The sequence below is a fragment of the Cornus florida genome, unplaced genomic scaffold (genome assembly GCF_030987335.1).
Source record: "Cornus florida cultivar Cherokee Brave unplaced genomic scaffold, ASM3098733v1 CherokeeBrave_3.0.0_Hap2_Chr07, whole genome shotgun sequence".
NCBI classification, from domain to species: domain Eukaryota; kingdom Viridiplantae; phylum Streptophyta; class Magnoliopsida; order Cornales; family Cornaceae; genus Cornus; species Cornus florida.
This window is the reverse complement of record NW_026775577.1, coordinates 78350256-78422344: the sequence shown is the minus strand read 5'-3', so window position 1 is coordinate 78422344 and position 72089 is coordinate 78350256. Positions and strand designations below refer to the sequence as shown.

General features: G+C 38.3%; 4 protein-coding genes across 4 annotated transcripts; 2 read left to right on the top strand and 2 right to left on the bottom strand.

Annotated features, from left to right (window-relative positions):
• Window positions 1-28609: 28609 nt before the first annotated feature.
• LOC132266334 (protein TRACHEARY ELEMENT DIFFERENTIATION-RELATED 7-like) lies at window positions 28610-29281 on the top strand. Its single transcript, XM_059767188.1, has one exon. The coding sequence runs from the start codon at window positions 28610-28612 to the stop codon at window positions 29279-29281; it is 672 nt and encodes a 223-aa protein (XP_059623171.1).
• A 22-nt stretch (window positions 29282-29303) lies between these two features.
• On the bottom strand, window positions 29304-70174 carry LOC132267329 (uncharacterized). Its single transcript, XM_059768476.1, has 4 exons — window positions 69813-70174; window positions 49649-49877; window positions 49458-49562; window positions 29304-30838 (listed from the first exon to the last, which is right to left on the bottom strand). Exons 2-4 carry the CDS (start codon window positions 49821-49823, stop codon window positions 30099-30101), a joined length of 1020 nt encoding a protein of 339 aa, XP_059624459.1. The 5' UTR covers window positions 49824-49877; window positions 69813-70174; the 3' UTR covers window positions 29304-30098.
• On the bottom strand, window positions 51364-52072 carry LOC132266333 (uncharacterized). The gene is made up of 2 exons (XM_059767187.1): window positions 51668-52072; window positions 51364-51585 (listed from the first exon to the last, which is right to left on the bottom strand). Exons 1-2 carry the CDS (start codon window positions 52070-52072, stop codon window positions 51364-51366), a joined length of 627 nt encoding a protein of 208 aa, XP_059623170.1.
• Window positions 67695-69254, top strand: LOC132266331 (uncharacterized). The gene is made up of 5 exons (XM_059767185.1): window positions 67695-68131; window positions 68312-68487; window positions 68599-68717; window positions 68805-69048; window positions 69136-69254. The coding sequence occupies exons 1-5, from the start codon at window positions 67695-67697 to the stop codon at window positions 69252-69254; spliced, it is 1095 nt and encodes a 364-aa protein (XP_059623168.1).
• Window positions 70175-72089: the final 1915 nt, after the last annotated feature.

The following is a 72089-nucleotide window of genomic DNA, read 5'->3' as shown; positions in this document are numbered from 1 at the left end:
ACATGCTAGTGCTATTCTCAGATCAAATTCATTTCTCTTGGCAAATTAAACACTCAAAAAAAATATCTTTCTTTTAGTTTCTCAAGTGTTCTTCATTTCAGCTCACTTTTCAACCCTTTTTTCTTTCCATAAGAGGCACACCCTAAAAGGCCTTATAACAGCATATATATATATATATATATCAGTACACACACAACAGCCCTATTTCAGTAGCTCCAATACACCTGTCACCTTCCACCAATCATTGACAAGAATGATTCAGATATTTTTTAGAACAGTGCACCAATGCTGGACTGCCACCTCAGCTATTTTGTCACTATTCTCACCATATAATGTGTAATACCCCTAAAATTAAAAAGGATATAATTAGGATTTTACTATTTATTTTAAGTGTTTTATGTGTTTATGTGGATATGTGTTTAGGTTTAATTGATTAAATTATTTGTTCGTTCTTTATTTAATTTAATTGTTTAGTTTTTAATTGATTTAATTGTCGTTTGGGTTGTTTTTGAATTGTTTTGTTGGTTAATTATTTTATGTAAGTTAATTGTGGTTTTAATTAATTGGCTAATTGGTTTTTATTTTTATTTAATTAAATAGGTTAAATTATTAGGGTTTTGTCTCTTTACCGTCACGTTTGAATAAAGCCGCCTTAGAGATGTAAGGAATTGTTGATTTCCGTCTCTACGATTAAAGTAGAATTAGGGTTAATTTCTTTTCCTAAGCCTATAAATAAAACAATAAGGGTCTACTTAGGGTTGTAAGCACAAACCTTATTCACGAATAGTGAAAATACAGAGAGTGAAACAAAGAGTTTAAGGGAAAAACTGAAGGAGATGAAGGTAGGGTTTGAGCCAAGGATTGTAAGCCGGACTAAGGAGGAAGCTCAAGGGCTGTTTGAGGGTTAGAACCAGAGCAGAGGAATCCTTGATGGCCGTCACGATTGCCGGAAATTCTAGGAAGAAGACGACATCGAAAGGTTTCAAACCGAAACCGAAAGGCAAGTTCTTTTCTTCCTCCTTCCCTTTGGCTTGTGTTCTGTGCACCTAGATAGTCTCTAGGGTTTAATTAATCAGGAACTAGAATTTACATGGTTAATATATGCTATATTGATGGTCTGTTTGTTGTAGAAATTAAATCTGTTACAATTCTTGCAAGTCTGTTTTAGTTTTGTTTTCTTAAAGCATGTAAATTCTGTTGGAATTTTAGTTACTGTATTTTCTTTCAACAACTATAAATGAATGATTGGGATGCTACTGGGATTAGATAAGACTCCTAAGTTTAGTAGTGAAGAGGAACAGAGGGGATTGGAATGGAACTGATATTGCAAAATAGTTTCAGTTTTGTTCCTAAAGCATGTTTTGTTTCAGTAACAAATTTAGTTTTAATTTGATTTCAACTTCTGTAAACGGATCATGGGAATGTTACTAGGGTGTTATAAGACTCTTAAGATGAGTTTTAGAAATCAACAGAGTGGTAGGAATGGTCCAGAGACAGAGCAAACGGATTGAAATGAAGCAGAAACGGATTGAAGCTCTCAGAGGGGGAGGAATTCGGCTTTCCCATGAGTAGAGCCAGCTCTAGAAAGAGTAGAGCAGGCTCTACCTCAACAAGAGCATGCTCAAAAATCCTCTGAGCCAGCTCTAGGCTGATTAGAGCCTGCTCTAATTTTCCAAGAGCAGGCTCTACCCAATTTGATGCATACTGTGACTTTTTAAGCTACTTTTTGGGCACTTGGGTTTCTAAACAGTTTTAAAACTTTAATGGGGTTTCAAAACATTATTTTAACATGTAATCAAGGTCTTGAATTGCACAAAATACCCCTTTGTTTTAATAGAATTAAAAGTGCCCTAATTAACAATTTTGCCTATGGTTAACGGCTGGAAGGAAATAAATTGTCTAATTTTAATTTGACAATTTAGGGTGCAATAACATGATTCTAAATTAAATTTTAGATGCATGAGGGAGTCTTTTAATTAACAAATTGGACTCATAGCATAGTTTATGGCTCGGTGCAAGAACAATAAAACAGTATACAAGTATGCAACCTAGCTTGCTTTTGACAGATAAAAGGAACTAAATTGCTAGAAGTAATTTAGAATTAATTTTAGCAAATTCTTGGACAATATTATGATTTTTAAAACTTTTTAAATTGCATGATAGAGTTGTTGATTTACTAAAACTAATCTATTCATGCTCTAGATGCTAGTTGATAAATTGTTAAACAATACATGGGGTAACTCTTGGATTTAAATTGCTGAAACTTTAAATACGTTTCTGCAATTATTCGGATTTTGGTTTTGGATTGTAAATTGCTAAATTGTTATGTATCGGCTGTAATTTACATGGTTTTGGATTTAAATTTCTGAAACTTTAAATACGTTTCTGCAATTATTTGGATTTTGGTTTTGGATTGTAAATTGCTAAACTGTTATGTATCGGTTGTAATTTACATGGTTTTGGATTTAAATTGCTAAAATACTAAATACTCTTCTGCAATTATTTGGAATGGTTTTGGACTGTAAATTGCTAAACTATTATGCAATTGTTGTAATTTACACGGATATGGAGGATTGTATGCACCGGTATGGGACGGTGGCATACTAGGTTTGGATTAGCACCAGTTGCTAAAATCCTACCTATTTTGGAATAAAGGTACGGGTTGTTAAATAAAATCCTCCTTATATATATGAGTCGGTGCGGTTGAATACGCCGAACAACTTATTGGACTTCTTATGGATGAATGTGAATGGATTATATATATATTGTTATGGTACCGTGACATGAGATTGAGTCTCATAATTGACGGTTAGGGAGCGTATATGCAGTAGGATGCATAGCTAGCTATGTTGGTTGAGGTATACCCTGTTAAGCTTAGGTAGTCATGCCCATTCAAGTGCGTTTTGCATGTTGCCTTCTATTCAGGTTGAGACCCTCAGCATAGTCTAGTGAGAGTCCTGTAGTGTGGTTACATATTTATCTATTACTGACTATATAAATATTGTTGGGATATCTAGGGTGTATCTGCATATCGGGTCACTGTATGGATGGCAGTTAGAATAGAATTTGCATGTGGGCCTGACCCACTCTTATTTTTACAGGAGTTCGACAGTTCCAGCTTAGAGCTTGATCATGCTAAGCAGATACAGTTATTCACTCCACCGACGATGTAGGATTTATTTCCATGTTTTAGACTTAGGATTCTTCCCAACTATGTAGATTTCAATTGGGATTTTTAGGGGTCCACTAGATGGATTCCCGAGTTGTATTAGAAATGGAGAATTTGGATGTATTAGAATAATTCTTTATTAATAAAATTTTATTCTGAGGTTTTTGGATTATCATTCTAGTTTCTTTTCAGCAATTTATTTATTCCTATTTTCTTAATTGTATTCTGTGTTCGTTAACTGCTAATTGATTTGGTATCCTCAGGTAATCAGGCGTGGGCCTGGCCAACCCGCATCCGGAGATCCGGGGGTATCACATAATGACACCTTGTCCATCAGTAAAAATAGTTCATACAGGTGAGACCACAATAACTTTTATCTTTGCTTAGCCTCTAAGTTCTGCAACATCATTGGAGGACAATATTTTCATAGACCACAGCCACGTGTTACAGGTATATTCTAAGCACATTCGTAGCACACTTTGTACAAAAGCCTTCCACAATTGCCCCTTGTTGAATGTAATAAAATGATAACTTCCAGTATGAATACAAGGGCTATTTTTGTAATGCACCTTCACTACAGGGTTTCAAATTGTCTGAATAATTTGGATTGGCCAAGATACCTTCAGACCATTGGCAGAACTTTGTAAGTGCTGAACCATAAGCTTCATTACCCTGTAAGTGCAGAACCATGTAAGTGTTGAACCCTTTATATGCTGAACTATGTAAGTGCTGAACCCTATAAGTGTTGAACCATTAAGTGTTGAACCCTGTAATGTTGAACCCTGTAAGTGTTGACCCCTGTAAGTGTTGAACCATGTAAGTGCTGAACAATATGTGTGGCTGAGCCTTGTAAGTGCTGAACCATTAAGTGCTGAACCCTGTAAGTGCTGAAGCTACTCAGTAAGTGCTAAACCATAAGCTTTACTAAAGCTTCATTACCCTGTGCTAAACCATAAGCCCTGTGCTGAACTATGAGCCACTAAACCTGAGAATATAGAATACTCTTGACATTAAAAGTGCAAAACACTTGATCAAACATGAATCAACATGCCGAGGATAAAAATAATATAAAAATTACCTCGGTCTCAAAGAAATTGAAGGTTAAATTTTCATATAAAATCCTCTAAGACACAAAATAGTGCCGAAGAACAAAATCACATGAAAATTACCTCGAACTCAACGAAGTCAAAGGTTAAATTTTCATATAAAATCCTCTAAGGCGTAAAAGAGTGCCAAGGAACAAAATTACATGAAAATTACTTCGAACTCATACAAGTCGAAGGTTAAATTTTCATATAAAATTCCTCTAGTGCACAAAGAACTGCCGAGGAATAATCTTACATGAAAATTACCTCAAACGCAAAGAATTTGAAAGTTAAATTTTCATAAAAATTCCTCTAAGGTACAAAGAGTTGTCGAGGAATAAACATTCATCTTCGGATATCAAGAGTCCGGAGCCTTAGAAATTCCTCTAAGGCACAAAAGAGTGCTGAGGAATACACTTACATTAAAATTACCTCAGACTCAAAAAAGCCAAAGGTTAAATTTTCATAAAAATCCTCAAGGCACAAAAAAAGTGCCGAAGAATAAAATTATATGAAAATTACCTCGGATTCAAGAAAGCCGAAAGTTAAATTTTCATAAAAATCCTCAAGGCACAAAAGAGTGCCGATGAATAAAATTATATGAAAATTACCTCGAACTCAAAGAAGTTGAAGGTTAAATTTTCATGTAAAATCTTCTAAGGCACAAAGAGCTGCCGAGGAATAAACATTCATCTTCGGATCTAAAGAGTTCGATGGCCTAAAAATTCCTCTAAGGCACACAAGAGTGCCGAGGAATAAACTTACATGAAAATTACCTCGAACTCACAAAATTCGAAGGTTAAATTTTCATATAAAATCTTTTAAGGCATAAAATAGTGCCGAAGAACAAAATTACATGAAAATTACCTCGAACTCAAAGAAATCAAAGGTTAAATTTTCATATAAAATCCTCTAAGGCGCAAAAGAGTACCGAGGAACAAACTTACATGAAAATTACCTAGAACTCATAGAAGCTGAAGGTTAAATTTTCATATAAAATTCCTCTAAAGCATAAAGAGCTGCCGAGGAATAAACTTACATGAAAATTACCTCAAACTCAAAGAAGTCAATGGTTAAATTTTCATAAAAATTCCTCGAAAGCACAAAGAGCTGCCGAGGAATAAACATTCATCTTCGGATCTCAAGAGTCCGAAGGCCTAAAAATTCCTCTAAGGTACAAAAGAGTTCCGAGGAATAAACTTACATGAAAATTGCCTACATCGCCGCCATCAAGGCATATTATCCCAGCTTTTCAAGTGACATGAACTTTTGGTTCACTACGATTAATCAATATAATTTATTACACTAGATACGATTAATTCCCTCTAGTTATGATTGCTAAATCAAACTAAAGGGAATTGGAGGCAAAGTGTGGGGGCAAATATCTCCCCTTCCAATTAAGACAAGACACATCAGCACATAAGGGGACCACCACAAACACTAAGACTATTCAACCTTTAAATTGAGCCTCTATAAGAAGCTTGGGCGGGTTAACTAAGCATAATGGGCTAAACTCATTAAGAAGACCCAAGAAAATCAGACCCCAAGCCCAATTGCGAGTATATTACTAAGCCCATTTTTAGTAACAGTTCTATTAGAAGCAGGATTATAATCTATGGAAACCAAATAATGTAAATCCTTATCATAAGGATAGTATAATGTGATTCAGATTCTTAAGGGATAAGCAATGCGAGTCCTAAAAGGACTCGATTAGGGTTTTTCTTATATTAAAGGGCTTAGGACCTTCAATAAGGGGGAGAAAGAAAAAAGGGCAAAGCCCCCAAAAAAGAGATCCAATTCTCATGGTCAGAACTACGTTCTAACCTGATTCCTATGCTTTATAAGGTGGGATACGTAGGTAATCTAGGTAATCCTAGGTTTGGTCACATCATCAAAATACCCCCTCATCTCTATACAATTTCTCTAGTTCGTTGTTTTTCTCCATTATTATTTTGGGTGTAGTAATTATCGAGATTTTGTTGACTATTTTTAGTCAGACAAATTTTTACACCTACACTTTGGCTCCATATCCTTATCGAATGCTTCCGGATCCTTTAATTTATCACCTGAGCCTTGTGAGAAGCCAAATTTGAATGCCTTGGCGCTAGATAGACAAATTATTGTTCCTCGGCACTATGTTGTGCCATAGAATAATGTTTTGATCATCTTAGAGTTCTTCTTAGAGTTCCACCTCATAGGGTTTCTAACCCTCTTGAGGTTACGAGTGATTCTGCCGTGAGAGGAGATGATTCTTCACCTCAAGCAGAGGTATCTACCTCTAGATTTGTTGATGTCTTTATGAAAAATGAGAGGGAAATGATTTTGTCAATCCATCACCTCAAGTTCACCACTGACTCCGTAATGGAAGAGTTTGAGATCCCTAAGGGGGTTGAGATAGTTGAATACCCAACTAATGCCGATTTTAGTTCCGGTGAAGGAGTGGGTGAAATGAACTGCTTCTATCCGTTGGGCATCTTAATGGCCTTCATTTCCCCCTTCATTCCTATTATCACTCAGTCTTTAATAAGTTAGGGATTGCCCCTCTCCAAATAAACCCTAACTTTCTTAGAATAGTGTTGGCTCTTCTTGTTCGCCGAAGGTTGGAAGGAATTGATCTGAACCTTGTTGACTTATTGTTCAGTTATACTATTTCTAGGCATTAGACTGAACTTAGCCATTATTACTTCACTTCATCTCTTTAACAGAGGATATGCACAGATCTTCCTACTTCCGAAAAGAGATGGAAAGAGAGAATAATTATTGTTAAGGGATATTGGTTTGTACCCCTTAACAGTGAGAAACTTCCTATTCGTCAAAAATTTGTGCCTTAGAGGATTATTGTTCCTCGACAATATGTTATGCTTCAGGCCGTCAGTAACCAACCGTAGTTATTTTCGGGCTATTAACCCGCAGGGAAACACCCAAGTGGACACTATAATTTTGGGGAGCCCGAGCTCACCCATGAGAGCCAAACCCTCACATTCTCAGGGACGGAATAAAATTGCATATCAAACAAATATTCCCAGGAAAAATTAAAAATAAACCATAAGGTACCATGTGCCGAAAGATAACCAAAATACACATCACAAGCGCATCAAAGCTCATGCATCTCACACAAATTATGTCCTAGAGTCCAATGTTATCATGGCATGCTCAATAATGCAATGACAACAATTAAAGTATGATATAGTCACAAATATTTCCATTTCCTCCATTAAACAATATATGTACAATAAACCCTATTTTATCTCCTATGAACATTATATTAATACACGTGTGCTAGGCAACCTAGAACCACATCCCCAAACATAATATACATACACTATGATATCTACATAGCCACAAATGCAATATAACAAACACACCAACAATGGTATCTCACAAAATCGACTAAGCACCTTAAACAACATTTAATATTGCAATATAGTTTTCAAAAACCATCCTAAGCATACATTCTCTAATGACATACTTGAATCACCATAAAATAGCATTTTTAATGCACATAAACAATTCTAAGTATAGACATACACACATATGCATATAAAACCCGTAACTAACTCACAAAATGCAAAGAAGGCGTAACCCTACGTATGCAACAAATCCCTACCTCATTGAGATGAAAATCTCAAAATCCCAAAAGTGAAAGTACTCCAATCAAGCTGCCATTTTGAGTGCGCGACAAGGAAGGAGAGAAACAACAAAGCCTCCTATGGCCGCCTCCGAATCCAAACCTGAACTCGGCCCTAATAATCGAAACTCCCAGAATCAATAATAGAAAGACTCCTCCCCATGGTGTACCCACCATATCTCTCTTCTACGGCGACGTGAGAATTCGGACAGAAACGACTCAAATCGGTCAAAACCTCAAGAATACAAAAGAAAAATAAAAGGAAAAGAAAGGGGGAGGGAGGCTACCTCTCTCTGCTGATCCCTCTCTCTCTCATCAAATACATATATAGATATATATATTGTATCCAAAATGAAAAATATCTCCAATGGGCCCCACAAAAGCCAAAATTATAAAAGACCCAAAAATTAGAAAATATCTAGAAAATAATAACGCGAATGTCCCAAAATAAAATACGATATCCAAAGCATCTCAAATTAAATATATAGGTCCAATACCTACTCAAAATAGGAAATGCAAAGTGTCAAAAAAATTTCCCGAACACTTGACCCGAGACCAGAAAAATGACGAAAAAAATAATAAAAAATGAAAAAGGGTCAAGTCCTTACATTTTTGGCCCTGTGTGATGATTTATGATGTGGGAATGGAGATTTTGGGACTTCTTGGGATTGAAAATGGAATTGCTCTGATTTTGGGGCTTCTATTTTGTTTATAACTTTCTAGGGTTGGATGGTATAAGAGGGTAACTCTATTTTTGTAACTGGTTGCATCATAGTTGAAAAGGTAATGGAAACATGACAATTGCAGCATAGTTATATAATCATATGCATTTTGCTTAATTTTGGCTATTTTTGAATGTCTAGTTTTTCCTTTATATGAATTTTTATCTTATGTGGTGGGGACAATATAAAAGGATTTCAGTTAATTAAAAGTTGACCAGTGAAATTTGTTGGCTCTGTTCTTTGAACTTATGTCAAAAATGGTGGTAGCTAGGTAAGGAAATTTAATCAAATTGTCTTTTTCAAGAAGCATATATTGGGATTTTTGGTTCTCTCAATGAGTCGTTTGATTTTTTAACTTTAGGATTTAGTTTCCTTTGTAGTCTCTTGGGAATATATCTGGCAAAAGAAAACTTTGACACATTTTCACTCTTGTTTTTGCCTTGGGTTCTCTGTTTCATATCATTTCTTACTAAAATGCTTTTTCTAATTGCCTTATGTTTTCTGTCCTAAAGAAAAAAGTCTTTGATACTCTTGCCCATGCTTCAATTTTGCTTTGTTTGACTTATGGAAATATGATAGTTTGTGCATTTTTTGGAGTGAATAAATAAGATTGATGTAGGTGAAGAGTTGGAAATTTTTTATTTATTAAGGCCATCTGTAGCGGGCTCAGGAAAGCCCTTTTCCCCTAGCCAAATGGGCCAAAGTCACTCTATCAGCCTCGCAAAACTGGGCGGGGTTCACATCAGCTAGCGGAATACCGCGAGCCCTGTTGTGATTTTGTGGAGTCTGATTAATTTTTAAGAATGTTTAATTATATGGAAACTCCAACACTGCTAAATTTTAGGGAAAATTCAGTTTTCTGATCTGTTTTAACTTCATTATTGGTTTAAGGAAAATTTAGTTCCCTGATCTGATTTAACTTCCATATTGGTTTAAGGTAAATTCAGTTTCCTAATCTGATTTAACTTCTTTATTGATTTTGGATTCTACAAAAGGCAAGTTCTTATAGAACAAGTTTGAGACTCTATAAATATCAACTCTAATCAGATTTTAGAGTGTGTGAGAGTTAGAAATAAATTTGTGCCAATACAAGAGAGGGCAATTGAGAAAGATTGAGAGAGAATTCTCCATTGTAATTCTTCATCTTTTTCATAGTGAATTTGTTCGGTGTGCTCCATGGACGTAGCCCTAAGATTTGGGTGAACCATGTATATCTTGTGTTCTTATGTGTGATTTTTTTTTATTCTTCATGATTGCTTGTTTATTCCTTGAATAGCATTGTTTATTTTGCATTTCTGCCAAAACAACTGGTATCAAATCCAGTTGATTGTGTAGAGCAACTCCAACAACTGGTATTAGAGCCTTTGGTTGAGAACTTAAGGCATAGAAGGTGTTTAACAAAATTCAAAAGTCTTTTGATCAGATCTGTTTGTTCAAGTGGGAGTAATGGCATCAGAAGATAAGACATCCACATCCATGATTGAAAAGTTCGATGGCACAAAGTTGGATTTCTGAAAGATGCAAAAAGAAGACCTCTTGTTTCAAAAAAATCTGTATCAACCTTGGGAGAGAAGCCAGAGGATACAAAGGATGCAGATTGGGAATTACTTGATAGGAAGGCTCTTGGCACTGTCAGATTGACGTTGCCAAAGTCAGTTGCCTTCAATATCAAGAATGAGAAGATGACGAAGTCTCTCATGGCAGCCCTTTCTAGTATATATGAACAACCTTCTGCAACAAACAAGGTGCACTTGATCAAGAAGTTGTTTAACATGAAGATGGTCGAAGATGGTAAGTTCAACGAACATCTAAATGCGTTCAACGAGATAGTTGGGCAATTAGAGTCTGTTGATATCAACTTCAAAGATAAGGTCCAATCACTGCTAATTCTAGGGCAGTTACCCAAGAGTTGGAGTGGTACAGTTACAGCGATCAGTAGATCTGCAAGGAAGACCAAGTTGAAGTTTGATGAAGTTGTGAGCATGATTCTGACTGAAGAAATCAGAAAGCAAACAGTAGGGGTTTCCACCAGTGGTTCGGCATTGAATGTTGAAAGCAGAGGCAAGGGTTCAAACAAGAAGAAGGGAAACGGTAATAGAAATAGTGGCATATCCAAGTCAAGGAATGGAAGAACATAGTCTCAAAATTTCAAGAATTCTACAGATCTCAGTGAAGTTGAATGTTGGAATTGTGGAAAAAAGGGACATTACTGTGTTAATTGCAAACTTCCAAAGAAGGGAACCGAAAGAAAAAATAAAGCAAATATTGTCTCATAAGAATCAGATGATGCATTGATATGCTCTTTGGAGAGCAAGACGGAGTCATGGGTTTGAGTTTTTGGCGCATCATTTCATGGCACCTCAAGCAAAGAACTATTTAATAGCTATGAATCAAGCAACCTTGGCAAGGTGTATCTTGGTGATGATTAGCCTTGCAACGTCATTGGCAAGGGTGAAGTGCAAATCAAGTTGAATGGGTCAGCTTGGAAGTTAAAGGATGTGAGACATATCCCTGACTTGAGGAAGAATCTGATTTCGGTAGGACAATTGTCAGATGAAGGTTTTGTTACAACCTTCAATAGAGACTCGTGGAAAGTTTCCAGAGGCGCTATGACCATTGCACGTGGTAAGAAATCTTGCACTCTCTACACAACTACCAATGCTTATGGGTCTATAGCAGTTGCAGAAAACAGAGAAGATCACAACCTTTGGCACCAGAGACTAGGTCATATGAGTGAAAAGGGGCTCAAGATTATGCACTCAAAGGGGAAACTACCAGGCATACGGGTAATTAATATTGACTTCTGTGAGAGTTGCGTGATGGACAAGTAGAAGAGGTTCAATTTCAAGAAGAGTGGCAGAGATCTCAGAAATGAGAAACTTGAGCTAGTTCACACAAACGTTTGGGGCCAGCCACTACCTCATCCATTGGTGAAAAATCCTACTCCATCACTTTCATTGATGATCACACGAGAAAGGTATGGGTTTATTTTTTGAAGCACAAATCTGAGGTATTTAATATGTTCAAGAAGTGGAAGACTATGGCAGAGAATGAGACAGGTTTAAAGATCAAGAGGTTAAGGTTAGACAATAGTGGTGAGTATGAAGACACTGGGTTCAAGATGTTCTATTTTGATAATGGGATCAGATTAGAAAGGACTATGCAAGGAACCCCACAACAGAATAGGGTGACAGAACGGATGAACTAAACGTTAACAAAGAGAGCCAGAATCATGCGCAAACATTCAGGTCTACCCAAACAGTTTTAGGCAGAATCGGTCAATACAACATCCTACCTAATTAATCTTGGACCATCGGTGCCTTTGGAGCATCGAATACCAGAAGAGATATGGAGTGACAAAGAGGTAAATCTTTCATGGTTAAAAGTTTTTGGTTATATTGCATATGCACATATTAGTGACCATGTTAGGGGGAAGCTTGACCCCAAGTCACTAAAATGCATCTTCGTTGGGTATGGCAGAGATGAGTTTGGTTATTGACTCTAGGATAATCAGAATAAGAAAATCATCAGAAGTAGAGATGTGATTTTCAACGAGAAGGTGATGTACAAAGATAGAGATGCAGCACAGTCAACTAGTCATGTACAGAGTAAGCCTGAGTTTGTTGAGTTGGATGATGATCCAGAGAGTATTGACAAGGAGCAGACAGATGAGGGTTCTTTACCAGAACTCACAGAGCATAGTTCACTGCGGATTCCAACTCCTAAGCTTGAACCCAAAAGGTCTATGCGACCTCATGTACCAAATAGGAAATATTTGGATTATATGTTACTCACAGATGATGGTGAGCCTGAATGCTATAATGAAGCATGTCAGGTTGAAGATGCTAGCAAGTGGGAGCTTACAATGGAAGATGAGATGAAGTCCTTTATTTCCAATAAAACATGGGAACTAACCAAGTTGCATATGGGGAAGAAAGTTCTTCACAACAAATGGGTGTACAAGGTAAAAGAGGAACACAATGGTTCCAAGAGATACAAGGCAAGATTGGTGGTCAAAGGCTTTCAGCAAAAGAAAGGCATTGACTACACAAACATTTTTTTCCTGGTTGTGAAACTGAGTACCATTTGCTCAGTTCTTAGCATTGTTGCAGCAGAGGGGTTGCACCTTGAACAGTTAAATGTCAAAACTACTTTCCTCCATGGTGGCCTAGGGAGGAGATTTACATGCAACAACCGGAGGGTTTCTCAGTCAAAGGGAAAGAGAAATTAGTGTACAAGTTGAAGAAAAACTTATATGGTTTGAAGCAAGCCCCGAGGCAATGGTATAAAAAGTTTAATGGATTTATGAAGCGACACGGCTACAACAAGTGCAATGCTGACCATTGTTGCTACTTCAAGAGGTTTAAGTCAAGTTTTATTATCCTTCTACTTTATGTTGATGACATGTTAGTGGCAGATTTTGATTTTGCTAGTGAGGTGGACCACAGAAGAAGTACTACCAGGTATGTGTTCATGGTGGGTACAACTGTAGTTAGTTGGGTTTCGCAAATACAGAGGATTGTAGCGTTATCTACTACAAAGGCAGAGTATGTGGCGATGACAAAGGCAGAGTATGTGGCGATGATAGAGGCTCAAGGAGATGATTTATTTACAAGGTTTATTGACAGAGTTGGGATTTGAACAGGTGAATAATGTTTTGAACAGTGATAGTCAGAGTGCAATACATCTGGCAAAGAATTCAGCATTTCATTCAAGGACCAAGCATATAGGACTTCGGTATCACTTTATCAAATCTTTGTTAGAAGATGGGGTGTTGACACTTGAGAAAATACTTGGCACCAAGAATCCAGTTAATATGTTGACCAAGACAGTAACCATGGAGAAACTGAAGTTGTGCGCAACTTCAGTCAGTCTTCTAGCTTGATGACAGAAAGAAGCGCACCGACATGAATGGGACATGCATGAGAATAAGATGGAATGGGTTTACAAGTGCTCTAGCCATAAAGTGGGAGATTGTTGTGGTTTTGTGGAGTCTGATTAATTCTTAGGAATGTTTAATTATATGGAAACTCCAACACTGCTAAATTTTAGAGAAAATTCAGTTTCCTGATCTATTTTAACTTTCTTATTGGTTTAAGGAAAATTCAGTTTCCTAATATGATTTAACTTCCTTATTGATTTTGGATTCTACAAAAGGCAAGTTTTTGTAGGATAAGTTTAAGACTCTATAAATATCAACTCTAATAAGATTTTAGAGTGTGTAAGAGTTAAAGATAAATTTGTCCCAATACAAGAAAAAGCAATTAAGAGAGAATTATCCATGTAATTCTTCATCTTTTTCATAGTGAATTTATTCAGTGTGTTTCATGGACGTAGCCCTAAGATTTTGGTGAATCATGTATATCTTGTGTTCTTATGTGTGATTTTTTTTTTTTTTTTTTTTTTTTTTCGTGATTGCTTGTTTATTCCTTGAACAGTGTTGTTTATTTTGCATTTTCGCCACAACAATTGGTATCAAATTCGGTTGATTGTGCAGAGTAACTCCAACAAGCTCGAGCCCAATAGGGGTAATTTTTTTTTTTTGTTTTATCCTTAAATAAAACCGCGACTTTTTTCGTGAAGCTTTTTTCTTTTTTTAAAAAAAAGGGTCAAGAACGGTCATTTGTTTTCTTAAATGAGATGTGCGTCATTTATTTGGGTGTCCCAAAATGGAGCGAGTTCACCACATTTCTAGTATAAGCTCTCCATTTGTGCATAATTTGTTTCGTACGCTGCAGCTGGTTCATCCATATGCATCTCGATGACACCATCTTCCTAGGCTTGTTTTTGTAGATTAGTCTCTTTCTTCTATATCACTCACTCGCCATGGCCATGGCCACTACAGAGTTCTCAAACTTCAAATACTTTGACAGCCTCACCAGTGTAGGAATCTCTTTCTGCACCATCGTGGTCTATGAATCCATCCCGGGCTTCTAATCAACCAAACCTCCTCTTAGAAATCCCTCAAGCCCCCTCCATCGACAATGCCTCCAAGAAGCTCCAGACCATGAAGACCGAGTCAAACTCAACAAAATTAGGCATAAAAAAAATTTAAAAAAATAAAAAAAGAAAAAGAAGATCGATCGTGTCAGTACCAGTTTAAGGAATCGAGTCGTGAGATCTCTCTCTCTCTCTCCAACTTCGATTTTGGTGATATGGTTGCCTTGTCCTCTTCATCGTGTTTGGATTGCTCAATTCATTGTTCGAAGACGAGGCCGTCGGGAAATTGCCCTTGATTCAAAGCGAAAGATAATATATATATATATATATGCCAATATATTTTAGGGTTAGGGTTTCTAATTTGCAAGACACATTCCCATGATTTCCTTTTTCTATTTTGGAAATGTTGTGGAAATCATTTAATTCAGGTAAACTAACGTTTAGGTTTAGGTTTTTGGTGATGGAGACAGAGAGTTGCACAAGAGGGGAGAGATTTTTTTTGTTGGGATAGAAAAGTAACTTCTAATTAAAGTTTTTATTTTTCATTATATGTGTATTAAAAGATAAAGGGAGGTCACAGTAAGAAGCCTCAAATGCCCCATGTGTGATTTGACAGAACTTCAGGAGAGCTTGGTTTAATTTACCCTATAATTTGTATCACATAAATGATTGTTAACGACCAATGAATTTCTAACATTAAATTTAGTGTGAATTTGGAAATGAGAGGTGTAATACCCTATATTTAATTAAAGAGCTTAGTTTATTTTTATTTATGTGTAGATTTTTCTACCTATTATTGTGCATGCTACATTATTATATTAAGTTCATTTAATTGTGCATGTGAATTAATTGTGTATATTAAAATAGTCAATTTATTCATTTAAGTGTGCATGTAATATGGATTTTATGTTCTATATAGTATAATGATTAGTTTTGAAATTTTTATTGGTTATGTTTTAAATTAATTATTATTATTTAATTAAAGTATTTAATTTGTATTGAATAATAATAATAATATAATAATAATATTTATTATAATAATAATTATAATAGTTTATTTATAATAATAATAATAATAATAATATTTATAATAAAATAATAATAGTATTAAATCAATGTAATGATGAAGAAATTAAATCTTAGGATAGGATTTACCTTAGGACATCTTGCTTGACTTGGCTTGCTTGCCTTAAAGCCTTATGATTGGGAATGTGGTTAATTAAATGCAAAAATAGATATTTGTAATATTTATATTATATAAATTGTATATAAATTCGCTAGCCTACCTTAGAAGGAAGGAAAGGGAGTTAGAAACAAATTATAAATTTTAGTAAGCCATTGTAAAAGTGTGGAAAGGAAGAGAAAGAAAGAAAGGAGCTTGGACCGGTGTAGGAAAAATTTACCCGACTACGCGCAACCGGCGGATTTATTTTAAATCCAAAAAGGCAAGTTATTATCTATTTTTCCCCTTTGAATCCATAAATTAATTGTTTAAATTATTTAGATTATGATGGAGCATTGAGAGCATGCTTAAATTTTATTAAATGATTTTTTTTAGTTTATTAAATTAATGAATTTTTAATTATTTAGGATGGTATATAATTAGTTATTATCCTATGATGTTCAAAATAGCTAAAAATATTTCCTTAAGGCATTAGGGATTTTTTTTAGAATTTTTAGTAATTTTCCGGGCATTTTCTGTAATTTCCGTCGAATTTTCCGGCGAGATTCCGGTCACCGGCAGTGGGGAAGACAACCGGAGTAATCCGGTGTGAGGCAGCGCACAAGGGTTCCCATGCACTTACATCAGCAGCCGTTGGATTAGCTTTTGACCACTAGATTGATTCTATGTAGCATAGTATACAATAATAGGATACGCGCAATTCAGGGACCATTGGATTAAAGGATGATCATTAAAATCAATCCAGTGTAGCGCACCCACATAGAAACGGTACAACCGACCAACCAGCACACGCCACGTCAGCAGGAACCATTAATGCGCGCGTGGCAGCGCGTGCGCGCGCGTGGCTGATGCCAGACGCGCGTGGAGGCGCGTGGGAGAGTGGGGAAGGTAGGGCTGCGCATGGGGAAGCTTAGGGCGGCGCGTGGGGGCACGTGAAGGGCCCTTTCAGTAGCTGAAAATTACCAGAATACCCCTAGGGCCTGTTTTGTAATTTCCAGAACCTTAAACTTGCGCTTTTGGGCCTATGGTTGGTACTTACGGGTTTAACGGGACATTAAATTATTATTTTATTAACCGTTAGTTATTATTATGTCCGATTAATATTTTTAAATATTATTTTATTCAATACAGATCACCATTAAACGGATGTAGTTAATTTAATGACATTGTTAATCATTAATTGTGTTATTATTTTATTAAACAGTATTAAATCATTAATGTTAAAATTAAATGATTACATGGTTTTAATTCAAATAAATTGTCCGTTATACATTGCAGGATTATTTATGTTGTTAATGATATACAAATCATTATTATTATGCTGTGTGCATTTTCGGAAAATAAATGGACTATTTAAATTAAGTCGCATTTATATTATATGGATGTGTTGCCATATAGAACCATGTGAGCTGGCTAATAAGTTTAGACTCATTTATACCTTATGCATTTGTTGCTATAGACAGATGTGTGGCTGTCGGGGTATGTGGTTTAATATTATTAGCATGTGTTGCCTAATTTATATGCTCAGTATATTCATCAGTACTTTGAGAGGTGTTATCACTGTGTAGTTCGTTATAGTCTGTGTTGTCAGTACCGTGCACCATGTATAATAGCTGATTTCCCGGGTAGGGAAAGGCGACACTTAACCACCTAGTGTGAGTCAAAGTGATCACCGTCTATTCTGGTTGAGGTCATGTTATACATTGGATAGTTCCCTTAGGAGGTATACAGATATAGTACTCATCCGATTCTTAATGATTAATTTATTTGATTCTCTGATTTGGGTCATAGTAGAGAGGACTTGCTCGTGGGGTTGACCCACCATTGTTGTTATTTCAGGATACGGTCAGTACCCGTTCCAAGGTTGAGGTTAGCAGTGAGGGACCACCATCTGAACTCATCTACTCTTACGATCCAGTTCAGGGTAGAAGTTTTATGTATTACTTCAGTTTCAGTTTTTATTTACTTTTGACGTTGAACTCTCAGGGTTATATTTAGGGATCCTTGACATAGGATTTCCAAGTTGTAATGGAGTACTGTATTAAATAAAGGATGGATGGATGTTGTATTATTTAGTGTTTCTTTCCTGTCTAAATTCTTTTATTATCATCATTTTGTATTCCATGCTTGTATATTGCCAATTGTTTTTGATATCCCTCGTTTTTCGTTTATAAGCCTGATCAACTTATGCGTGGAAAATGTGGGGGTGTTACAGTTGGTATCAGAGCATTCCAGGTTCGAGTGTCTTAGGGATCTGTGATTACTGTACTTCCGCGTTGTGTATTCTGATAATTAGAGCCTAAGTATTAGGGTTCTTTGTATTCTTTTAGTCGGTCCATTTTAATGTACTAACGTTAGATTTTTCTGAATTCAAAAGAAGGATGTCTCGGCATGGGACAAGGAATGCGAACCAGCATCGCAGTATTTCCCCAACTCAAAATGAGAATCAGGAATTTTCCCCTCAAGTTGCTGATATTATTGCACGAGCTGTAGCAGCAGGAGTAGCATCTGCTCTACGAAACCAGCAACCTCCTCCAATAGTACCTGTTCCTGAACCAGTGGCACAGCCAATGTCATGGGACAAAGTTCGTCACTCGTTCATCCGGGGAAATCCACCAACATTTGCAGGGTCCACAGATGTCCTGTTAGCATATCATTGGAAACAGGAGAGCGAGCGTCATCTTCGGATGGTAATCTGTACCGAAGTGCAGAAACAGATGCTAGCTATGTTTATGCTGATAGGCAATGCATTGCAGTGGTGGGAGTCTATTACTACTGTCGAAAAGAGGACCAGATTGACTTATGCTGAATTTCAGACTCGCTTTGACGACAAGTATTTTCCTATGTCAGTAAGATCAGCGATGAAGACTGAATTTCTGGATCTGCAACTGGAGGATATGACTGTGGCTGAGTATGAACAGAAGTTCATTAATTTGTCATTATTTGCACCAGAGGAGGTCAATACGGAAGAAAAGAAGAGAGACCGCTTCGTTAAGGGGTTGATATGGCCGATTAAAGTGGTGATCATAGGTAGTCCTGCCTATACTACTTATATCCAGGTGGTTAATGCCGCTTTACAGCACTGCCAGATGAGGAGTGATTACCGGAAGTCCAAGGGAGAGAAGCAGGCTAACCGAGACTACCAGACAGTGGAGAAAGGAAGCAGCAGTGGTACCAAGTCCAATGATCGGGGCAGATTTCAAGGACATCAACCTTGGAAGAAAAACAAAGGAAACCCAGATGTGCAGAGGGATAGAGTCCCTAATCAGGGTAGACAAGGTGGGGTACCTCAGACCGGACAGGAACAGTGGTCGGGAAATCAACAGAGAAGGCAGGCAGGTCCTTTTACGGGACGTTGTTATCACTGTAAAGAGATTGGGCATCCGGCCAAGATGTGTCCCAAAGCTAAGCAGGGACAGTATGGGCAGCCGAGACCTAATCAGCCATTACCTCTACCGGCCCCACCGGTGCCACGTGGGCAAGTTCAGAATTTTCCGGCACTTCCAGCACCACCATTTCCTCCGGGACAACCTCCACAGCAGTTGCATCATGGCAGAGTTTATAACTTCATGCCACATAATGCGCAGGCTCCTCAGGCTATTGAGGGTATGTTTTCTATACATGGTAGAACTGCTCGTATACTGTTTGACACTGGTGCATCACATTCTTTTGTGTCTAGATCTTTTGTTATCTTATCTGGTATGATGACTCAGTTATGTGACCAACCTCTTAATATTTATACACCATTGGGAGTTGGCGCAATTTTACGAGAGTGTAGCAGTGATATCCTTATAGATATGGGCCGGTTTCGATTTCTTGCAAATTTGTTAGTGTTAGATATGCATTCGTATGATGTTATACTTGGGATGGACTGGTTATCTCAGTACCATGCTCAGGTTAACTGTTACGAAAAGTCTATTGTATTTGCTATACCAGGACAGGAGATGTATCTTCTTGTTGTACCACAACCTGATAGAGGGCCTAGCACTTATTTATTCGTTCTTGAGGAGGACTCACAGGAAGCGACTGCGGTATCTCTTAACAGCATCCCAGTAGTACAGGAATTCCAGGATGTATTCCAGGAAATTCCAGGCTTGCCACCGAGTCGAGAGATAGACTTTGTCATTGATTTAGCTCCAGGCACTACGCCTATTGCTAAGGCGCCGTACAGAATGGCACCAGTGGAGATGCGAGAGTTGAAGGATCAAATTCAGCAGTTGCTTAGCCAGGGATTTATTCGTAGGAGTACTTCACCATGGGGAGCACCAGTACTGTTTGTAAAGAAGAAGGATGGATCTCTTCGTCTTTGTATTGATTACAGAGAACTGAACAAGGTCACTATTCGCAACAAGTACCCGTTGCCCAGAATTGGTGACCTGTTTGATCAGTTGAAGGGAGCTACTTACTTCTCAAAGATCGATTTGAGGTCTGGTTATCATCAGCTACGAGTCAGAGAACAAGATGTTCCAAAGACAGCATTTCTCACAAGGTACGGATCTTATGAGTTTCGTGTTATGCCTTTCGGTTTAACGAACGCTCCAGCTGTCTTTATGGACTTGATGAACAGAGTATTCAGAGAATACTTAGATCAGTTTGTCATTGTTTTCATTGATGATATTCTGGTTTACTCTAAGTCGGAGAAGGACCATGCCAAACATTTACGCACAGTATTGCAGACACTTCGAGAACATCAGTTGTTTGTGAAGTTTGAGAAGTGTGAATTTTGGCAGAAAGAGGTCAAATTTCTGGGTCATGTAGTGTCAGAAGAAGGGTTAACAGTAGATCCAACCAAGGTTGCGGCCGTTATGGAGTGGGGACAGCCTACCTCACCGACAGAGATTCGCAGTTTTCTGGGATTGCCAGGGTATTATCGCAGGTTCATCCAGGGATTTTCCAAAATTGCGGGTCCATTTACTCATCTGACTAAGAAGAATGTACCATTTGTATGGGATGATTCTTGTCAAACTGCTTTTGCTGAATTGAAGAGTAAGTTAACTTCTGCACCTGTCTTAGCCACACCTCAGAGTGGAATCGAGTATTTAGTATTTACCGACGCTTCTCTGAAGGGTTTGGGTTGTGTGTTGATGCAAGAAGAGCGACCAGTTTCTTATGGGTCTAGGAAGCTTAAGCCTCATGAGCTTAATTACCCGACTCACGATCTAGAGCTCGCAGCAGTGGTTTTTGCCTTGTGTATTTGGAGACATTATCTTTTGGGGGAGACTTTTTGATTGTTTAGCGATCATAAAAGTCTACAGTATTTGTTCACACAGAGGGAACTGAATATGAGACAGCGCAGATGGTTGGAGTTCGTGAAAGACTATCATTTCTCTATTCAGTATCATCCAAGGAAAGCGAATGTTGTAGCAGACGCACTCAGCCGCCGACCCTATGTCAGCTTTTCAGCTTTGTTTGCAACAGAATGGGATGCTTTGAAGATTGTTGATGAGTTAGCAGACGCTTTTATGGCATGTGTGGTAGTAACTCCTTCTATCATTCATCAGGTCATTCAAGCGCAACTCTCAGATCAACAGTGTATTGATCGGGTTTCGGAGTTAGCCTCCGGAGATGTTCCTTTTTATTCTATAGGGACTAATGGAGGATTGAGGTACAAGGGATGTTTAATTGTGCCTTCAGCTGACAATTTGAGAAATGTTGTGATGAGAGAGACACACACTTCTCAGTTCTCTGTACATCCAGGGGGAGACAAGATGTATCAGGACATGAAACGCCAGTTTTGGTGGGCCGGCATGAAAAGAGACATAGCTATCTTTGTCTCTAAATGTAGCACCTGTCAGATGATTAAGATTGATCATCAAAGACCGCCAGGATAGTTACAGCCACTTCCCATACCAGAGTGGAAATGGGAGAGTATTTCCATGGACTTCATAGAGGGATTACCTACTTCACAGCATAATCACAACTCTATTTGGGTCATTGTTGATATATTGACCAAGTCCGCTCATTTTCTGCCTGTTCGGTCAAACTTTACGTCAGAACAGTATGCTAAGCTGTATATTACAGAAATGGTGAAACTTCATGGCGTACCATTGTCCATCGTATCAGATAGAGATCCGAAGTTTGTATCAGGATTTTGGAGGAGCTTTCAGCAGGCTTTGGGTACAGAACTTTATCTTAGCACTGCTTATCATCCTCAAACAGATGAACAGACTGAGCGAGTTAATCAGATTTTAGAAGACATGTTACGGGCATGTGTTCTTGATTTTAAGGGCAATTGGGAGGAATATTTGCCGCTTTCAGAGTTTGCTTATAACAATAGTTATCAGAAAACTATTGGTATGGCACCATTTGAGGCTTTGTACGGCAGACCGTGTCGGTCTCCTGTCTGTTGGCTTGGAGTTGGTGAGAACAGCTTTTTGGGTCCTGAATTTATTAAGGACACGTCAGAAAAGATCGCTATCATTAGGGATCGGATGCGTACAGCTCAAAGCAGACAGAAAAGTTATGCTGACCGTCGAACTCGTGCTTTGGAGTTTAAGGTTGGTGATCAGGTTTTACTTAAGGTTTCTCCCCTGAAGGGAGTAATGCGGTTTGGGTCAAAGGGTAAGTTATCGCCTCGTTTTGTGGGTCCTTTTATGATTACAGATCGGATTGGGGCAGTAGCTTATCGTCTGGCTCTACCAGATAATCTTCATAGGGTACATAATGTTTTTCATGTATCTATGCTGCGAAAATTTCTACGGGACGAAGATCGATATCAACACATTGATGTGGGTGAAATTGAGTTGCAACCCGATGCAACCTATTTGGAACAACCTTACTGTATTCTCGATCGTAGGAATCAGATACTGCGCACGAAGACTATTCCATTAGTACGTGTACAGTGGAGTCATCATAGTGCTACAGAGTCTACTTGGGAACGGGAAGATATTATCCGTGCCAAGTATCTAGAGCTCTTTAATACAGGTATGTAGTGAATTTCGGGGACGAAATTTCTTTATTAGGGAGGGAGAATGTAATACCCTATATTTAATTAAAGAGCTTAGTTTATTTTCATTTATGTGTAGATTTTTCTACCTATTATTGTGCATGCTACATTATTATATTAAGTTCATTTAATTGTGCATGTGAATTAATTGTGTATGTTAAAGTAGTCAATTTATTCATTTAAGTGTGTATGTAATATGGATTTTATATTCTATATAGTATAATGATTAGTTTTGAAATTTTTATTGGTTATGTTTTAGATTAATTATTATTATTTAATTAAAGTATTTAATTTGTATTGAATAATAATAATAATATGATAATAATATTTATTATAATAATAATTATAATAGTTTATTTATAATAATAATAATAATAATATTTATAATAAAATAATAATAGTATTAAATCAATGTAATGATGAAGAAATTAAATCTTAGGATAGGATTTACCTTAGGACATCTTGCTTGACTTGGCTTGCTTGCCTTAAAGCCTTATGGTTGGGAATGTGGTTAATTAAATGCAAAAATAGATATTTGTAATATTTATATTATATAAATTGTATATAAATTAGCTAGCCTACCTTAGAAGGAAGGAAAGGGAGTTAGAAACAAATTATAAATTTTAGTAAGCCATTGTAAAAGTGTGGAAAGGAAGAGAAAGAAAGAAAGGAGCTTGGACCGGTGTAGGAAAAATTTATCCGACTACGCGCAACCGGCGGATTTATTTTAAATCCAAAAAGGCAAGTTATTATCTATTTTTCCCCTTTGAATCCATAAATTAATTGTTTAAATTATTTAGATTATGATGGAGCATTAAGAGCATGCTTAAATTTTATTAAATGATTTTTTTTAGTTTATTAAATTAATGAATTTTTAATTATTTAGGATGGTATATAATTAGTTATTATCCTATGATGTTCAAAATAGCTAAAAATATTTCCTTAAGGTATTAGGGATTTTTTTTAGAATTTTTAGGAATTTTCCGGGCATTTTCTGTAATTTCCGGCGAATTTTCCGGCGAGATTCCGGTCACCGGCAGTGGGGAAGACAACCGGAGTAATCCGGTGTGAGGCAGCGCACAAGGGTTCCCATGCACTTACATCAGCAGCCGTTGGATTAGCTTTTGACCACTAGATTGATTCTATGTAGCATAGTATACAATAATAGGATATGCGCAATTCAGGGACCATTGGATTAAAGGATGATCATTAAGATCAATCCAGTGTAGCGCGCCCACATAGAAACGGTACAACCGACCAACCAGCACACGCCACGTCAGCAGGAACCATTAATGCGCGCGTGGCTGCGCGTGCGCGCGCGTGGCTGATGCCAGACGCGCGTGGAGGCGCGTGGGAGAGTGGGGAAGGTAGGGCTGCGCGTGGGGAAGCTTAGGGCGGCGCGTGGGGGCGCGTGAAGGGCCCTTTCAGCAGCTGGAAATTACCAGAATACCCCTAGGGCCTGTTTTGTAATTTCCAGAACCTTAAACTTGCGCTTTTAGGCCTATGGTTGGTACTTACGGGTTTAACGGGACATTAAATTATTATTTTATTAACCGTTAGTTATTATTATGTCCGATTAATATTTTTAAATATTAATTGTATCGTTTTCAATACAGATCACCATTAAACGGATGTAGTTAATTTAATGACATTGTTAATCATTAATTGTGTTATTATTTTATTAAACAGTATTAAATCATTAAAGTTAAAATTAAATGATTACATGGTTTTAATTCAAATAAATTGTCCGTTATACATTGCAGGATTATTTATGTTGTTAATGATATACAAATCATTATTATTATGCTGTGTGCATTTCCGGAAAATAAATGGACTGTTTAAATTAAGTCGCATTTATATTATATGGATGTGTTGCCATATAGAACCATGTGAGTTGGCTAATAAGTTTAGATTCATTTATACCTTATGCATTCGTTGCTATAGACAGATGTGTGGCTGTCGGGGTATGTGGTTTAATATTATTAGCATGTGTTGCCTAATTTATATGCTCAGTATATTCATCAGTACTTTGAGAGGTGTTATCACTGTGTAGTTCGTTATAGTCTGTGTTGTCAGTACCGTGCACCATGTATAATAGCTGATTTCCCGGGTAGGGAAAGGCGACACTTAACCACCTAGTGTGAGTCAAAGTGATCACCGTCTATTCTGGTTGAGGTCATGTTATACATTGGATAGTTCCCTTAGGAGGTATACAGATATAGTACTCATCCGATTCTTAATGATTAATTTATTTGATTCTCTGATTTGGGTCATAGTAGAGAGGACTTGCTCGTGGGGTTGACCCACCATTGTTGTTATTTCAGGATACGGTCAGTACCCGTTCCAAGGTTGAGGTTAGCAGTGAGGGACCACCATCCGAACTCATCTACTCTTACGATCCAGTTCAGGGTAGAAGTTTTATGTATTACTTCAGTTTCAATTTTTATTTACTTTTGACGTTGAACTCTCAGGGTTATATTTAGGGATCCTTGACATAGGATTTCCAAGTTGTAATGGAGTACTGTATTAAATAAATGATGGATGGATGTTGTATTATTTAGTGTTCTTTTCCTGTCTAAATTCTTTTATTATCATCATTTTGTATTCCATGCTTGTATATTGCCAATTGTTTTTGATATCCCTCGTTTTTCGTGTATAAGCCTGATCAACTTATGCGTGGAAAATGTGGGGGTGTTACAAGAGGAGTGATTGCTTGTCTCTGTATTTCTAATTTGAGGCCACTGCTGAAGAATTTGTGTAATAGAAGGCTGGATTGGTGGTTCTTTGTTGATTTATTTATGTGAATAATAATGCAGTGACATGCAGTTTAATCCAAAACAAAATTAATAATTATCTTTGTTGAAGATCTTTGTAGGGGTTCTTTTCAATTAGCACAATAAACAAATGAACAATGGTGATATCAAAGTACAAATGTGAAGGAAAACAGAGAATATGCTTGGTGCAGGAGGAGAAGAAGACCAATCTTCAAGATTAAGATAGGGGTAGGGCAAGTATACAGTACTATAACAGCTTCCCTTTCTGGTTGATTATTCTTTCATGGGATAGTGCTATTTATAGGCCAGGATTATGTTGGTTATTGACCAATGGTCCCTCGCATGCTTGGCTCCTAATCAGAATCACATGGGTAGTCCTGATGAACCTAGGAACCTAAGAGGTCCAATCCTCTCATCGAGTCATGCACTACGTTGCTATGTTGTTTCTCCCCCAATTGGAGCATTAAATGCTGCTTAGCCGCCGATTGGTCAAGCCTAATATAGCATTAAATGTGATTTTAAGGTTTGCTATCATAATGTGTATGATCCCATTATCTCATTGATTGGGCCTTACTAGGAGCAAAAACACTTATTTACTTCTCATCCACCAATTCAAGATCCTTCCAAATTTCCAAAGTTCAAATCTCTCGTAGCCACGAAACCCTACCTTCGTTTCATGCTATGACTGGATCTATAGTGTTACGTAAGAGAGCTCCTTGGGGATCTAGCGTTTCGGTATTCTATAAAAGCTCTGAGGGCATTTATGCTAAGCCCTTAAGGCTTGGTGGGGCCTTGTGCGGTGCCAAGGCTTGAGGGTGCTCGGGGGTTAGATTCTCAAGGCTTAATGGGGCCTGGTGTGATACTAGGGCTTGTGGATGCTCGAGGGCTAGATTCTCGAGGCTTAATGGGGCCTGGTATGGTGTCAGGGCTTGTGGATGCTTGAGGGTTAGATTCTCGAGGCTTAATGGGGCCTGATGTGGTGCTAGGGCTTATGGGTGCTCGAGGGTCAGACCTTCGAGGCTTGGTGGGCATGATGCAATGCCAGGGCTAGTGACCTCCGAAGGTTAGCCTTCGAGATTTGGTGGGCCTAGTGCGATGCCAGGGCTTGTGACCTTCGAAGGTTAGGCCTTCGAGATTTGGTGAGCCTAGTGCGATGCCAAGGCTTGGTGTAGTTCTTTGACTTTTCGACTTTGCCACAAAGCCCTAGTACGGGTAGGGTTGATTTTTCAACTTACCATGTCAACATTTGGCAAGTGACACCCACAATCATCAATCATTTGATGGGTTGCTTACATCTTAATGAGAGAAGCACAGACTTCTGGCTCCACTGTTATTGTTGGAATTCTCTTTGGAACCTTGGAAATTTTTATTGGTCCATTGTGATTTTAACGGTACTTTTTCAACTTAAAAAAAAAAAAAAATTTGAAGACGTTGAAGGCAAAACTAGAATGTTTGAGTTTCAGGTTAAGGAAAACAAATAATAAAAACGTAAAATAAATTGCTCTGCGGTGCTCTTGTATTCGATAAGCCTTAAATGTTTGAGTAGTGCATTTATATTTAAGTCTTATAAATTAAAATCTCATATAGGATGTTTTATAAAGGTTTTTGAACCTAGTGGCGTTATTTCAACTTTTCAAATGAAATCGTAAAAGTACAAGTCATATAAGAACAAAATGGATGTCTGAATATCTTGTCAATAAAAAAAATAAAAAACTTAAGACATGTTTCTTGTCAATGGTAAATATTGATTAACTTTTGGGTTAAAATTATAAAATTTCCCTTTATTATCAAAATTGTGCATAAAAGCTCCTGTATAATTTTTAAAAAAGCCTCTGAACTAATAAAATTTATTAAGTTACTCTCAAATTTGCTACCGACCACGTTAAATGGGTTGTGAATTGTCAAATTTGACATTCCTAGTTAATATTAAATTAAAAATTATAATTATTATTTTAAAATTACAAAAAAATAAAAATAAAAATAAATTTGGGGAATCGAATCCATCTTTAGTGAGATAACAACCCAACTAACATTAAATAATATTATTATAAAGGGGTATTTTTGTAATTTTAAAATAATAACTATAACTTTTAATTTAATATTAAATAGTAAGGTTAAATTTGACATTTCACAACACCATTTGGTAGGCCTACTAACTTCATAAATTTTATTAGTTTAGAGAGTTTTTGAATTATAGTGAGAATTTTATACACGATTTTAAAAAAAGATAAGGATTTTATAATTTGAACCCTTATTTTTTCACATCAATCATCTAGTAGAATTAAAATTATGCCTCTTTGTTTTTTCTATTTTTTTTTTTCTTTCTATTTTTTAGTTTTCACTGTTCTGTGCAGTATCTGGTATTTGGTGTGTGTTATGGAGGGTTGATTATGCTGCAATGCATTAAATGCACTTCTGTGCACATTGTTTAAATTTCGTAGTTCATTTCTGTTCATTAATTAGCATTCAAGTAATGACAAATTGACAATGGAATTTTTGTTCACAAGAAATAGAAGTAAAAAAATGAAATGGAAATTCACTGTTGTACTCGGCTTCTCTTGTGTTTCTGCTGTTTTCAAATATAATTTTGTGTAATGAGAATTGCGATTGACGAGTACTGGACTCTGTGTGTGTGTTTGTCCACTTTTGTGTTTACGCATATGCTTATATTCTAGGTCTTCCCACTCCATCATCCGGCATTCAAGCCGAATGAGAGGTCTTCCCATTCCATCATCCGGCATTCAAGCCGAATGATTCTTATGAAATTACGTCGATACTTTCACATATTATATTATGTGTAATGGAAGAGACATCTATATTTTCGCTCCCGTAAACCTTTAGAATTACCCATTGCTTAGCTATCAACTGGCCTATGAAATGTGAATAACCCAAGCCTTTTAGGAGAAGAGAACGTGAAGAGTGTTTTATAATCCAATCAATGCCACAGCCCTTGAGAAAGCTTAGCATGAGAGTCAAGTCATTAGAAGCTTAGAAGTATTTACAGCATAATAACTATAAAAAATACAAAATCACAACTCCTACTCAACACTACAAATAAGCATGACGAATACCACATTCTCCAATTCTCTCTCTCTCTCTCTCTCTCTCTCTCTCTCTCTCTCTTCCACCAACTTCTTCCATTGTTTTCATCACATTAATCTAATGGCTCCTATCCAAAACTATGACTACCCCTTCCCATATTTTCCTCCACCACTGCCTCCTCATATTGCTCCATCTCCACCTCACAGTCCTCCATCCCCTCCAAAAGTGGCACCACCCCATCAACAACCACCACCACCACCACAATTTCCAATACTAGCACCACCACCTCACCATTCTTTTAGTCCGCCACCTCCGGCAGCAAAACCACCTAGTCACTCAATTCCACCTCCGCCGCCACTCCATCCCATTTCTCCACCACAAGCACCACCACCTACTATTTTTCCACCCCCACCCCCACCCCCACCCCCACATGGACACCATTCGACTGTCATAGTCATCGTCTTTGTTTCCCTAGGTGGGCTGTTCTTTCTCGCATTCCTTGCAGTTGCTCTATGTTGTTTTATTAAGAAGAAGAAACTGGTTCAAGAAACTGATATAGTGAAAATTGATGAACATATGGAGGTAAAAGAAACCATCATACCAGGTCCACATGGTACACAAGCTGTTTTGCTAACCATAGATGAAGATGTGCATATTCAGAAAGAGATTAAGAAGAATGAGATGGTGTCCAAAGGTTCACATGTTAAATCTGCACAAGACCATCCTCAAGCTCTGGATATGGCAGTTTCTACTTCTGAGACTAGTCATCACCATCATGACCACAAATTCTGATCCAAAATTATTTAAACGAGTGAAAAAAAAAAAAAAAAACACAACCATGTGATCATATATCATGATTATAGTACACTTCCAAACCAAAGGGTGATTTTTATTATTATTATTTCTAATGTGGTGGAATATAGCAATAAATGTTTGAAGATTGTTGAATATGTTGTACTACAATCTTAATTATACATCCAAACATAAGTAAGACATGAATTGAAAATGACAAGAAATGAAATACAAGACTTAAGAATGTAAATGACATCTATAGTAAATGATAATTGAAAGTGCCGTTAAGGGTGAGACTTCTACCCCTACCTTAAGCAACTCCTTTCCTACAATTTAGGGTTCATGTGTCAATAAATTATTACATAGTCCTAGGACCATTTGTCCGGGACCAATCACTGTTTGACACCAAAGCAAAGCTTACACACTTATGACACATTTGCTTAAGTGTCAAATGCTGATTGGCCGGGACCATGTAATACTCTTTCCCTATAATTTAGGATCCATGTGTCATCTCATTGTATAAAGCTAGACATTTCTATTAAACTTCATTAGTTAACAAGTCTTTACTGGCAAAGATGCAGCCTCAACCACTTATACCTGAATTATGATATTTGCTTTTGAAATTCTCTCTCTATCTCCACCATCCACATATGCACACAAAACAGCATGAAACATTATATAACTAACAGTGGCAAGGTAAGAAAAGGGAAAGGAAGCTTCTCCTATTTTGGAACTTCAAATCAAATTGGAAAAAAGAAACCCGGAAAAAAAGAGGGGGGAAAGAAATTCAAACAGGAATGCACAAAAGCTGCAATGTCTACAAAATATTAGGGAGCTGGGAATCTAATCTCTGCTGCAACTCTTTGATCTTCATTGAGAGCTCTGCTTTCTGTTCCTTGTAGCTCTGTAGCAGATATTCTTTTCCTTCTATTACTTCCTTCAACTCACCTACTTCCCTTTGCAGCATCTCAATCCTATCCCCATCTCCTCTCCCCTTCTCCGAAGACTTGGAATTGCTCTCAACATCAAGATACCCATTTGCACGGCCATTTCTCCCTTTGGACGACCACGTTGGTACTGCTGAGGGCTCATCATCAGGACTCACTTGCCCCACACAATGATCTGCAATTGCCTTCCTCAACCTCTGGATTTCTCTCTCCGAATCAAACAGATCCCCATTTGCAGAATCCACCAGTGATTGTAGATGGGTAGAATGAGACAACTGAGCGCTGAGATCATTCTGCAACTCTACAATCCGATCCTGCATCTCCAATATCATATCATCCCTTCTCTTCAATTGCTGTCTCAGCTTCTGTATCACTTCTCGCTTGCTAAAGATGTCAGAACCGGATTCTGAGACACACGGTGAATCAGAGCTGTTTGAGTGGTGGAATGGCTTCTGTGGCAGCTCAAGACGGTCAGGAGAGGATGCCCAAAGCACACCATTCTCTCTACTAAATTCAGGGACAGGAACCGTCACCAGAGGGAGTGCCATGTCAGATTCTGTCATCAATTGGCCATTCTGTTGTTGCTTAACCTCCAGCACACCTTGATTTCCTGTTTTGAAGACCATAAAGAAATATATCTGAAGAATAATCCTCACGTATCCATTACTTTTAGGACATCAGTACAAAGAATATTGATTGATGCAGTCATCCATAGAACTAAAAAGAAATCAAAGACCATCTCCAGATTTTCCATCGTGCTAAGGGGATGATTGCTTTGATAACCGAAAGTAATACCGCAATACTTGGCTTAGCATGTGCGCATTGCTGTCTTATGAAAGTATACCAGTATACATCTTAAAGCAAAGGGTGGATTTAAGGGATCAATTCTCGTTGTTGATAAAGAATAATGAGCCATTTGTATTGATGATAATTGCAGCAGAGTGAAGCATAAACAATGCATGGACATGCACAGCCCCTGCACGGTCCATATCATGCAAAATTCCCATTCCAAACCAAGTTAGACGAGAATTTAAGCCTTCAACAGATCAAGCAGATGATTCTGTTATTTCCTTTACTCTTTTTCTTCAACAGATCAAGCAGAGAGAGAGAGAGAGGAACTACCTGCTTGATCTGTCCAAGACTTAACGTTTTTCTTTTTACTAATTAGGGACCACACTAGGTACGAAGAAAGAACACTCATGACCCTTCTATTTTTCTGATGTAGAAAAACTCGCTCACGATTATCTGAGCAGAATCATCGCAAATCAGAGAGGCTGAAAAGGTAAGGAGAATAGGAAAACAAAAAAAAAACAAATAAATAAGGAGGATTCAGAAAATAAATAAGTGGTGTAGTTGCCAACAATAGAAAATATTATTCTCCATTGCAAGATTTAAGGAGGATTCCGCTCCATCAAATCTCATATTTCCCCTTTAATATTATTTCACGCATGCTTTCTTTTCTAATTTTTTTTAACTTGCCTATATAAAGGCAAATGATGTAAGCCTGCAGACATCATCATTATCAATATAATTTCAGTTTCTCTCTTGTGAGTGTGTTCTTTGTGAATTCAAGGGTTTAACACTGTTCTTTATCGTTTCGGCTACCGTAGTTAGTATCAGAGTAAGGTTCCGAATCCAAGATTCGCCTTTGTTTTCGATGGCCGGTTCACGAGATGGAAGCAACCCCTCCAGCGACAGTGATCGTGATGGAGTAGCTCTTTTTAAGGGCTGAGGTTACTTAGTTCCAGACCAACGTTAATCGAACCTTACTTGATATGCATGAAACTATGCATCAAGTATTAGCGAGATTGACAACGGTAGAACTTAACCGCGAGAACAACAGGCTACCCAACGAAGGTGAATCGCAACCCAAACACACCGAATAGGCAACCAACCTATGAGGAAAATGTCGGTTTTGGTAATAACTGAGCCGTACAGGTGTTTGGAGATAAATCGAAGTCGATGGGAAATTGATGATTCCAAGGATTTTCGTTTGAAGATTGACCTACCCACTTTTCAAGGTCATTCGTATTGAAGAATTCTTGGACTGGATTAGTGAAGTTGAACGTTTCTTTGACTATATGAATATCCAGGAGAAAAAGCAAGTCAAAACTCGTGGCCTATAAGTTGAAAGGCGGCGCATCAGCATGGTAGGATCAAGTGCAAACTACCCGCGCACGTGATGATAAAGATCCAGTACGTACATAGGTTAAGATGAAGAAGTTGATGAAAGCTCGATTTTTACCTCCTGATTATGAACAGGTTCTTTATCAGAACTATCAGTCCTGCACGCAGGAAAGTAGAACGATTGCTGAATATACTGAAGAATTTTATCGGTTGTCATCCCGTAACAATCTGGCGGAACCCGATTTTAGCACGGTGGCCCGTTTCAAAAGCGGGTTACAATAGGATATTGAAGAGAAAGTGGCGCTGCAACCGCTATTCAAACTGTCTAAGATTGTCACGACGGCAGAGAGAGTAGAATCGTTACCGGAGAAGTCGAAGAATCGGTCTCGTGGTTCATATAATACCCCGTCCTACACATGACATGGGTAAACTGACCATGGAAGCCCCTGTTCCAATGACATGGCGAGGCATTGGAGATGGTCCAACAAAAGCCAAACCCACAACACCCATAGGCACTACTGGAAGGGAAGCCCCAACTGTAAGAGAAAATCCCTATGCACACCCAAGTATGGGCAAGTGTTTTCGATGTAGAGAACCTGGCCATAAATCCAACAATTTCCCCAAGCGATTGACAATAAATCTAGTCGAGCATGAGGAAGGCGAGGGTAAGGAAGGTGAGTTCCTTACCTTTGAAGAATAAGAGGTCACTGAAGGAGACAATGGCCAGTTGTTGTCCCACTCTTTAGTCGTGAGGAGTTTGATGTTCACACCAAAGAATGAGGAGCACCCGCAGCGTCATAATGTGTTCCGTACACATTGCACTGTCAACCATAAGGTATGTGACGTTATTATTGATAGCAACAGTAGTGAGAACATTGTTTCCTTAACAATGGTTCGAAAATTGGGGCTTAAAATAAAGAAACATCTCCATCCATACAAAATTGGATGGATCAAGGAAGGCTCAGAAACGCGAGTAACTGAAACCTACACCGTTCCATTCTCAATTAGGAAAGCATATGTAGAGGAGGTGCGTTGTGATGTAGTCGACATGGATGCATGCCATATGATATTGGGCATACCATGGCAATTTGATGTTGATGCCACTCACCGTGGTAGAGAAAACGTGTATATTCTATACAAGAATGGTTAGAAGATTGTTTTGGGTCCGCTGAAAGAAGCCAAATTTCCCAAAGGAAATTCAATTATATGTTGATCAATAGTGAGGAAATTATAGGCGAAGTAACATTTGCCCCTGAAAAATTTGTTGTTATGTGCAAGGGAGAAGTAGTTGAACAACCTCTTTTTACATTATCAATAATAGTGTAGCCATTACTGCAGGAGTCTAGTGAGTTGGTGCCTGAAGACATGCCTGACAGTCTCCCTCCCATGAAGGACATTCAGCACTACATTGACTTGGTGCCCGGGGCGAGCCTGCCAAATCTACCACATTACCAGATGAGTCCCAACGAGAGTCGGATCTTACAAGAGTAAGTGAAAGAGTTTTTTTGTTTTTTTTTTTTTTTTTTGATAATTAAGCAAATTCATTCAAAAAATGTTCAAAAGGGGAACGTGACCCAAAAACAACAAAGGAATCCTATGGTCCCAAAGAAGAAAAAAAATCAATCATCTCCTCCAAGGAGGAACAAAGCCTACCTGAACCCCAAAAACATAAAGATGTAATAAAAGCCGACTTAGGAACAACAATCGAGGATTCCTTTCCTTCAAAAGATCTATTATTTCGCTCCCTCCACAAACACCACCATAAACACAAGGGGGCCATCCTCCAAAACCCACGAGCATAACCTCCCACATAGTACCCTCTCCAAGCCTCCATCAATCCTCTCGTACATCAAGGTATAACCCACGAAACCCCAAACATTCCTAGCAAAAGACACCAACGGTCCAAAGCCACTGTACAATGCAAAAGAAGATAATCCACCGATTCCCCATTGCACTTACACGTACAACACCAGTTAACTGTGATTTGTCTTCACCTCCTCAATTATCAAGCGTCAAGATCTTGCCCCACACCACTGTCCAAGTAAAGAACGCCACTTTAAGCGGCACCTTAATCTCCACACTGTTTTCCACAAAAACATAATCCCTGTAGTATCTGACAGGCATCGAAAAAACGATCTCACTCCAAACATTCCCCGAGAATCAAGCCCCTAAACAAGCGAATCTCTATCTCTACCACGGATCTCATGCCAATACAAACGATCTAACAACCCACAAATGTCGTCCAACACCCAATCCTAAAACGCTCGCACAAACTGCACATCCCAAGTGAACCTCCCGCTATCAAGACGATAGCAATCAGCAACAGAGGCATGCCTATCAACAGCAATCCCAAACAATCTGGGAAATGAACAAGAAAGGTTACAATCACCAAACCAAAGATCCTCCCAAAACCTCACGTCCCTACCATCCTGAACTCTGAATCTGATATGTTTGGAGAACTCATTCCATCCTTTCCTAATGAATTTCCAAACTCCGACACCAGCAGGAATCCTCACCAAACACGAGCACCACACCCCCGTTTCTTCCCCAAACCGGCACAAAATAACCCTCCTCCACAACCTATGACGTTCCACTCCAAATCTCCACAACCACTTACCAAGGAGAGCCCTGTTAAATGGCACCAACCTCCTTATCCCTCTGCCTCTGGCCTGCCTACAAACCTGCTCCCAACGAACAAGATGCTACTTAAATTCTCCATGTAATCCACCCCATAGAAAATTCCTCTGAAGCCTCTCAATCAAACTAGCAACCACATATAGAATCCAGAATAAGGATAAAAAATAATAGGGAGACTTGATAGCTTGCTTTTCAAAAGAGTGACCTTCCCACCTTTCGATAAGTACTGCTTCTTCCACCCTGCAAGTCTCCTCTGAACCCTCTCAATCACCGGATCCCAAACACCTACAATCCTCGAAGAAACTCCCGAAGGTAACCCCAAGTATGTAATCGGAAAACTACTAATTCCACACCCAAGCACAGCAGCTAACTCAACCAATATTCTGTGCACCTCCCCCACTGGAATCAAGGCACTCTTCCCTACATTCACTTTCAAGCCTGAAACCGCCTGAAAACAAATCAGCACCGATCACAGGTACCTCATCTGGGACACCTCAACCTCACAAAACACTAACGTGTCATCGCAAACAATAAATGAGATCTCTCTATATGATGAGCATCACCCCCACCCACCATGAACCCTTTAATAAAACCCAACTCCACCGCCCTCCCCATCAACCTACTAAAAGCCTCCATAACAATAATGAACAAGAAAGGCAACAAAGGATCCCCCTGGCACAAAAAAACCGGTCGGAGACCCATTAACCATCATCGGAAATCTGGCTGAAGATATGCAGGCCTCAATCCAACTCCTCCACTTATCCCCAAAACCCATTCTCTCCATCAAATACAATAAGAACTTCCAGCTCACATGATCATAAGCTTTCTCAACATCAAGCTTTACAAAGAACCCCTCGGACACCACTCCTCAACCTCGTGTCCACACATTCACTAGCGATAAGAGCTGAGTCAGGAATCTAACGCCCACCTATAAAGGCGTTCTAAGACTCCAAAATGATATCATCCAAAACACCCCTCAAACGTAATGTTAAACCTTTGGCTATTAATTTATAGATGCAGCCCAACAAACTAATAGGTCTAAAGTCCTTAACATCCGAAGCTCCCCCCATCTTTGGAATAAGTGCAATGAACGATGCATTCAAGGAACTCTCAAACCTCCCCTGAATATGGAAGGCATGAAACGTAGCCTTCACCTCTCCCCTAACCACAACCCAACTCTCCAGTAGAAATCTCATAGTAAAACCATCCGGCCCCGGAGCTTTGTCCTCGTTACAACTCCTTAGCACCTTCAACACTTCCTCTTCAAAAAACGGAATCTCCAAACCATCTCTATTAATTTCAAAAATGGTGTACCATCAAGCCGGGGTCTCCATAAATAAGGCTCCGTAAACAAACCATGATAAAAAGAGACAATCCCCCAGCATACATCCTCCTCCCTAACCAGAACCTCTCCATCAATTGTAATTCTACCGATGTGATTGCCTCTCCTCTGAGCATTTGCAAGGCGATGGAAAAACTTAGTATTCTTATCGCCTTCTTTAAGCCATATGCCTCTAGATTTCTACCTCCAAGAGATTTCTTCCACCACTGCAATCTCAGCAATCTCTTTCTAGCACACATCCCTCCTACTTTTCTGACCCTCATCAATATCACCCACACCTTCCCGCCTATCAATCTCGGCAATCTCCGCAAAAGCCCTATTCTTCCTCCACAACAAATTCCCAAACACCTCCTTATTCCACCTTTTAATCTCATGTTTCAATCCCTTAAGCATTTTCGCAAGAATAAAGCTCGGATTACCATCCAACCTGATACCCTCCCACCAAGACCTCACACATCCCCGGAATTTGTGGAAGAATTACTACAGAAAGGGTTGATTCAGGAGAGCATGAGCCCATGTGCTGTTCCGGCCTTGCTAGTACCGAAAAAAGATGACAGTTGGAGAATGTGCGTTGATAGTCGTGCAATTAACAAAATCACTGTCAAGTACAGATTTCCCATTCCACGGTTGGATGATATACTGGATATGTTGGCAGGATCGAAAGTCTTCACCAAAGTGGACCTCAACAGTGGATACCATCATATCAGAATCCGCCCTAGGGATGAATGGAAAAATGGCGTTCAAGACAAAAGAAGGACTACACGATTGGTTAGTCATGCCATTCGGATTATCCAACGCGTCAAGTACTTTCATGCAGTTGATGAATCAGATACTCAAACCATTTATTGGTCTATTTGTAGTTTTGTTTATTTCGATAATATTTTGGTTTATAGTCAAATAGAGGCAGAACACCTTTTGCACTTGAGAGAGGTATTAACAGTTTTGCAGAAGAATAAACTGTTCATTAATCTGAAGAAGTGTAAGAATCTTTAATAATCCCAAAAATTAAGTTCAATTTATGACGTTGACTAATGGTTGACTATTCTCTCTACTTTTTCAAACTTTTTTGACGGCGGAGTCTTCTACTCCGGCATCCGTCATTTTTCTTTTTCTGGTGTCGGATCTCTAGTTTTGGCAGGGATCAGTGTCATGCAACATTCGTATCTCGAAGTGGCGACTCTACCACGTCTCAATTTCCATGGAGAGACCAAAAGTTGTTCAATTGACAGAGATGCGGTTTTAGGGTTGTTCATCAAAGTATTTCAGAATGAGAATCTGTCTTAAAATCCTGTTTGGTTGGCCATTTTGATCGAGATGTGGGGTATTCTAAGGGGATTGAGGAGTGGGCGGCGAAGTCCTAGAAGATCTCGTGTGGGGTGAAGGTTTTAACCCTGTCTGACGGCCTTCTTCTGTTCCGATTACCATTGGAGGCCAAGGCACGAACGGTTTCGGATGTAGGGAGGAAGAGATAGGGAGAAGCTATTTTATACATTGACAAGTGGTACTTCGCGGTGGCTTGCTCAGCCGTGGAAGATCGAGAAAGGATACAAAGGGTGATGTTGTTTGGGTTGCCCCTTCATCTCTGGTGCCAAAAGTTGTTCGAAGCCATTGGAGACCTTTGCGGTGGATTCAGAGGTGTGGAGGCGGGTGATTTGGCGAGTGGCAAGAGAGTTCTTCTCTATGTCTCTGCCGGAGTTGAGGTGCCGGAGTATTTCTTCATAGAAGACCAGCGAGTGGCCTTCAAGGTCAACTTGATAGAGGAAACTTCACCTCGCATCCTTCCGAAGTCTTATTATGGTGTTGGTGAGGATTTCTACCTCACGTCTGCTGGAGTGTTTAATGGTGGACGTGTAATGATCTTTATTTTTTCCTTTTTTCATTTTCTGGAAATTTTTTATTTTTCTGGATTATTTTCGTTTCGTCTCGTTTTGCGTGCCGAACACCGTGGGGTAGGTCGAGTGAGTTGCATTTCCTTGAGTTCAGGACCCTTGGAAATGCATTAGTTGCCATTTCGGCATTTTTCCGTTTTTCGAGCCGAGGAGTCCCGAGCGGGACCCGTTACCGGAGTGGTTGAGCAGGTTTGTGACATTTTATACACCATTATTTTGTACTCAATTACTTGGTTACATATTTATTTGTGGTTGTAATTGTTAGTGTGTGTGTATATATATATATATATATGTATATATATATATATATATATATATATATATATATATATATATATATATGTTACAAGTTAAAAGTTAATTTTTTTTTTATAAGGCCTCGGGACCCACCCTTACAATTATGCCATTACTAATGGCCTTAAGACCATCAGATGACTGCCATTATCATCTCTCTCACGCCAGTATCTCTCTCTCTCCTGCTGTCTTTTTTTCTTTTTCTTTTTCTTTCTTTAAAGCTTTATATTTCTCCTCCATTTTCCGGCTAATCGGTCAGATTTCCACAGTGTTGTTAAAGGCACACCTAGGCTCGAGACTTAGGTTTAGCGGCTGTTGTCATCCCAGGCTCACTGATGTTTACTAGGCACGCGCCTCGTCCTGTTTGTGAGGGGCGCCTATGCTCGCCTCACTGATATTTGTTTAAAAAAATACGATTGTTCTATTTCTTAAGCAAAAAAGGGTACTTTTGGCAACGTAGTAAACAAAAAAGAAAGCTTAATCATACGATAGAAAGAAATTTTGTTCAAAAGAATAAAAAAATAAGAAAGCCGAAGAGTTAAAGTATTAACCGAACAACGATAGAATGAGATTGCGAGACAAAGACAAAGCCTTAGGTGCAGAGATGAACGACGAAGCCACGTCAGTTCTTTCTTTTCGTTTTTTTTCTCTCCTCCTCTAGATCTCTCCTATCTTCTTATCTTTGTTTACATCTCTCTCTTCGTCTAGTTCTCTCATCTCTCTGTCATCTTTTTTTTTAAGTCTCCTTTTTCTTGTTACCCTATTTTTTTTTTTTTTTTTTTTTTTTTTTTTTTTTGTTAACATATTTATTTCTTTTTGTGCTTTATTTTGCCATTCAAAAAACACATTTTGCTTTGGCTTCCAAGAAAACAAATTTGTGCTATGTTTTATGGTTTTGGATGCTTGTATAGTTAATGGATTTACTTTTTTATATTTGATATTAATTTTTAGAATATTGATATGACTTATGAGATATGAATGTTATTATAGTAGTTTAAATTTTCAATTGTGTGCCTCACTTCACTTAGGCGCGCGCCTAGGCTCCAAAGGATCTCTAGTGCCTTGGTGCACCTTGGGCCTTTAATAACAATGGGTTCCCGATCTTGATTCCTTGACGGAAAATGTTCCTCTCGTCGTTTTCTATCACATAGTCAAAGGATTTAATTTTCGGAGGAGCAATGATTATTTTACGAATTTTTAAAAGTTTTAGATCTAAGACTTCGAAGGGGGTTTTGGGCCACTTCGAGTCGGATTCCAGAGACACGCCTTTGAAACAGTAAAATCTCCTCGTCGTCAGCTACGTTTTCACAGAACAATTTTCCGATCCGCCGTCGTTGACTGGCGTTGAGTTTTCCGGCCGGTGATGCATTTTTGCTACTTTTGAGGTAGGGGTGTTCTAATACCCATTTCTTTGAACTTAGTGAATTAATCTACTTTAATTGTTGTATAAGCATGTTTATTTTGTGTTAAATCCTTGAAATGTGATTCACATGTTATATATATATGATGTCTATGGTGTAAATATGAGCATGCTTATGTGTTAAATGTTATGTTGTGATGATGATGTATATCTAAAATGATGACTGTATGTGCTTTCTATGTTGGATGTGTTGGATTTGTTGTATGAAAGCATGATGTGCTTTATTCTAGAGTTTCTATAAAAGCATGTTTACAAATTATGGAAAATAGATATATATTATCATGATTTAGTATGGCATGAAGCATTCATGCATTCATTGGGAAGGAAAAGGGAAAAGTTGTTTTGAAATTAAATGATAATTATTTTGGGAAAAATGTTTTTAAAAAGTGGTTTGCGAAAAATCCGGACGCCTAGGAGGTGCCTAGTGGTCCATAGCATTAATGTGATCTAGAGGGAACTAGGGAGAGACCCTAGCGTGGTTGAGCTACCTTGGCCCGAAACGACGCCATGGAAGTGCTATGTGGTCGGGGATAGCTAGCCAATCCTTCTCTCATGGCGCCATAGAGGTGTTATGGGTCGGGTTGTATTAACGGTTTAGAACGGTGAAACGGAAATGTTTCGGAAATGGGGAGCGACATTGGCATGTCATTGCATTACATTGGCATGCATTGTATTCATATGACTGGATACCTGTTTTGTAGTTGTTGATGATATTGTTGTCGTTGTTGTGTTTTTCCCCCGATTGACATGATCCCATTTACTTTTACCATATGCTTTGTGTGGATTCACGGGGTCATTAAGAAGTGTATCTTAGACACCTCCTACTGAGCGGCTAGCTCACCCTAGCATATTATTACATTTTTCAGGTCATAGGAAGGAAGTGGCGGACGACGCTCCTCCACAACTTAAAATGGGTTAGTGGACTGTTTTGACATCTCTTGTATTTGTGATTTCAATTTTTTTTGTATAAACCTTGGGATGACGTATATATATATTGTATTGACATTGGATAGGACTTTAATGCCCTTAGACGACCTCGAGTTCGGGTAAGGAACTGGTTAGCGATTCGGACCCCTAGGTTCGGGTCATTATAGGACGACGCCGGAATGTGCAGATTCATCTTGGATCCCAAGGAAAGAGAAGAGCGTCCATCAACGCGCCAGCTGCGAGAGGGGAAGGCAGATTCACGAGACATACGCACAACGCCCTTCATCAACGCCACGCAAATCTTCGTGTTGATAGCCTTGATGATAACCAACCACGTGGACTGGCACGTGGTGTCACTGGAACCATACAAGCAGTGGCTTCAGATGGGCTTAAGTATGGCCATGATTTGTATTCTGGCCGGGCCACAAGTTACAAAGTATCTAAAGAGGAAAGTCACGTGAGGTCCAGCAACCATTTATCTATTTCCTTTCTAAATGATAAGCCCAGCCCACAGACCTTGCCCAAGCCTAGCAAAGATGATCTCATTGTTAAGTCACGAAATGGGCTACCAGAGTGCTCAGACTTAAAACGAAAGGCTTCCTGCCCAATAACCCGATCTCTGTTTTCTTTTCTTAATTTAAAGCCGAACCCATTTACTGAACCCAGCATCAATGATCATTCACAGAGTCGTCTCCTTCAAGGTTCTTATGAAAATTTTTGGACTTCGCCGGAGAAGAGGAGATGGATGAATCTCAATGCCGACGAGGCTGGCGTGAGAAGAGGAGAAAGTTTTTCGTCACATTCAGTGTTGTGCTGATGTTTTAAAAACGTCTTTACCCGTCAATGCACTGCCGAAGGGAAGAAGTTCTAGTTTTTCATCTCGGGACTTTCACAAACATCGCTATGTTAATAGATGGTTGAGATAAGACAAACAGAAGTGGAGCGCTACTAACAACCTAGGTATGTCTTCTGTTCACCCTCGGAGCTCTATTACTGCCCCTTATTCCTCTTCTACTCCTTCCTGTAGAGTGGTGAGAAGTGATGTTGAGACGGCAACGGAGAAGAATAGTGCGTCAACAGTTGTGCCTTCGGCACTTAAAGTTGAGCATAGTTTGGTTACGGAAAGGAAGGTAGCTTGTGGGTTTGCTACTTTTGGTCATGTTGACCCAACAGATTGTGCAATTCAGGACTCATCAAAAGGGGTTACAGTCTGTGTGGGGAGAGATCTCCATTTTCAGCTGTCTAATGAGTTAGCTTTGGCTCTGCTCAAAGAACTCCGCCTACATGTAGCCTTGAAAGGCCTTAATTGCTTGCCATCTGTAGGGGCTGAGGAGAATGATGTTTTTAGATTTGTGAGTAATGGAATGGGAGACTATTTTACAGATTCTGATTCGATGACAAAGCTGCTTGAGTTAGGAAGGGATTGTGAAGAGGAGGTGATTACTGATTTGGTTTCCATCCAACAAGTTAGCTCCAATGAGTTTGTCCCTTGGCTAGAAAATGACTTTTCAGATGTGATAGAGGAGGAACCACTGGCTGTGGTGAGGCCTGGTACTTCTGAAACAAATGCAGATTTGGGAAAGGATTGGGTGGTCGAAAATATAGGAGCTACTAGTGAATTGTTGGGTGTTTCATCAAAGGGGAACAGTGATCTGACACTATCCATTCTTCAATCAATAATGGAAGGAAGAGAGGTTGTAGTGACTGATGAGGTTGTGAACACGAGGCCTTTATCGTCCTGGAAAGGGGCACAGGAGGTCAAGAATCTTATCTCTTACATCAATTATGAAGGGAAGAAAGGGGCGGTGAGGGAGAGGGGAAGGACTAGAAGTAAGAGTTTGAGGAAGGGAGGAGGGGAGATTATCTTATCTGGTTCTTAATGAAGCTACAAATTATTACTTGGAATGTTCGTGATCTCAACGATCCGAATAAAAGGAGGGTGGTAAAGGTAGCTTTAAGGAAGTGGGGGGCCCAGGTTGTTTGTTTGCAAGAAACAAAGTTGGCATCCATTCCTAATGGGGTGGTTAGGAGTTCGTAGGGAGGAAGGTTTGTGGAATGGGAGGCATTGAATGCTACAAGTACTTCGGGCAGAATCTTAGTTATGTGGGATTGTAGATGTTGTCTAGGATGGACGTGTGGGTGGGGAGACACTCTGTGTCCTGCGAATTCAAGCTGAAAGAGGAAAATTTCAGATGGGTCTTTACTGGGGTCTATGGACCGGTTGTTGATAATGATCGACCCATTTTTTTTCTGGGAGGAGCTTTGCCATGTTAAAGGTCTGTAGTCTCTTCCTTGGTGTTTGGGTGGGGATTTCAATTCTGCTAGATTCCCATTAGAGAGGTCCACAGGATATGGATCAGTTTTCTGACTTTATTGACGAGCATCTTCTCATTGATTTACCAATGGAGAGCGCAGCCTACACATGGTCAAATGGCAGGGACCCAGTCACTTTTTCAAGGCTGGATCGATTTTTGATCTCTGGGGAGTGTGAAGAGAAATTCCCAGATGTCGTTCAAGCGGTTTTAGCAAGGGTCACATCTGATCATGTTTCTTTGGTTTTGGATTACGGGGGTTTGTGTTCCTGAAGATCCTCGTTTCGATTTGAGAATATGTGGCTAAGAGCAGAGGACTTCCAAGGGAAAGTTCAGACTTGGTGGGAGGGAGCCTTTGTTACAGGTTCGCCTAGCTACAAGTTAACTACAAAGTTAAGGGCTCTCAAATTCGATCTTAAGAAGTGGAATAAGGATGTTTTCGGGTATCTTGAATGGAGGAAGAATAGAGTCCTTGCTAATTTTTCTGAAATTGATCGTCTTGAAGAGGCGGGTGGGGATGTGGAGTTATTACGTTCTAGAAGAGCCTCCTGTCAGGTAGTTCTTGCTGAGATTGCTAGTATGGAGGAGATATCGTGGCGACAAAAATCCCGGGCTCTATGACTGAAGGAAGGAGATCGCAACACAAAAAATTTTCATAGACTCGCTAATGCTCATAGAAGGATTAATCACATAGGACGAATTTGGGTGGAAGGTGTGGAGTTGTGGAGGGAGGAAGAGGTGCGAAATGGGATCACTTTTTTTTATCAAAAGCTTTATACCGAGCCGCTAGCTTGGAGACCTAAACTTGATGGTCTCCATTTTGAGGCTATTTCTGAGTTGGATAGAGAGGGGCTTGAGATTCCTTTTATTGAAGAAGAAGTTCTAAAGGCTTTATCAAGTTGTAATGGGGACAAAGCTCCGGGGCCTGGTTTACCATGCGGTTTCTGATGGAAAGTTGGGCGTTTATAAGAACTGAGGTGATGGGTACATTTCAAGAATTCATTCTACTGGCACCTTTGAGAAATCGCTAAATGCCTCATTCATTGCCCTTATTCCTAAGAAGGGAGGTGCTTCTGACATTAAAAACTTTAGACCAATTAGCCTAGTGGGCTGTATATACAAGCTCGTGGCTAAGGTTCTTGGTCTTAGGATAAGGGAAGTAATGGATAGGATTATTTCAAATTCCTATAATGCTTTTGTCGGAGGACGGCAAATTCTTGATTCAGTTCTTATCGCAGGTGAACGTGTGGATTCTAGATTGCGAAGTGGTGTCCCCAGAGTCTTATGCAAACTTGACATTGAGAAAGCATATGATCATGTGAATTGGAATTTCCTATTATATTTGTTACAGAGAATGGGGTTTGGAAATAAATTGAGGAAATGGATCGAGACATGTCTGAATGGAGTTTGGAAATAAATGGAGGAAATGGATCGAGACATGTCTTTCGTCTGTCAAGTTCTCTGTTCTTGTTAACGAGTCTCCTGCTGGTTTCTTTGGATGCACTCGGGGTTTAAGACAAGGAGATCCTTTGTTGTCTTTCCATTTTCTTATTGTTATGGAGGGTTTAAGCAGACTTATGCGAAGGGCAGAGGATCTTGGTCTTATTAAGGGCTTTATGGTGGGAAGAGATCTAGTCTATCAAACGGAGATCTCTCATTTACTTTTTGCAGACAACACTCTGGTTTTCTATGATGCTGATGTGTCTCAACTTAGATATTTGAGGTGCATCTTGGCCAGTTTTCAGACTGTTTCTGGTTTGAAGGTCAACCTGGCTAAAAGCGTGCTTGTCCCGGTAGGAGATGTTTGTGATATCTCCTCTTTACCTGCAGCCTTTGGGTGTACGGTGAGTTCTTTTCCCATTCCGTATTTGGGTTTGCCCATAGGGGTTTCCTCTAGGACAGTGGGGAGTTGGAACCTGTGATTAATAGGTATGCGAAGAGATTGGTAGGATGGAAGAAGCAATACTTATCTAAGGGAGGGAAAGTTACTCTTATAAAGAGCACTTTATCAAGCCTTCCCACATTTTTATCTATGTTCCAAATTCCATGCTCTGTTGCTGCTAGGATTGAAAAAATTCAAAGGAATTTCCTTTGGGGCAAAAGGGGCGAAAAGTTTAAGTATCACCATGTCAGATGGGAACAAGTTTCCAAGCCCATAAAGCTAGGTGGTCATGGTATCAGAAGATTAGCTCCCTTTAATCAGCTCTTTTGAGAAAATGGTTGTGGAGGTACGGGAAGGAAAGACATCGTCCTTGGCAAAGGTTAGTCTTATGCCGGTATGGGGAAGAGAGTGGTGGTTGGTCTACCCGTCCGGTTTCTCTCGTGGGAGGAGTTGGGGCGTGGAAATCCATTCAGAAGGGATGGGATGCTTTCTCTTCTTACATGAGATTCAAAGTTCGTGATGGCAGATGTGTTCGTTTCTGGGAGGATCTTTGGTGCGGTGACCAACCTTTATCTCGTACATTTCCCACAGTATTACAGTTGATAGACATGCCTACGTAGCTGACTGTTATCGGCTTGATAGTAGTGGCATTACGTGGGATGTGCACTTTTGGCGTTCTTTTTAGGACTGGGAGTTGGACGAGGTACGCGTTTTTCTGGATTTGTTATATCGACAGGAGGCAGTTGGTAGAGGTAGTGACGATTTGACATGGATTCCCTCTTCCCATGGTCGCTTCGAAGTTCGTTCCTTATTCTTATGTCTATCTAATTTTGATATCATTGATTTTCCGTAGAAGACTATCTCGCTTTCTATGGCTCCAACTAGGGTGGCATTCTTTGTGGACTGTTGTATGGGGTAAGATCCTGACGATAGATAATTTAAGGAAAAAGGGTAACTATTTTGTTAACTGGTGTTGCCTATGCAAACGCGATGGAGAGTCAGTTAATCATATCCTCATGCATTGCCCCGTAGCGAGTGACTGTTGGAATCTTATTTTTGGTTTGTTTGGTATAAGTTGGGTTATGCCTCGTTCTTCTAAAGACTTGGTTCACGCTTGGAGAGGATGTCGTGTGAGAAGTGGTGTACGCGATTATTGGAGAGTTGTCCCACATTGTGTATGGTGGTGCATATGGAAGGAGATGAATAGTAGAATGTTCGAAGGGAAAGAGTCGTCCACGGCGACACTGAAACTTCATATCCTTCGCTCTCTTTTTAGTTACGTGATGACTTCCTCTTCCGATGATTTAATCATTTTTTTGGATTATTCGGGGGCCTTAGACCCCGGTTCCACTTTTGTATAAGGGACGCGTTCCCCTCTTGAACTCCTTTTTATTTTATTATTACTTATCAAAAAAAAATTAATCTGAAGAAGTGTAGCTTTGTGATCCCAAGCCTAGTATTCCTCGGCTATGTGGTTTGTAGTGACAACATTCGAGTAGATGAGGAGAAGGTAAGGGCATTCGAGAGTGACCTACGCCAAAGAATGTGGGAGAAGTACGCAGTTTCTCTATGGCTTAGCCACGTTCTACCGAAGGTTCATCAAGAACTTCAGTAGTATTGTGGCTCCCATCACAGAATGCATGAAGAAAGGAAAATTCCAATGGGGAGAGGAAACTGAGATGAGTTTTGCCTTAATCAAGGAAAAACTATCAATAGCCCCAAACTTAGTCCTTCCAAATTTTGAGAAGCTATTCCAGGTGGATTGTGATGCCTCAATAGTGGGAATCGGAGCAATCTATCACAAGAAGGTAGCCCAGTAGCGTTTTACAGTGAAAAGCTGAGTGAAGCACGTGCAAGCTTTGCATACGTGGGAGCATTATCTTATCCAGCAAGAGTTCGTGCTGTTTACAGATAACCGGGCACTGAAATCCATTAACAATCAAAACAGTGTTAATCGGATGCACGCGCGATGGGCGGCTTAGATCGAGCGATTCACCTTCTCGCTAAAACACAAGTCAGGCCAACAAGACAAAGTTGCAAATGCACTAAGTCGTAGAGCAGCTTTCTCAGTGACTATGAAGGCTGAAATCACAGAATTCGAGTGCCTGAAGGAGTTATATGAGGCCGACAAAGATTTTGGCCAAGCCTGGGTAACGTGTAAAATGAGCCAATCCTTTATAGGGTTGCACATGAAGGAATGATTTCTCTTTAATGGCAATCAGTTGTGTATTCCATGAAGTTCTTTGTGAGAGCAAGTGGTTCGTGAATTGCATGGAGGAGGATTAGGAGGACATTTGGGGCGTGATAAGAAGCCAGAGCTAGTAGAAGAACGGTATTATTGGCCGCAACTCAAACGTGACGTGGAGAACTATGTGCGTCGATGCTCAATCTGCCAAACTAATAAAGGTGAATCTCATAATACTGGTCATTACGCACTGCTGTCTATTCCAGCTGCTCCATGGGAGGATTTATCCATGGATTTTGTTCTCTGAGGACGCAGCAAGGAGCAGACTCTGTTTTTGTGGTGGTCGTTCGATTTTTCAAGATGTCCCATTTTATTGCATACAAGAAGATGAACGATGCAATCCAAATGGCCAATCTGTTCTTTAAGGAGGTGGTTCGTTTACATGGGGTGCCACAGTCCATTACCTCAAGTCGTGACACCAAGTTCTTGTCTCACTTCTGGCAGACTTTATGGAAGAGATTCGATACCACTCTTAATTTCAGTAGCACCAGTTACCCCAGACTGATGGCCAAACAGAGGTGATGAATAGAACCCTTGGAAATCTAATTCGCTGTATTTTAGGAGAGAAACCAAAACAGTGGGATCTTGCTCTTGCCCAAGCAAAATTTGCTTACAATTGCATGCTAACAGGTCCACTGGCCTGTTTACGGTTGTGTATTGCTGTCCTCCAAAAGTTGCTTTGGATTTGGTATCCTTACCGAAGTTGCCGGGGAAAAGTGTTGCTACAGAGAAAATGGTTGAGCACATTAAGACCATTCAGGAGAGGGTCAAGAAACATCTAGAGGAAACTTACGCCAAATACAAGGATGTAGCTGACAAGAGACGAAGGAAAAGAGTATTAGAAGAAGGGGACCTAGTTATGGTGTATCTAAGAAAAGAGAGGTTTCTTGTGGGAGCATACAACAAGTTGAAGGCCAAGAAATATAGTCCGTACCAGATTCTACAGAAAATCAATGAAAACGCCTATGTGATTGATTTACCAGACATCGCCATTTCTTCTAGCTTTGGGTAACTCGGGGACGAGTTCTTTTTACGCAGGGGAGACTGATGTGGAACAGCTCGCTCACGATTATATGAGAGACAAGATCATCGCAAATCAAGGATGCTGAAAAGGTAAGGCGAATAGAAGAAAAAACTAAATAAATAAGAAAAAGTCAAAAGGAGATTTGATGTAGTTGCCAACAATAGAAGATATTATTCTCCATTGCAAGAATTAAGGAGGATTCAGAAAATAAATAAGAAAATTTGGTGTAGTTGCCAACAATAGAAGATTTTATTCTCCATTGCAAGATTTAAGGAGGATTCTACTCCATCAAATCTCAGATTTCCCCTTTAATATTATTTCACGCATGCTTTCTTTTTTTTCTTTTTTTTCTTTTTTTGCTTGCCTATATAAAGGCAAGAGATGTAAGTCTGCCGAGTGCAGACATCATCATTATCAATATAATTTCAGTTTCTCTCGTGAGTGTGTTCTTTGTGAATTCAAGGGTTTAACCCTGTTCTTTATCATTTCCACTATGTTATTTTCTCCTTTCATTACCCTCTGTCTCTATTCTCTAAAGTCAACCCTTGATACAAAATGGCCGTTGTGTCAAACACAAGTAAACATGCTCCAGAGCTATAGCAAATTAACATGAAAATGGTCTTTTTTGTTCTCCATTCCCTTATCTTTCATTGTAGCTTTATCTTGCTGATAAACCAATTTGATGTGCAATAGACTGCAACAAGCATTATACTGTTACAAGTCATTGCCCACTAACAAGCATCCAATAGCATGGTCTTTTTTAATGTTATTTTTACTTATCAAAAAAAAAAATTAGCAACAAAGTTACCAATTACTGAGGCTTGGTGCAGAGTTCAAAAACGAAACATTTTCTGTTTCTCATTTACTCCTATCCAAAAATTTGATTATTTTATTACTGAATAATAATAACAAAAGAAAAAGAACAAATGCAAGAATACTCCACAAAATGTAAGGAGACTGTAGGACTATTAGAAAATAATCAATTTGCATCTACATGTAATTCATGCTTCAAATCATGTAATAAACAACAATAGGTTAAAAAAGCTTCAAAACAACCAAAATAAAGCAGATCTCAAAAACAGAACTCTGCTTTGAAGCGTACAGGATTGAGGCCCAAAGAATATTCGCACCTGAAATGTAATCGAAGCAACCATCCTCATCTTGAGAAAAACAATACCCATTTGAATGCAAACGGCAACCACCCAACTTCTTTCCGTTGTTAGATTTTCTATTTACTGAATTGTAAAGAACTTAAAAATTAGAAGCAGGTAAAATTTAAGAAAACTTGCAAATGCTTTACATATTAGGAGACCTTTCATACCGTTGCTGGCATTGTCTGCTTGCTTTGTGTCAACCACCTGCTTCAACTTGTAACCAAGGCGAATTGATAATGTACTTAACAAGGCACCACCTGCAATAAATAACCAATTTGGCCCCTCCACCTGAGAATTTTTTGACCTCTGTGGTCTAGGTACCCCATGGGTTCTTGGTTTCATTTTGAAAACTAATGAAGTGTCGGACGGAAAATTTTGGAAGCATCCAAATGTGACCTGCATTAAAAATGCACCATGAAACCAGTAATTCCAAACTCACAAACATACTAGGTGAAACGGCATAAGAAAAGAGGCATAATTACAGAATGTAATATGTAGTAAAAACTGTCAAATGATTATATCCATAACTGAAGGGAATCATAAATTAAAAACAACCAAATTAGGGATTTGCAAAGCTCAAATGTCAATTCCAACTGATAATTAGTGGCAAATTTCATTCATCATCATCATCATCCTTGCCTTAGTCCCAAATGAATGAGGTCGGCCACATGAATTCTCTCTCTCCAACCTTTTCTATAACAAGCCATTTCACCTACTATATTTAGCTTTTAAAGTCATTTTTAATAATCTCATCCCAAGCTATTTTTGGTCGCCATCTCCGTTTCTTACCTTCTATTACAACTAGCCAACCTCGTTTGACTACCTCGTCTCTAGGTGTTTGATGTATGTGTCCAAACCATCTACGTCTACTCCCTCTAATTTTATAATCAATGGGTGTTACACCTAATTTTTCTCACACTTTCATTAGTGACCCTATCTCTTCTAGTCACTCCACTCCTCCATCTTAATATTCTCATTTCTGCTACATGAAGGCATTGTTCTTCTTGTTTTTTTTAGGGCCCAATACTCCGCTCCATACAACATAGTTGGTTTAATAACGGTCCTTGAGAATTTTCTTTTAGCCTATGTGTGATTTTATTATCACATAAAATCCCTCTAGCTTGTCTCCATTTTTCCAACCGGCTCCAATCATACTAGTTATATTGCTATCTATCTCTCTATTCTATTGTATTGTTGATCCTAGATAACAAAAGTGGTCGTTTTGAGTAATTTTTTAATTTTGAAGTGTTATCATTAAATCATCAATGTCCGAATCTTTATTGAATTTACACTCCATGTACTGGGTTATAGTTCAACTAATTCTCAATCCATGCGATTCTAAAGCATTTCTCCATATTTCTAGTTTTATTGCTAAGTTGTCTTTAGAGATATTCAAGAGCACAATATCATCAGCAAACATCATGCACTATGGGATCTCATTTTGGAATTCTTTTGTTATCTCATCTAAGATTACCGTAAATAAATATGGGCTTAACACCGAACACTGGTGCAATCCTGCATTTACTGAAAACTCACAAATGTCACCACGTGGTACGAACTTTGTGTGTTTATATACATATCTTCAATATTTTTTATGATTGGTAAGGGAATTTGTTTTCTTTCTAGGGTCCACCAAATTATAGCTCAAACCCTCCATGACTATAAGAAATAGAAAAGACGACAAGGGATCTCCTTGTCTCAAGCCTCGAGAGCTCGGAAAGAAACCAGCAGGAGATCCGTTCACAAGAACAAAGAACATGACGAACGAAATACATCTTTCGATCCATTTCCTCCACCTATTTCTGAACGCCATCCTCTTAAGCAAGTAAAGAAGGAACTTCCAGTTGACGTGATCATAAGCTTTCTTAATATCAAGTTTGCATTAGACACCAGGGACCCCACTCTTCAACCTGGAGTCTACACATTCCCCTACTATAAGACCAGAATCCAAGATCTGTCGTCCTCCAACAAAAGCATTCTGGGACTCCGAAATAATTCCATCCAATACATTACTCATCCTATGAACAAGAACCTTGGCAATAAGCTTGTACATGCATCCCACTAAGCTAAATGGCTGAAAGTCCTTAATATTAGAAGAGCCGCCCTTCAATAAGGGCAATAAAAGATGCGTTTAATGACTTCTCAAACATGCCATGAGAATGAAATTCCTGGAAGGTGCCCATCACCTCACTGTGCACCACCTCCCAACTCTCCATAAGAAACCACATGGTAAACCCATCTGGCCCCGGAGCTTTATCACCATTGCAACTCGATAGAGCCTTCCGCACTTTCCTCTTCAGAGAATGGGACATCAAGCCTGTCTCTATCCAGCTCAGAAAAGGCATCAAAGTGGAGACCATAAAGCTTAGGTCTCCACCCCAACATCTCAGTGTAAAGCTGCTGGTAAAAAAAGAAAATCCCCCTGCGCACCTCATCCTCTCTCCACAACTCTGCGAACCATTCACATGAATACGCCCAACATGATTACACCTTCTAGAAGCATTAGCAAGCTTGTGAAAGAATTTCGTATTGCGGTCCCCTTCTTTAAGCCACAAAGCCCGAGATTTCTGATGCCACGAAATCTCCTCCATAGTCGCGATCTCAGCAAAAATCGCCTAACAAGAGGCTCTCTAAGAGCGCAAAGACTCCACATCCTATCCCAACTCTTCAAGACGATTAAGCTCAGCGATATCAGCGAGAACTCTATTCTTCTTCCATTCAAGGTTCCCGAACACCTCCTTGTTTCACCACTTAAGCTCAGTTTTGAGAATTTGAAACTTCCTAGCTAATACAAAGCTAGAGAAACCTGTAACCATCGCCTCCTCCCACCAAGACTAGACTTCCCCTTGGAAATCCTCTGATTTCAACCACATATCACCAATTTCCATATTATAAAGATATTAAAATATACAGGGTAAATTTGTACCACTACTTTCTCACTGGTGAAACAACTACTCTTTGTGGGACAAATGAAGGATGATTATACTGCTATCCTTTGCTTTAAGAGTTTGAATAGGTACTAGGTTCAAGACAAATATCATCAAGCAAAAGTGCTTTAGGTTGGCAAAGAGGATGGCCAATCTTTTGCCTTCAAAATTAGGGTTATGAGATACCACATACTAGATTCTTCATCCAAAACCAACACTTCATGATTTAAGTATGAAGTGCTTTAGAACAAGGTTGGTGGAGTTGAAGCAGCTCTAAAGGAAAAACTAACTCTCAGTTTTGGACCTTCTTTTGAAATTATTAGCATTTTTTTTTTCTTTTTAACAAGTAAAATTCATTAAATGGCACTCAAAAAGGAGCGCATCCCAAAAACAACTACACAAGGACCAACAAGACCAATTGAAGATAATATGATGTTGTCTCCACCTCAGATTGTCGATCATCAAGATCCTCCCCAGCTTCATTATCCATCCAACAAAAATCCACCTAAAGAGATGCCTTGGTGCACCACACTACGTTTCGAGGAAAAAGAGGCCCCTAAGTATCCACTAACCTCTAATAAAAAAACGTAGCGGAAACGATAAACAACAGGGTTAAACCCTTGAATTCACAAAGAACACACTCACAAGAGAGAAACTGAAATTATATTGATTACGACAATGTCTGTACACTTACATCTCTTGCCTTTATATAGGCAAGTCAAAAATAAAATAAAAAAAGAAAGCATGCGTGAAATAATATTAAAGGGGAAATTTGAGATTTTATGGAGTAGAATCCTCCTTAAATCTTGCAATGGAGAATAATATCTTCTATTATTGGCAACTACACTAAATCTTCTTATTTATTTTATGAATCCTCCTTAACTCTTGCAATGGAGAATAATATCTTCTATTGCTGGCAACTACACCAAATCTCCTTTTGACTTTTCCTTATTTATTTATTTATTGTCTTCTATTCTCCTTACCTTTTCAGCCTCCCTAATTTGCGATGATCCTGTATGCTTTAGTAAACATGAGCGAGCTGTTCTACATCAGTCTCCCCTACAAAAAAAGAACTCGTCCCCAAATTACACGAATCTGGCGGATAATATTCATGTATCTCAGCCACATTGAAGGTAGAAGAAATGGCCATGTCAGCGGGTAAATCAATCACATAGGCGTTGTCGTTGATTTTCTTTAGAATTTGGTACGGGCCATATTTCTTGGCCGTTAGCTTGTTGTATGTTCCCACTGGAAATCTCTCTTTTCTTAGATACACCAAAACCAGGTCCCCTTCTTCAAATACTCTTTTCCTTCGTCTCTTATCAGCTGCGGCCTTGTGTTTGGTGTAAGTTTCCTCTGGATGTTTCTTGACACTCTCCTGAATGGTCTTAATGTGCTCAGCCATTTTCTTTGCAGCAACACTCTTCCTTGGCAACTTCGACAAGGATATCAAATCCAAAGCAACTTTTGGAGGACAACAATACACAACAGCAAATGGGGATTTGCCAGTGGACTCGTTAACCATGCAATTGTAAGCAAATTCTGCCTGGGCAATAACAAGATCCCACTATTTTAGTTTCTCTCCTAAAATACAGCAAATTAGATTTCCAAGGGACCTATTCACCACCTCTGTTTGGCCATCAGTCTGGGGTGACTGGTGCTACTAAAATTAAGAGAGGTATCGAATCTCTTTCGTAAAGTCCGCCAAAAGTGAGACAAGAACTTGGGGTCATGATCTGAGGTAATGGACTGTGGCATCCCATGTAAACGAACCACCTCCATAAAGAAAAGATTGGCCATTTGGACTGTATCATTCGTCTTCTTGCATGCAATAAAATGGGACATCTTGGAAAATCGATCGACCACCACAAAAACAGAGTATGCTCCTCGTTGCGTCCTCAGCAACCCTAGAACAAAATCCATGGATAAATCCTCCCATAGAGCATCTGGAATAGGCAGCGGTGTGTAAAGACCAGTATTATGAGATTGGCCTTTATTAGTTTGGCAGATTGAGCACCGCCGCACATACTTCTCCACGTCACGCTTGAGTTGCGGCCAATAATATCGTTCTTCTACCAGCTCTCGCGCCTTATCACCCCCAAATGTCCTCCTAATCCTCCTCCATGCAATTCACGAACCATTTGCTCCCGCAAAGAGCTCTGTGGAATACACAACTGATTGCCATTAAAGAGAAATCCTACCTGCATGTGCAACCCCTTAAAGGATTGGCTCGTTTTATAAGCTACCCAGGCTTGGCAAAAGTCTTCGTCAGCCTCGTAAAACTCCTTCAGGCACTCGAACCCTGTGATTTCAACCCTCATAGTCACTAAGAAAGCTGCTCTCCGACTTAGTACACCTACAACTTTGATCTATTGGCCTGACTTGTGTTTAGCGAGAAGGTGAATCGCTGGATACAAGCCACCCATCGCGCATGCATCCGATTAACACTGTTTTGATTGTTAATGGATTTCAGTGCCTGGTGATCTGTAGACAACATGAACTCTCGCTAGATAAGATAATGCTCCCATGTATGCAAAGCTTGCACCACCACATAGAATTCCAACTCATAGGTAGTCCACTTCTTACGTGCTTCACTCAGCTTCTCACTGTAAAACGCTACTGGCCTTCCTTCTTGTGATAGAACTGCTCCGATTCCCACTATAAAGGCATCACAATCTACCTGAAATAGCTTCTCAAAATCTGGAAGGACTACGATTGGGGTTGTTGACAGTTTTTCCTTAATTAAGGCAAAACTTATCTTAGCTTCCCTCTCCCAATTGGAATTTTCCTTTCTTCATGCATTCTGTGATGGGAGCCACAATACTACTGAAATTCTTGATGAACTTTCGGTAGAACGTGGCTAAGCCATGGAAACTGCATACTTCTCCCACATTCTTCGGCGTATACCACTCCCAAATGGCCCTCACCTACTCCTCATCTACCCGAATGCCATCACTAAAAACCACATAGCCAAGGAATACTAGACTTGGGGTCACAAAGCTACACTTCTTCAGATTAATGAACAATTTATTCTTCTGAAAAGCGGTTAATACCTCTCTCAAGTGCAAAAGGTGTTCTGCCTATGTTTCACTTTGACTATAAACCAGAATATCGTCGAAATAAACAACTACAAATTGACCAATAAATGGTTTGAGTACCTGATTTATCAACCGCATGAAAGTAATTGGCGCGTTGGATAATCCGAATGGCATGACTAACCACTCGTACAGTCCTCCTTTTGTCTTGAATGCCGTTTTCCACTCATCCGCAAGGCAGATTCTGATCTGATGGTATCCACTCTTGAGGTCCACTTTGGTGAAGACTTTCGATCCCGCCAACATATCCAGCATATCCTCCAACCGTGGAATGGGAAATCTTTACTTGACAGTGCACATTCTCCAACTACCATCTTTCTTCGGTACTAGCAAGGCCGAAACAGCACATGGGCTCATGCTCTCCTGAATCAACCCTTTCTGTAGTAACTCTTTCACTTGCTCTCGTAAGATCTGACTCTCATTTGGACTCCATTCCGTAATGTGGTAGATTTGAAAGGCTCGCCCCGAGCACCAAGTCAATGTGGTGCTGAATGTCCCTCATGGGAGGGAGACTATCAGGCAAGTCTTCCGGCACCAACTCACTAAACTCCTGCAGTAATGGCTGTACTATTGCCAGTACTGTAAAAGGAGGTTGTTCAACTACTTCCCCCTTGCACATAACAGCAAAGATTTCAGGGGTAATTGTTATTTCGGCCATAAATTCCTAACTGTTGATCAACATAACTGAATTTCCCTTGGGAAATTCGGCTTCTTTCAGCGGACCCAAAATAATCTTTTGACCATTCTTGTATAGAATATACACATTGTCTCTACCACGGTGAGTGGCATCGACATCAAATTGCCATGGTCTGCCCAATATCATATGGCATGCATCAATGTCGACTACATCACAACGCAACTCCTCTGCATATGGTTTCCCAATTGAGAATGGAATGGTGCAGGTTTCAATTACTCGTGTTTCTGAGCCTTTCTTGATCCATCCAATTTTGTATGGATGGAGATGTTTCTCTGTTTTAAGCCCCAATTTTTGAACCATTGTTAAGGAAACAATGTTCTCACTACTGCCGCTATCAATAATAATGTCACATACCTTATGGTTGACAGTGCAACGTGTACGGAACACATTATTATGCTGCGGGTGCTCCTCCTTCTTTGGCGTGAACATCAACCTCCTCACGACTAAAGAGTGGGGCAACAACTCGCCATTGTCTCCTTCAGTCACCTCTTCTTCTTCAAAGGTAAGGAACTCACCTTCCTCACCCTCGCCTTCCTCATGCTCGACCAGATTTTCTATCAATTACTTGGGGCAATTGTTGGATTTATAGCCAGGTTCTCCACATCGAAAACACTTGCCCATACTTGGGTGTGCATAGGGATTTTCTCTTACAGCTGGGGCTCCCCTTCCAACAGGGCCTATGGGTGCTACGGGTTTGGCATTTGTTAGACCATCTCCAATGCCTTGCCATGTCATTGGAACAGGGGCTACGCGGTCTGTTTACCCATGTCATGTGTAGGACGCAGGGTATTATATGAACTACGAGATCGATTCTTTGACTTCTCCAGTAACGATTCTGCTCTCTCTGCCGCCGTGACAATCTCAGACAGTTTCAACTTAAAGGCCACGAGTTTGACTTGCTTCTCCTCCTGGATTTTCATATAGTCAAAGAAACGTTCAACTTCACTAATCCAGTCCAAGAATTCTTCGATACGAAGATAGCCTTGAAAGGTGGGTACGTCAATCTTCGTACGAAAATCCCTGGAATCATCAATTTTCCATCGACCTCGATTATCTCCAAACACCTATACGGCTCGGTTGTTACCAAAACCGGCATTTTCCTAATAGGCTGGTTGCCTATTCGGTGGGTTTGGGTTGTGATTACCAGCAAGACGTCCGTGATCACCGTCATTGGGTAGCCTGTTGTTCTCGTGGTTAAGCTCTACCGTTGTCAATCTCACCAATACTTGACGCATAGTTTCATGCATATCAAGCAAGGTTCGATTAACGTTGGTTTGAAACTCAGTAAACTCAGCCCTCAAAAGAGCTACTCCATCACGATCACCGTCGCTGGAGGGGTTGCTTCCATCTCGTGAACCGGCCATCGAAAACAAAGGCTTGGATTCGGAACCTTGCTCTGATACCAGCTAACGTAGCGGAAACGATAAAGAACAGGGTTAAACCCTTGAATTCACAAAGAACACACTCACAAGAGAGAAACTAAAATTATATTGATAATGATGATGTTTGTAGACTTACATCTCTTGCCTTTATATAGGCAAGTCAAAAATAAAATAAAAAGAAAGAAAGCATGCATGAATTAATATTAAAGGGGAAATCTGAGATTTTATGAATTAGAATCCTCCTTAAATCTTGCAATGGAGAATAATATCTTCTATTATTGGCAACTACACCAAATCTTCTTATTTATTTTCTGAATCCTCCTTAACTATTGCAATGGAGAATAATATCTTCTATTGCTGGCAACTACACCAAATCTCCTTTTGACTTTTCCTTATTTATTTATTTATTTATTTTCTTCTATTCTCCTTACCTTTTCAGCCTCCCTGATTTGCGATGATCCTGTATGCTCAGATAATCGTGAGCGAGCTGTTCTACATCATAAAAGGAGCACATTGCAAAAGACTACTGACTGGATCCCATCCAAGACCAATCATCTGGGCCCATCCCACCCACATCAGGCCTATAAGGCAACGCTAGAAACTCACAAATATCTCCTAGCTCCTTATCCTGAAAGGATCTCCAAAATTGCACATCCCAAGATAACCTCCCGCAATCAAGGCGATAATAGTCAACAACCAAAACCTCTTTGTCCACGAGAGTCTGAAAGAATCTCGAAAAAATAAATGTTAGTGATCAATCCCCACACCACACATCTGCCCAAAAGCGAACAAACCTCCCACTCTTTCACCCTAAAAACAAAGGGCCTGTTTGGCTGGGCTTCTTGTAGCCTCAAAATGGGCTTCTAAGCCCAGAAAGTCCTTTACCAATAATAAAGAGCATTTGGTAAAATTTCTGAAAACGAATTTTAAAAAAATCTCAGTGGTCTAGAAGCCCGATTAACCAAAGCCAATAAAACATGCTTCCTAATCGACTTCCCCCAAGCTACACACAGTAAGAAATATAAAATTCGTATATTGTCCATTATTTAACCTATTTCTATTTATGTAAACTTTTATCTTTCTCTTTCTGTATCAAATTCTTCATTTGTTCTCTACCCAAAAAATAAAAATAAAAAAATAAATAATGTTGAGCAAAATTTAACAAAACTTTACTGAAAAAATATTGTTAAAAAAACGATTCGAGGAAGAACAAAGAGATTGTGGAGTTGCACGAAAAATTATTGTTGATTCCTATTTGACTTCAAAGTCTGAAGAGTTCCAAGATTTATGAAATCTCATCCAAAATTCAACCCTACATGGCTATATAGAATTCTAAATAACTTTTCTTTCTCTCAATATATATATATATACACACACACGCACACAATATATATATATATATAAATTCTTTTGTTTGAAGGCCACCCATTCCGCTGTTAAATGATTTATAATTATAAATATAAATAAAAATGAGATATTTTTCTGCCATCTTTCTCTTTCATTTAATTTTTCTTTCCTTTTCTTTCTCCATCTCTTTCAACTTCTATCATGTAGTAAAGGAAAAAATAAAATAAAATAAAATAAAATAAATAAAAATAAAAAATAAATAAAAAACCTTCTAGCATGTAAATTGGGTTAAATTTTTATACGCGGATCTTCACTATGCCAATTAATTGTTGCTACATCATCGGCAATTTCACTCCATCACTTTAATTATGGTTTTTATTCTCTTCTCTGTCTTTGTACATCCCAATTAAACTCTTTGGTATTATTCGTAGTTTATTAAGGATATAATTGTCTAGTTAAATTATCTTAATATTTAAAAGAGCTTCAAAAAAATTATCCACCAAACAACTTTTTTGTTTTTAATTCCTTTCATCAAAATGCATTCTTCAAAGCCTATTCAGTGAAAGGAATTTTAGAAACTGAAAACTCCCCCAAACAGGGCCAATATGTTTGAAAAAGTCATCCCATCCCTTAAATTTCCACACACATCTTTGCAAATGCTCTCACCTCTGGCAAGCACCACCCACCACCAAACTTCTGCAAATAACTCTCCTCCAGATCTTGAGCCTCTCCACCCAAACTTCCACAGCTACTTCCCCAGCAAGGCCTTGTTGAACGAATCAAAACTCCTGACGCTCAGGGCCCTTAGCTGAACAGGTGTGCAAACCTGCTCCCAATCCACACTGTGATACTTGAACTCATCACCCATGCCACCCCATAAGAAGTTCCGTTGCAACTTCTCAATTCTCTTCACAGCAGAGATAGGAGTCTGAAATAATGAGAAAAAAAGTTGGATGGTTCGAATGGGTGCTCTTTATAAGGGTTAGCAGACATAGCCTTTTCTAACCTTCCAACCTTATCTCAAAGTGCTCCACCATAGGATCCTAGATAGCAACCCTCCTCAATGGAGACCCCAACAGCAAGCCTAGATATGAAAACAAAAACGATCCTACACCACAACCCAAAATATTAGCCAAATAGACTATCTCGACCACCTCCCCCACCAGAATAATCTCGCTCTTCCCAAGATTAATCTTCAACACAGAAGCCGCCTGAAAGCACACCAAAACACACCTCAGAAATCTCAATTGCGCCTCATCCACATCACAGAAAACGATGGTATCATCAGTGATCAGAAGATGAGATATATCCATCTGATTAGAGGAGTCCCTCTCTATTCTTAAACCTCTAGTGAAGCCTAGCTCCACAGCTCTCCTCATTAGTCTATTAAGAGCCTCCATCACCATAATGAATAAGAGGAGGACAGAGATATCACCCTGCCGCAGACCTCGAGAGTTGCCAAAGAACCAAGTCAAGGACCCGTAATTCAAATTTGAGAACCATGCGGTAGAGATACAGACCCAAATCTATCTCTTCCATGACTCCTTATCCTCTCTAGGACATACAGCAGAAAGCTCCAATTCACACAGTCATAAGCCTTCTCCACATCCAACTTGCAAACCACTCCAGGCACCCCACTAGCCAATCTGGCATCCACGCATTCGCTAACAATCAGGACGAAGTCCAGAATTTTTCGTCCTTTAACAAAGGCATTTCTCAGATCACACCACTAATGACTCTCCATCAACCGTAGGACTAGGACTTTGGCTACTACTTTGTACATGTTCCCCATAAAACTAATAGGTCTAAAGTCTTTCACATTAATAGCCCCTCCCTTTTTGAAAATAAGTGCAATAAAAGAGGCATTCAAGCTCTTCTCAAATCGTGTATATGAAACAAGTGCATAACCTCCTTAATCTCACCTCTAACCACCTCCCAATTATGTGGGAAGAACCCCATGGTGAATCGATCTGGACTTGAGTGCCTTATCCCTGTTGCAACTTTTAAGAGCCAACAACATCTCCTCCTCCCCAAATGGCCTCTCTAGATGCTCCATGTCCTACTTTGTGATGTCGAACTCCAGTCTAGAACCCTCCGTAAATAGCCGTTGATAAAATGAGATAGTCCCCCTGCTAAAATCTTCCTCCTTGCTCAATAAATCTCCATCGTGACGAATCCTCCCTATGCAGTTTATTTTTAATTAATGGACATGGCCATGAAGTGTCAGACGCGTTTCTAGGATTGTCCATGAAGTGTCAGTGTCTGACACGGACAAGACACCTCATAGAAGTGTGTGTGCTTCTTAGCCGCTCACCACATAGCTAGTCCAACAAGACTTGACTCTATCTTTGAAATCCTTCACATTGACTGTGGAGCCACATGTTTTCGAACCTGAATGGAATTTTCTTCCTCCTCAGCCTCCATAGTCCAATAGCAACAAAATGTGATCCAAAATTGGGCGAGGCAACGCCACTTGGGCCACATCCCGGAAACCTCTCCTTCCACTCTCCTCAAATCAAGAATCTGTCAAGCCGGGAAAAAGTGGGTGACTATTTGCCCCTAGACCATGTAAAGGATGCCCCCTCCATTGACAAATCGATCAACTGTTGGGCATCCATAAACTCTGAGAATTGCCATATAGCCAAAGTCAACCTCCCTCCTATAGGTTTCTCTTCAGGGAATCGAATGACATTGAAATCCCCTCCCACACACCAAGGGCTCTCTCACCTCCTCTTGGCATGCCCTAGCTCGTCCCATAAAAGTCCTTTCTCCACATCCTGTACTGAACCATAGACCCATGAGATCACCCAACAGGGTCCATCCTCTTCCATAGAGAACAATCTTGAGAAAGAAAACCTACCCTTCCACACATCTACCTTGGACACCCATCTCCTATCTCACATGAGTAAAATGCCTCCGACAGAGACAATAGCAACCAAAGCTTCCCACTCCATAAACCTTCCACCCCCACAAACTCCTCACAACCCCATCAGAAGAAGATGCCAAGCAAGCATACCACTTGAGCTCCCCACTTCCGCTAAGATAGCCTTACTCCTTTTCAAACATTCAACGACGCCACCCTAAGCTTTATGTGCAAACATGGGATTTCCCCATACCTCCTCCTACCTCTACCCCTCTCCTTCTCCGTCTTTAACCTCCCATCATGGTTCAAATATGAAATAAGGTTGCGGAGCTCCCTCTCTTCCCTCTAAAAAGAGCTCCTCTTGCTTTTAACCACTTCCCATTCCTTATTAATCGAGTGAAATAGCTCCATAACCTTCTCTTCGTTACCCTCAAACGTCATTCCCAATCTTTTCCACTAACCATGACTCCTCTTGATCTTTACTAGGCAAGCTAACAAAGTTCTAACTTAATATTCATTTATGATGGAACCACAATAAGTATAAAACTTCTATGAAAAAAAAAAAAAAAAAAAATTAATAATAACTTCTGGAACAAGATTGTAGAAGCTAAGGAGATCTGAAACATACTTGTACTACAAAAAAATTACTAATAATAATAATAATAATAATAATAATGTAAACAAAATAAGCTCTTATTACTAGTATTACCTGAAATCTTGAGTCTAAATCTAAGGAACCCAACTTTGATTACATATTGAGTGTGGGGGTCTATCAAAACAAATCGATCTTACATAAAAATGCAATAGCGCAAAAATGTTTTTGTGACAAAACAAAATAGGGGGTATACCAAGAAATAATACAGTCAAGGTGTCACTCATGAGCAATTGTACGCTTGTCCCTAACAGGACAAGGTGCATCCTCAAAGACAAAACTAGAAATGCCTACCAAACATGTACATAACCGTGCTTATGTTCATTACAAAACCTTCTTATAATTTTTCTGTATAAATTGGATTGAAGAAGAGAGATAAATATATCTCAAACTATGATTGTGTAAGAAATTCAATGTATATAGGGGATAAAAACTGAAAAATTGAATGGAAAGCATAACCTAATAATTTTGTTCACAAATGATAAATTGTAACATAGAAATACTTAACTGGAAGGAAAAGGAAATTGTCAATGCCTTCATGCATTTAGAATAAAAAGAGCCAGCTTCTGTTATAATTTATTGTTTTTTGTGAATGCTGATGATAGTAAACATAGAACTAGAAACCAGCTAATCAAGCCCAACAAAATTAACTTATGTGATGTTTAGCACTCCAAGACACTTGCCATCTGATCAATATTATCAATTTAGATAAATGAAGTCAACATAAAATAATGTTTGTCAAACATTAACCCTAGCCACAAAGAAACTCCCTGGTCAGAACTGTATTTGTGGCTCCATGTGATTGTGGATGCAGCATCATCTAACCAAGTAAATGATAAAGAAGTTTATGCTCGCTCTCTCACACATACACATATATCCATATATATATGTGCGTGAATGCACTGTGCATATGCGTATATCTATATTTGTACATGAATACTTTTGAGCACCTATTTATGTGCAGTTAAAAGTTCCATATCAAAAAATAATAATTAAAAAAAAAAAATCAAGAAGTTGAAACCATTTCTTAAAGTCCCTCTAGTGTAAATGTGGCCCATGTTTAGTTTGCAACTTTGCATCGGACCCAATACAATGTCTCCCATACAACCATGCCCCATCAAGAGCTTCTCGCTACATGTCCAATGTTTTCCCTACTTAATTAAGATTTACTGAGTTGATGTGCCTGTATCATATTCACTGGCGGATCCAGGGGTGGGCTTGGGTGGGCTCAAGCCCACCCCAAAAAAAATAATAATAATAATTTACTATACCTAATTTTAGCCCAGCCCAAAAAAAAAAAATTATTACTACAATTAGCCGGCCCACCCCAAAAAAAATAATAATAATAATTTACTATACCTAATTTTAGCCCAGCCCAAAAAAAAAAAAAAAAATTATTACTACTATTAGCCCACCCCATTGACAGTTCCTAGATCCGCCTTTGATCATATTGCATTTGTTTTCTATTCCAGTGACTTTGACATGACCGCTTTTAGAAGAGCTTTAAGTACTTAATTGGCTACCAACGGTCACCTAGGAATATGCAAGTGGTTAATGCTCAAACTACGTGAAACAAAATTGACAAAAGCATTTTACTATTTAGTAAACAGGTCACCTTTGAAACAAAGTTTAGCAATATCTAACCAAATAATAGAAAAGTTCAACAAGATTTTAAAAAAAAAAGGGAAAAAAAGGTGATGTATAACGTACAAATTGAGAAGGATTCACACAAAAATTACAAGATTTTTTTTTTTCTCTTTTTTAAAATTACAAGATTTTTATTTATTTATTTACTGTTATAAGTAAAATTTCATTAAAAGGCAATTTGAAATGGAAAGGAACCCCGAAACAACAATACAAAGTAAGCTTTCCTAAGACATTCAAAGTAACCATCAAAGGTTGTAGTAAGTCAAGGGTTCAAATCCCCGCAGGGGTATGTGGGTGCGTCTGTTATGTGTCAGGATTTTAAAAATAAAAAATAAAATAAAATAAAAAAGGTAAGCTTTCATCCACAAAGTAATCAAACCAGCAGTCTAATAAAAGCAAAACTCTTGAACACTTCCACCTTAAAATGGAAATCAAAAATTAAAAACAGGTCAAACAAACACAAAAGCTAAACGATTATCAGCCAAAACAATCATAACAAAGATCATGGGGGCTCTGTGTGCATGTGTTATCAGTTATCCGTTCCTTTTTTTAGGCACTTACCCTTCTCAGTCCAGATTCTCCACGTTCACAAAGTCATAACTGGGTAAAGCATAGAGTTTTCTTTACCTATAAGTCTATCTATGATGTGAGATAGTCTAACTTTGCCACGAAATCTTGCACGAAGTCAAGGAAGAGTGGCTAATACAGTGAACTAGAGCTTCATTGCAAAACCATCCATCGAGGAGTTATGACCATCAATGTCATTTCCTAACTACTTTAGCTGCAACATTCTACACCCATTACCTAATACTTCAACTATTGTGTATTTGCAATGGAACAAAATTAATAGCGGCAACAAGCCGTCAAGTGAATCCATGTCAAGGATTCACAGTTTTAAAAGCAAAACCAATTAAACATAATTCAAAAGAAACTAGAATTTAAATCTTCATTAGCCAACTGAAAACTCCAAATAAAACAATCAGGCTGTTAACAATAGAGTTTATAATGCTAAAAAAATATATGGAATTATACTACTTCCTTATATATAAACTACAAATAAGATTAAACTCTAAAGCTTATAGAAAGAAAAGAAGGGTCACAATGTAATCACAAACACTAAATCTACAAAAGTCACTAATGTTTTTTCATTTTGTCAGCATATTATATATATGTGTGTGTGCGTGTGTATATATATATATTGATAAGTTATATTATAAACATAGTTATCAAAAAAGCGATTCTGAATCGTAGAATCGTACGATTCTACGATTCAGAACACAAAATCGAGTCAAATCTTATCAAAATCGATCAATTTGTAGAATCGGTAGAATAGCTGGTAGAATCATAGAATCGTACGATTCTACACGATTCTACCGATTCTACAATATTTGGTGTTTTGGGGCCTTTTGGGCTGGCCTTTATAGTGTTGGTCCTTTGGGCCGTTATTCTATTGGTTAATTTGGTTGTTTGGCCAGGCCTGACCCAAGTATAATATAGAAACAATATTTAATGATTTTATTCTATAAATTTTTTTTTTTGATAAGTAACTAATGATTTCATTCTATAAATTATAAAATAAAAATACAAAGCTAATTAGTCTATTACATACAGAAAGTCAGAAACAGGAACACCCACAGAAATATAGAAGTCACAAAGGTGAGAGGACTAAGAGGAGGCGGCACTGTATTGGCACAAAGAGAGCAGATCGGATCCATACAGCTTTGTCTAGGTATGTTCTACTCTTTTTCTTGCTTGATCCATCACTTGATCAGTTGATCCAATTTATTATTAGAGAAAGTTGAGAAACCCTAATTTTTTATTACAGAAACCCCTTTTCTTAAGAATCATCACTTGATCCATCACTTTTATATGCATATACAGCTATCTCTTGATTTCAAAATTCTTTTCTGTCAAACGCCCCCTGCCCAAAGAAAATTTGATTCATCCATTGGTTTTTTTTTTTTTTTTTATGAAAGTGAAAATTTTGCTCCTTTTGCAGATAATCAATTTTTCTCCACATTCAATTGTTCCAATTCTAGTAGTTGATTAACTTGATTCATCCATTGGTTTTTTTTTTTTTGGGTACTAAATTTTTATTATTTCTTTCTTGGAGTTTGTATTACAGTAGAGAAATTAGGGTTTTGATTTTTTATATCTTACACAAAATTATTAGATTAGGTTCTTGATTTTTTCTATGGAAATTAGGGACTTGATTTTTTATATCTTACACAAAATATATATATATATATATATATATATAGACACATGCTTATATGTATATGAAAATAAATTATTAATTAACAAACAAGCTGAAAAATATATAGACACATGCTTATATGTATATGAAAATAAATTATTAATTAACAAACAAGCTGAAAATATATATATATATATATATATATATATATATATATAATCATCATTAATTATATAGGTCATTACATTCCTGTATAATAGCTCTGATCTTTCTCCTTGTTCTTCAAACTTTTTAGGCCTTTGAATGGGCATTTGGTGTGCTGCCATCAATTTTATATGTATAACAGTATATCACAAATATTTAAATTATATGAATGTAAAACTTTTGATTGGTTGAATAACTTGAATTATATAAAATTATGAATATTGTTATAGATGTCATCAGCTGGAAGTTCTGGTAAAAGTATAAGAAAAAATGCTCCAGGACAAAGATTAGATCCGGGATGGGAACATGGGGTTGAGGATGGGACTTCAAAAAAAGTGAAGTGTCGGTATTGCAACTCATCTCATTATAGGGGTATTTATCGGCATAAACATCACTTTGGCTGGCACTCATTTAAATGTTGAGCCGTGTCCACAAGTGCCCGAAGAAGTAAGAAAACAATTTCAAAACCTTCTTCAAGCTCATACAGAGGAAAGTGAAAAGGAGAAAAAAAATTATATGATGTTGATATCGATGATGATGATGGTGAATGCATATCAAAGAAGCAGAAACAATGTGGTTCAATGGATGGATTTGTAACAAAGAAGTCAGCACGACAAACAACAATGAATGAGAAATTTAAAAAGGATGAGAGAGATGCAGTATGTCAAATCATAGCCTGATTTTTTTATACAAGTGCTATACCATTCAATTGTGTGAACAATCCCATATTTCCTCTTATGATTAAAAGGATTGGAGAGTATGGGAAAGGGCTTATTCCTCCTCCTTATCATGAAATTAAAGAGACATTCTTGAAGAAGGAAGTGCGTGAAACATTGAATATACTCGAGAATTTTAAAGGAGAATGGGTGAAGACTGGATGTACTATTATGTCAGATGGGTGGTCTGACAGGAGGAGATGTTCAATATGTAATTTTCTTGTCAATAGTCCATCAGGAACTATCTTTTTGTCATCTCGAGACACTTCTGATATTTCAAAAACTGGCCAAATGGTTTTTGAAATGTTAGATGAGATTGTGGAAAAAGTTGGAGAAGAAAATGTTGTACAAGTTGTGACTGATAATGCTTCTAACTACAAATTGGCTGGAGAGATGTTGATGGAAAAGAGGAAAAAGTTATTTTAGACACCTTGTGCCGCTCATTGCATTGATTTGATGTTGGAGGATTTTAAAAAAAAAATTGAGATGCATAGTGAGACAATTGAAGATGGAAGGAAGATTGTTTCATACATTTATTCGAGGTGTTTGCTTACCCATTGGATGAAGGAATTCACAAATGGCAAGGAGCTTATTAGACCTGCAGTGACGCGATTTGCCACTTCTTACTTAACTTTGCAGCGCCTTAATCAACTAAAAGGAGAATTGATAAATCTTTTTACATCCTCTAAGTGGAAGTCTAGTAAGTTTGCAAGGACACGGAACGGGAAAAGAATTGAAGGCGTGGCTTTAGACAATCGTAACTTCTGGACAAATGTTGCTAATTGTCTAAGAGCTCCAATACCTCTTGTTAAAGTACTCCGATTGGTGGATTCAAATGAGAGACCGACTATAGGATTCATTTATGAAGCAATAGATCGTGCCAAGGAGGAAATTCAAAAAAACTTCAATAACATCAAAAAGTGGTAAAGTTTTAATTTATTGTTTAGAACATAGTATTGTTTTTAAATATTTACACTGAAAATTACTAGACTTACATTAAATTAATGATTTTGCAGGTAAGAACCTATTTGGAAGATTATTGATGAAATTCATCAACCCTTGCACGCGACAGCATATTTTCTGAATCCCCAATTCCATTATAGTCCAAGTTTCCGTTTAGATGCAGAGGTGAAAATAGGGGTTTATAAATGTCTCCAAAGAATGGTTCCTGATTCTAATGAGAGAGTAAAAATTGATTGCCAAATGGACGCATTCAAAGCTGCAAGAGGGCTCTTTGGCATAGAAAATGCAATATTGACAAGGAACAAGAAGTCTCCAGGTTAGAAAATGCAATATTGATAATTGATAATTTATTATATTTTATAATTCAAATTTCAATTGAAAATTAAACAATTTTAAATTTAATGTTATAATTTTTTTAATATAATAGCTGAATGGTGGAATTCATATGGTGATGAGTGCCCCGAGTTAAAGCAGTTTGCAATTAGAATATTGAGTTTAACATGTAGCTCTTCGGGATGTGAAAGGAACTGGAGTGCCTTTGAGATGGTAAATTACCGAATAATGCATAGTTCTAAAATTTTAATAATGTTGTAATTTAATTTTAAGTTTTAACCTCATTGGCAATATATTTAGGTGCATTCAAAAAGGAGAAACCGGTTGCAACAAAAGAAATTGAATGATTTGGTATTTGTTATGTATAACATAAAATTGAGGGAGAGGCACGTGAAAAGACAAGCCATTGTAGAACCAATTTGTTTTGACGATGTCTCTTTCGATGATGAATGGATTACCGAAAAAGAGGATCCGGTTCTTCCAACAAAAACTAAATGGTTGAGGGTTCTTGATGACAAAGTTCAAGAAAGGATGACTAGGACACGTAAGAACTTAAACTTTAAACTTTTATTATAATATTGTATAAATTATTAAATTATATTAATTTTTTTTCTTTCTTTATGCTTTATAGTTGAGGAAATTTATGCAATTGATGATAATGAAGACGTGGAGCCATTAAATCCCGTTGATGATGCTAATGAGGAAGATGGTGATGATGAAGAGTTCAATGATGACTTTATGGATATGTAATTTTAGTTTCTAACTTTGGAGATGGATGAGTTAGAACTCTATGTTATTTTGAGCTACATTCTCTTTTATTTATATTTGGACTTTGGAATATTGTTAGGATTTGAGATTTGTGAACTAATGAATATGTAATATTGTGTGTTTTGACTTTATTTTGGTTATATTTTACAGATCTTATTGTTTAAGAAGTTAGCTTTAATTGTTTTTTCACAATTTGGTAGAATCTTATACGGAACCAAACACGATTCTAGAATCCCGATTTTAACAACCTTGATTATAAATATATAGATAGAGAGAGAGAAGAATTTCATCGAACATTAGAGCTGCAATCCAGGATGACTCCATATAACATTCAATTTCCCTTTGATCTGGTTATAAGCATTTGAATCCCAAAGATAATCTGGTATCACATACAGAAATTCCAAGCAAATGGAACAATCCAAAAAAACACAGGAGCCTAATAGCAGAAATAATCGATACAAAATAGAAAGTATGTATCTATAAAATAACATAACTCAACAAATCCATATCATGCTGACAACAGAATTAAACCAACATTACCTGAACATCTACAACGAAACCAATCGGTGATGTACCAGCGTCAAATGCAACATATTTGACGAACAGTACGATTGGCCGACCGTGAAGATTAGCTTATCGATCAAATAACTAGTTAATCAGTACAGCAATCAAAGTTGATTGATTAGCTTTAGGGTTAGGGTTCTGAAGCAGCTCAATAAGAGAGAGTTTTGTGTGCGCGCGAGAGGAGTGGCGTTGTGTGTGCGCGCGAGAGGAGTGGCGTTGTGTGTGTGTGTGAGAGAGAGAGAGAGAGAGTGCGTATTTCTGTGTGTGAGACGGAGAGGAGAGGCCAGGACGGTCAGGTCGTTAGGAAGCGGCTGGTTTTGTCCCGCCCGTGGGCCGTGTTGCAGGAGATTTTGTAAAATATGATTTAAATTTTTCTTTATTAAATTTAAAATTCAAAATAAAAACTACTGTGCCACATGGACACATCAACGGTGTAAAACACTAGTAAAGACGCATTAAAAAATATAAAAATAAGGACGAATTACAAAAAAATTCTCATGGACTATTATTAGCAAGTTGCGAAAATCCCTTATAAATTCTTCTCTTCGCAACTCCCTTATAAATTCTTCTCAACTATCCCATGGGTATTTTTAATTAATATCCGTTTAAGTGATTATTTGAGAAAAATAAGCAAGGTATGTGAAGCGGTAAAGAAAAATTATCAAAGAAAACTAAAAAAAAGAAAAAAAAACCAATAAAATCATATTTAAGTTATGTATAAATATTAAAATAAAATTGAGTACAACTGCACAGAAGAAAGATCCACCATGACGTTGGAATAGAAGATGGAAAAATATGTAACTCAAGAACTCCTTCGGTGCACTTGATCTTTAACAGCCATTATAACAATTAATTATTTTAAGGAAAATAATTAATAATTTGTCATGTTTACTTAGTTCAATTTATTTCTTTTCCTTAATTGAATTATGCTACTGCAAGGTAAGTTGGATTAAAATTGACAATTAAAAAGTAACATAATTTCTTTTTCAAATCTAATTTTTAAAAAAAAAAAAAAAAAAAAAATTTACTCACTTCGAGAACATGAAATACTCCAAAGTAACTCTTTGAGACGAAATTATTGTAGTTGATGCACTTAAGTTAAAAAACCAAAAAATATGAAAAATTTTAATGTGAAAGGACGTCATTGCCCTTATTCAATTCACAATAATCTAATTATAAAGGATATTTAAGTAATTTAGTTAGAGAGAAATACATTTATCATCTCATCATATAATGTTTTGATCCCACCACCTACTACTCGAAAATTGTTTTAATTCCACAATTGGGTTTCTCGATCTACTATTAGCTTTATGTTTGAAGGAATAAGAAGGCTTGCTTGACGCAGAGAGAAAAAATAAATAAATTGTCTGAAGAATAATCTGTTAAGGGGTAATTTCATCCAAACAAATTTCTCAGACAACTAATTAAACGGACATTAGTTAAAAACACCCACTTAAGATAGTTGAAGGGGATTTTTTTGCCAAAAGTATTCATAAGGGGGGTTTTTCACAACTAAGTAATAGTGAAAAGGATTTTATTGCAATTCGTCCATAAAAATAATTACAATTACTAATATCAAACCTTTGGTTTAAACATGTCATAAAGGTTGAAATTTTCACTATAGTTATAAGATTTTACACGTTTGCTCTAATACCAATTACAAAGCAAAAAAAGAAAAGAGAAACTTATATAGAGAAGAGATTACAAGGAGGGAGAAAGAAAGTTATATAACAACAAACTTCAGATGCCTGTTGCTTATAATGCTTCTGCTATAAACAGAAAAAATAAAAGTAACTTTTACTGTTCGATGAAGAGTAAAAGTGACTTTCACTGTTGATAAATAGTATCTGAATCTACCTTTTCACTATTGATGAATAGTATCTGAACGTACTTTTCACTGTTGATGAATAGTAGATTTAACTTGAATTTTGTCATGTGCTGGATAATTGTTGCAGTCGTTTGGTAAAAGTCTATGTCATCCTTCCATTGCATTAATGAGATTATGGAGTTCATACTCATCCAAAGGTGGAGTACTAACTGGACTTTGATTGAACTGATTTAGCCAATCAATGTCTATTTGTTCGACTCCCATAAGAATTGTCTTTGGGATGTTTAGTTTTAAATCTTTGATATTGTCAAGGAATTGTTAAGCTTCAACTAGTTGTTCTGCTGAATAATTTGGATAGTCAACTGGCAATTGTGTAACAAAAAGTCTTCTTCCATCATAAACCAAGAATGGTGCTTGAACGATAT

Excerpts from the sequence above, each read along its gene's own strand:
- LOC132266331 (XM_059767185.1), top strand. The coding sequence starts at position 67,695 with ATGCATAGTGAGACAATTGAAGATGGAAGGAAGATTGTTTCATACATT. Across the intron at positions 68,132-68,311 it reads TTCAATAACATCAAAAAGTG|TCCAAGTTTCCGTTTAGATG; the intron begins GTAAAGTTTTAA and ends ATTCCATTATAG. Across the intron at positions 68,718-68,804 it reads ACTGGAGTGCCTTTGAGATG|GTGCATTCAAAAAGGAGAAA; the intron begins GTAAATTACCGA and ends CAATATATTTAG.
- LOC132267329 (XM_059768476.1), bottom strand. The coding sequence starts at position 49,823 with ATGAAACCAAGAACCCATGGGGTACCTAGACCACAGAGGTCAAAAAAT. Across the intron at positions 49,563-49,648 it reads AGCAGACAATGCCAGCAACG|TAAATAGAAAATCTAACAAC; the intron begins GTATGAAAGGTC and ends TTTACAATTCAG. Across the intron at positions 30,839-49,457 it reads TTGCTTCGATTACATTTCAG|GAAATCAAGGTGTGCTGGAG; the intron begins GTGCGAATATTC and ends TCTTCAAAACAG.
- LOC132266334 (XM_059767188.1), top strand. The coding sequence starts at position 28,610 with ATGGCTCCTATCCAAAACTATGACTACCCCTTCCCATATTTTCCTCCA.
- LOC132266333 (XM_059767187.1), bottom strand. The coding sequence starts at position 52,072 with ATGGAGGAGATTTCGTGGCATCAGAAATCTCGGGCTTTGTGGCTTAAA. Across the intron at positions 51,586-51,667 it reads GGGAGGTGGTGCACAGTGAG|GGCGGCTCTTCTAATATTAA; the intron begins GTGATGGGCACC and ends CCCTTATTGAAG.